Source organism: Siniperca chuatsi, linkage group LG20, assembly GCF_020085105.1.
Source record: "Siniperca chuatsi isolate FFG_IHB_CAS linkage group LG20, ASM2008510v1, whole genome shotgun sequence".
Classification (NCBI taxonomy): Eukaryota; Metazoa; Chordata; class Actinopteri; order Centrarchiformes; family Sinipercidae; genus Siniperca; species Siniperca chuatsi.
The window spans coordinates 25,704,224-25,776,312 of NC_058061.1; the positions used below are offsets into that span (position 1 = coordinate 25,704,224).

General features: G+C 40.9%; 1 protein-coding gene and 1 long non-coding RNA gene across 3 annotated transcripts; one reads left to right on the plus strand and one right to left on the minus strand.

Moving 5' to 3' along the window:
- Positions 1 to 9,530: 9,530 nt before the first annotated feature.
- LOC122867501 (cytochrome P450 26A1) lies at positions 9,531 to 15,364 on the plus strand. The gene is made up of 7 exons (XM_044178367.1): positions 9,531 to 10,913; positions 11,370 to 11,594; positions 12,113 to 12,394; positions 12,946 to 13,095; positions 13,235 to 13,369; positions 14,246 to 14,392; positions 14,510 to 15,364. Exons 1-7 carry the CDS (start codon positions 10,644 to 10,646, stop codon positions 14,846 to 14,848), a joined length of 1,548 nt encoding a protein of 515 aa, XP_044034302.1. The 5' UTR covers positions 9,531 to 10,643; the 3' UTR covers positions 14,849 to 15,364.
- Positions 15,365 to 50,355: 34,991 nt separating this feature from the next.
- On the minus strand, positions 50,356 to 57,573 carry LOC122867502. Of its 2 annotated transcripts, XR_006375937.1 has the most exons (4): positions 57,448 to 57,573; positions 57,095 to 57,152; positions 51,412 to 51,538; positions 50,356 to 51,163 (listed from the first exon to the last, which is right to left on the minus strand). It is a non-coding gene; the product is annotated as an uncharacterized LOC122867502 (long non-coding RNA). The 2 variants fall into 2 exon arrangements; XR_006375938.1 differs by lacking the exon at positions 57,095 to 57,152 and having other exon boundaries at positions 57,448 to 57,563.
- Positions 57,574 to 72,089: the final 14,516 nt, after the last annotated feature.

Here is a 72,089-nt window from a genome sequence, read left to right on the forward strand (position 1 = left end):
GTACGCAGTGAACTTGAAGCTAGGTTCGGACGTGGTCCGTAGCAGACCCGCTGCTAAGCTCTCTGGTGTATGATAAGTTTATGGTATCTGTGTCAGTCGTAAGGAAATGAAATAAGACAATTTGTCCAAAGGAGAGCCCAGTGTCTGGGAAGCGTCTCACCTTGATGTAGTGGTGGGTGCTGATGGACCACCTTTATGAGGTACATGCATTTGAGTGCTTTCATTGTGTATTTTGTATTCTGTAGATCTAATGTTGCATATCTGTATGTGCGTCGTAGAGCTCCTTGAGCATTGCTGTACGAGGGTAGTTGGGGGAATCCGACCAGGGATCTGCAGTATAGCTGATGGGTTTTAAATATATTTTCTTTTTGGTTTGTTTCTGTTGTGAGGAGTAGTTGTATAGGATTAATTAGGTTTTTGTTTTGTCTTGTTTGCAGCTAGTGAGCCACTGCCTTGGTGGTCTTTTTACTCAACAAAATAACAGTTTTGTATAATAAAGATTGGTATTATTAATTTAACGCTGTTTCCTAGTTGTATATCCCTTAATGGCATTCAAACCTGCTGTCTGTGGCTAGTGGGTGCCACAGTAGTAAGGTGCCCTGTCCACCATTGGCCGAGCAGGTGTTTTAAACTTTCTTCCTTATAGTGAAGTGCAACTATGGGCTATCTACAGAATTTGTAATGCAAATTGCACACATTGAAGAAGTCAGTGAAGGTCTGCTCAGCTGACAAAGCATACACAACCAAATGTAACTGATGGTTGAAGTAATGTGTGGTATGTTATGGCCTAATTTCTCCTGGAGAAGCTTTTGCAGAAGCTTGTTTCTCTGACATCAAGGAGGCGCCATCATACCTTTTGTTAGTTTCTGAATGTTAGTATGACAGCATTCCCTTGGTCTGCGATGGTGATTAAAAGGTGTTCAGTGACATCACAGGGTTCATTCACAAAGCAAACAACAATCAAGATGTTTTCTGTTTCCATTGGGGTACGTGTTCTGTCAACTTTTGTGCTGTGGATTGACTCTCCAATTTCTGACTACTTCCTCTGTCACCAAGGTACTCATCATTTCAATATTGTGGCTGGTATACCTTGCATTATGAGGTTTAGTCTGTGCTATTTTCCTCTTGATCCTTGCTTTAAAGTGTTTAAATAAGGACAAGAATAATCCACTTCCAGCCTTATCCATACTGTCAAGTGAATTATGATCTCCTCTGAGTGGTAGCTTCACCACAAGAAATTCCACAACATCAGTACTGTAACTGGTGACAGGTAGTGCCGATTACGCATTAGCTGATCTACACTGATGAGTGGCGTGTGTGTGTCTTTCTTCATCCCTCCACATTGCTTCACACATCACATGTTCTTTTGACTCAGCATGCTTATTTAGTCCCTTGCCACTTTCAATACTTCTTCTCTAATCAACACTTTTTTTCTGAAAAAAGGAACAAAACTATACTCTGTGCTTGAAACTATGAGGCCACCCCACCAATTGTACACTGGACATACAAAGATAAGATTTGCAACAAAAGGATTTATCCTAAGTTCTGACATTTTGCTGGGTTTAAATACATTGGATGCCATAAGATACTGCTTCACAGGGACACCACTTATCTGAAGGCAAGTGCTAAAGTTAGGAAGTCAGCTAGAAGACCTCCATGTTTACTGCTTGGAGAAGAAGCCTTTGCTCTTCTCAAACTGGGGCGGCTATGGCAGAGCGGGTCTTTCCTCTAATCGGAAGATCAGCGGTTCAATCCCAGCTGCATGTCGAAGTGTCCTTGGGCAAGATATTGAACCCCACATTGCTCCTGGCTGTCCCTTCGATGTGTGAGTGTGTGTGTGAATATTTAGTTCCTTTCTGACAGGCAGTTGCCACCTTGCATGGTAGCCTCTGTCATCAGTGTGTGAATGGGGTGAGTGTGACATGAGTGGTCAGAAGACTAGAAAGGCGCTATACAAGTAAAGTTTACTTTCCATAGCATGTTTCCAGTTGGTAAGTCCTGTCACAGTAAAAGCTTCTGTGTAGTCTACCTCACACTCACTCAGCTACGGCCTTACATAGTTATGGGCAAAGGACCCTATTGGCTGGTTCTGGCCAATTATATTGTGCCCATTTCTAAACTTTAAATAAAAATTGGATTACTATGCTGCTAACTACTATTACTAATAACAACAAATTATGTTAATTATTATTTATTATCAGGCAGCAACTGGAGGGGAGGGGAGGGGACTGGATGCAACGGGGGGGCACAGAGGTATTCCAGAGTGAGCCTGGCCCCTGAATGCCAGCCCATAGCGCTGGGTCTGCTCTCTGATTCGCAGGTGACCAGTGTCATCATGTTGTTGTGCTCATTATCAAGGCTGACACTGCAACGAACTAACAAGACAAAAAAGTTTAGATTGTCATTGGAGATGATAGGCATAAATATCACATAATGTTACATACAATACAGCATATTGACATGGTTTCTTGTCATTATAACATCACTAGTTTTTATTGATTAGCACTCATGCATTTTGAATCATTTTTGTTACCTTTTCATTGGAGTGTATTGTAATGTTGGTAAAGCATCACTGGACTGAATGTATACAGCAAAGGAGAGACGGGGAATATTAACATTACAATTTTACTGAATTGGATTGGTTAACCTATCTATAACTACAGGTGGGAAATCTATAAAATGACATGAGATTTACAGGGGAAGGTCAACAAAGTTGCTGATCTATACAACAATAAATATATAAATGCAGAAATCTCCCCATTTCATCTGCTTTGGTGGAGGTACCTCCAACTGTGGAATGCAGCTATTTAATGTAGGAGAAAGGCTAAAGAACCACCCAAAGTCTCCCACTGGGATGAATGATTATTTGATATCTCAATAAAATACAAACACTATTGTAAAATTACACCTGATTTTCAGGCTTTGAAAATGGATTGGATTATGGATCCAGGCTGCAGTATATGATGAATGGAACAAGGTCTGGAGAGGAGCTCATTCTATCTCTAAGAATGTTTCATTGAAACTAACTCTGAAAACCTTACACTGGTATCTCTGGACTCTCAGCAAATTATGGAGGGATGGCCTAACCATTATCACTTAGCACTCTTATGTGGCTAGTTATTTGAATTCATTTTTCACTCTCTCCTATCGAAACCTACAGAGTTTCTACAGATAATTTGAAAAAAACTTGAAATATCGGCAAAAAGAGGTGGAAAAGTTTGTGCATCGAATAAAGCAAAATACAACAAAGCGCAATGGAAACAGACTTAGCTAATAAATAATAAAATAAACATCCACTGAAGCTTCAACTCCACTAAAGAGAATAAAAATAGTAGCAGACGAAAACATCAGATCTGTGTGGAGCGATGAGGAGGCTGTAACCTTCCTGAAATTAATACATGAAACAAACACAAATGCCATATTTCCATCAGGTTTTCTACATTGTTTTTCACCTTTTGAGGCTTAGACTGGCGCTCATTTAATTACGTCATCTCATTGCGCCCTCTTCTGCTGCAATAGTTTAATGGTACCTACTGGAGAATTAGCGCCACCAGCTGTTTATCTCAGTGAGCTCAACTTCTAAAATTTGCACAACCGTAGTGGATGGAAACACACATTCATTATTTTCTTTTGACGATATTCTGTTAATTCAGTTGAAATTTGTGCTACATTTGGATGGAAGCCTAGCTAGTGAGAGACAGAGACACAGAAAGACGGTGACGTAGACAAACAGAGAGTGACTTCATGCTGAACCAGGAGCCTGACCTCCTCCAGCTTGAAATGCACCTCAGATCTGCACCTCAAACTACAAATCCCAGAAGTCAAGAAGAGCAGTTACCATGGTGCAGGCCTTATTCAACTGGCGGCCGCGGGCCACATCCGACCCAGCAGAAACCTCCAAGTGGCCCAGCATACATAAATCTGATATATGACAAATTAAGTAAACTACATATATAGTGTATGGAAGCAGCTAACGAGTGAGCCGTCTCGCTTCCTTCTCATCTCTGCTGAGAGCTGCACATGCTCAGTACCGATTGGGCAGGATGTTTACAGATGTAGCGACACCGCCAATCATATCTTTCACAAATCACCATTTTCTCATGTGAGCTCCGACCAGCTGAGCAGCTTTTCAAAACATCTGGCTGTCGACAGTCACAAGCAGGAAGTGCTCTACTGAAAATATGTCTCTGTCAACCCTGAAATGTAAATCTGACAATGAAAACCGTCAGTTTAACCCTGCCTGGACTGGTGAGTACTTGTTTATTTTACTGCCATCTTCACATGCCGGCTATTTTTCATTACATTCATTTGCATTTGTTTAAAATTTGTCATTACCAAAACTTTTCTCTCTCTTTTCTCTCACTCTCACTCTGTCTCTATCCCTCTCTCCCTCTCTTTTCTCTCTCTCTGTCTCTATCCCTCTCTCTCTCTTTTCTCTCTCTCTCTTTTCTCTCTCTCTGTCTCTGTCCCGCTCTCTTCTCTCCCTCTCTCTATCCCTCTCTCTCTCTTTTCTCTCTCTCTTTGTCCCTCTTCCTCTCTCCTCTCTCTTTTCTGTCTGTCTTTTCTCTCTCTCTGTGTCTCTCTCCTTCTCTCTCTCTGTCTCTCTCTCTCTTTTATCTCTCTGTCTCTCTCTCTCGCCCTCTCTCTTCTCTCTCTCTTTTCTCTCTCTCTCTCTCCCTCTCTCTTCTCTATCTCTCTTTTCTCTGTCTCTGTCTCTCTCCCTCTTTTCTCTTGCTCTGTCTCTCTCCCGTTCTCTCGCTATTTTTCATTACATTCATTTGCATTTGTTTAAAATTTGTCATTACGAAAACTTCTCTCTCTTTTTTCTCTCTCTCTCTGTCTCTGTCCCTCTCTCTTCTCTCCCTCTCTCTCTCTGTCTCTCTCTCTTTTCTCTCTCTCTCTGTCTCTATCCCTCTCTCTTTTCTCTCTCTCTCTCTCCCTCTCTCTTCGCTCTTTTCTATCTCACTTTCTCTTTTCTCTCTCTCTGTCTCTCTCTCCCTCTCTCTTCTCTCTCTCTTTTCTCTGTCCCTCCCCCCCCGTTTGACGGCCAGTGAACTTGGTTGCGTGAGAGAGTTCACCGAGATGTCAGGGTCACAAGCAGGTCAGCCAGCGCGAGCTGGGGGAGACACAAACACGCGCTGTGGCACTTGTGCTGACTGCACGCTCTCTGCCAGTGTGTGTGTGTGTGTTTTATTGCCCTCGCAGTTAAGTATGAGTAGTGATAACAGTCTGAGTGAATTCATCATCAGTGTATCAGCTGTAAAAGTTCTCAGTACTCTACTACATTTACTACTGTAGTAACTCACATTGTATTACATTCTAATGTTTAAACTACAAAACACATGATCCGCTCAAAATATGATGCATTGCTGTAAACTACAGGCCTACCCAATAGTATTTGAATTATTCAGACGTCCACCAGGACAACACCAACATTGTATGCTGCTACGTGTAAACATATCAGTAGTGTGACACCATTAACCAAACTTCAGAATGAGTACTTTTACTTTTGAAATGTAATAGTTATTCATGTATCCATATGTAAATTGTAAAAAAACTTTACTTGTAAAGAAGTTTTTCCATTCTAGTATTTCTACTTTTACTTGAGCAAATGATTAGTATTTTTTCATTTTCATTTCACTTCATTTTATTTTTATTTTATCATTTTAACATTTATTTGTCAGGGACCAAATATCATTAATTTCACACAAGGAATCTTAACCTCATGTGTATTGAGCCCCAAAGCAAACAAAAGATTATCAGACAAGTCAAAAATGTCGCCGAATACATCAATTTATACTTTTTCTTTAACCCCCAAATAATAAGTTCCAAAACTAGGTTAAAACTTTATAATACAGTATTGGTATCCAGTATTTACAAAAATACGTACAGTATAACCTATGTCTCCTTTCCCCTAAAATGCCCATTGTTACTCTCTTGTTCCCCATAGTGTTGTTTTCTACATTGAAGTACCAGTAGGAACCAATAAGTATTTGATTGGTACCTGATTCTACAATGAAATTAAACTGTAAATCACAGGCTGTATTGTAAGGTGTTGCCAAAAAGGGAAAATGAAAAGTTTTTTATTTTTTCATTTACCTCAATTAAGTTGATAAAAGAAATTGGTTTGGTGGCAAAATATAGAATAGATTAAAAAGAAAAATTAAGGAGTTGAAAACTAAGGAGTAAAAAAGCTATAAGATATAGCTATAAAAGTGTAGCCTCGATATTCCACTGGTTGTTGGTCAGTGTTACCATGAAGCCACCAAAGAAAGTGAAGAAAGTTTGTATGTTTATCAGGCACCCGTACCTGATAAAATAGATATCAGCCCATGACTGCAACGGGTTCTTTCCTGAACTGAATGAGGACCCTAATAAGCAAGTTGGTGAGATCTGGACCCAAAATGTTCAGCATGAAGGGATTTAGCTCTTTGGTATCCCTGACCAGGGGGTAGATGCTGACAACTCTTCACCAGATCTCTTGGCTGACCCCTGGTGTACTGTTCCAAAAAGTTCAAGCAGTCACTCAAGGTGTTGGTTTTTCCTTCTACACAATTTTCAAAAGCTCTAATAAAGGATTGAAACTGAAGAGGGTCACCATCAAACACAGAAATATTTCTTATTGGCAGAGCACATGCTACATTTTGCTGAACTAACAATGCAGTGATGTCATTCTGTCCTGATGATGTTCATGATGTTCACAGTATCATTCTGGGTGTTGTCGTTGCATTCTAGATTCAGATAGGATTCAAGTCCTGTGTGTTGAGCATCATGAACCAATTGTGTCATTTGTGCTTGGTGGCGTATTGCTGGTCTACGTCAGCTTGTGTTACTGCTGTTTGTTTAGGCCTGACAGTCACTGTCCCATGGCTCAGGGTGAGATTCACTCCAAATATTATTTTTATCTCCTTTTTTCTGGGGCAAAATGATCAGCATAAGGATTCAGTCATTCATACACACCCAAGGGAGTGCATGAATCAGGTGGGATCAAACTGCCGACCTTCCGATTGGTGGACGACCCGCTCTACCACTAAGCCACAGTCGCCCACAGTGGGGGTTCAATATCATTGTCATTTGAGTGCACATATGGGTGACCAGGATCAGATAACCAACCCTTTACATCGTCAGTGAAATCACAAAACATGGTCATTTTTGCATGAAAATATTGATTTTGCCTTTCAACTTCACCCCCAAGTTCAGATTTAAGAAAGATTCATGCTTTTTGCACTTTCTTGGCACGTTTTTGCATAAAATTCCAAGCCTTTTGCAGTAAAATTGACGCTCTGTTTTAGAGAGGACACGGACGGAGCGTCCTAAGAAATGAATCTTATGCAGAGAAAATAAGTCCATTGTCCAGGCAAGCGTAACATTTCGTGCGCTTTATTTGACCATTTAGCAAGCAAACAAACAAACAAAGAGCAATGATGTTTACAGTCTCTCGCCCTGGTAAAAAACCATGAACCCTTACCGTGCTACCTGTCCTACACCTGCCCACCACTATATGTAGATTCACGCCAGTGTGTCCTAGCTGCCCAGTACCTTCAAAACAAAAGCATTAACAAGTGCTCACATTAACTAGAATAATGATACTACTGTAAATTAATTCAGCCGTATTATTCAAACAAAACAGCAACAAAATAAATAGCTCAAATACTCTGTATTATTTATTGGTGTATTCAGTTGTACACTTGACTTGTCTGATAACCTTTTATTGTCTTTCCCTCATTTTTTATATCTGATAGTTCACATAGTGTTTTCAGAGTGGCACATATCCAATATCACTTTGAACAGACCCCAGTCCTGACATGGCCCGCATGATGCAAATGAACAAAAAAAAAATATGCCACACCTGGGCAATCGGTCATGGAAGTTTGTCCTGATGGTGATGCGAGAGGAAATGTCATTGTCATTCAAATCAAAGGGGTTCATCCTCTGGGGAGTGTGAACCTGCTCATTTCATTGTAATATTCCAATTAGACTGTGATACTTCCAATCTGTAGGTGAAGCTTTTGACCTGACAATGGGGCAGGATACCTATATTTGGACCAGTGTCGTATGGACTTATAACCAGAGTAAAAACACAACAGGGACACTTTCAGCTGCAATTAAAGTGTTCCTTTACAGTCACATCTATGCATACAGTATCAACTGTATACTGTACGTGACAGCAGTGAAGGTGTAGATTTCTGGTTAGTCTTGAGGTGGAGTCCAGCAGGTGATCAGCAGGTTTACAGTGAGTTTGTGGAGCAGCATGGTGTGGTGTAGACCTAGGAATCATTCTCTACACTTGAACTTCCCTTCACCCACCTACCCCCCTCCTCCTCCCTACCTTGTCACACCCGAACAGCAGAATCCTGTTTCACACATTCACATTGTGATGAGAAAAACTCACCAGCTACAGCATGACCAGCTGGAAACCCATTCACCCTGAAGATGCATCACCTGTCATCTGTCTGAACACAGAGAGTAAACAAGGATGTGTGCATTAGAAATGTGGCTGATGTTGTGTCCAGATTTCAGTGGCCTATATACTGTAAAGCAAATACATTAATGTCATGAAAATGGTCATCTTTTATCATTAGACCTTTACTGTTATTGTCATGTTCAGAGTTGTCATAGCTCTACTTTGCCCATAAACCTCCCTTCAATCAGATGAAATTAACTGTATTAATGCCAAATGCTTCTGGACAGAATGCCACATTTTCTGAGATGTATTCCTGCCAGGAAAAATCTAGTGTTTTGATAAATGATCAGTTGAAGTGTGTGAATACAAGGACACTTTACATAGTGATCACTTTTAAGTATAAAGCAGAATGAGTTTTCCAACTTACACTGTTATCACATTAAGTACCCGACTGGAATGGAAGCCAGAGGTTAAAGAGGAATGACTTGTAAAGCCAGGGTTTTAGAAATACTGAGATCATGAGACAAATCCCCAACGCCCTCCACGCCCCTTCACTAGTGCAGACACCCAAAAGAAAGTCTTGATTTAGTTAGCTGTTCAATAATATTATCTGCAAGTTGTACGTTAGTTGTTCTATTAAGGAAAACTTTTAAAATTGGAATTCCTAAAAAAACTGCTCACCTAAACTCTGTCTCAAACCGTACTGTTTTCCCTATGATTAGTACTAGATTACATAAACTTTCTACGAAATTATCAGACCCTCAAAATAAAGTGTTACTGTTTTATTTGCCAAATACAGGTCTACATACTGAGTTCTGGAGCTCCAGGTTCATTGTTTGTCAACTGGTTTGTGCTAGATTAATTTAAACATTGCTTGGTAATGTGTAGGCTACCACTAAAACACACGATGGATGCAGGACCAGGTAATATTCTAAGAGAGAAGACATGTCCCCAGTGTCCTCGGTGGTGGCTACAGCTCTGCTTGTAACCAGCAGAAAGTCAAAGGAAAAGTCATGGAATTTTACATCCAAGCCATGATGGATGTAGACTTTTGTGACTATAATAGTTGCCCCGAACCTCAGGGCTCCCTCTTTTAAAATCGCACACAGTCAGGCAGAACAGACAGATCCATCCATGGTAGTGTGTCGGTGTAAAAGCAGCAGCCAAGCTGTCTCACTCTGACTGACACACACAAACGCACGAACACACGAACACACACATCCTGACGTTATGGCAGGTCGTAAAAACAAGAGTCCAAATACAGAGTGAGGATGTGGTGGCGCGCTCATCAGATGGGCGCCTGCTCGGTGTTTACTTTTCATGTGGCGTAGCCCGGGGATAACCTTGCGTGATGCGTGTGTGTGTACGTGCGCGCGCGCGCCCGTCCCTCCGCTTGTCTCTGCTGACCCAAGTTTGAACCCGCTGACAGAGATATCATTTTTATAACACACACACACACGGGGGGGGTAAAGTCTTCTTTTAGATTAGGACGCGGTTCAATCTGTAAAGTGACTGACAGAACCTGAGTCAAGCAGAGGGCAGCGCTTCTTTCCAGCGAGGTGTTAATCATCATTTCATCTCTCATAGTCGCTTCCCTGCCGCGTTGTTCCACTGGTAGGTCAGAGGGAAGGATCAGGCGGGTCGTTTGAATAATTACAGCTACATGGTGAAAGTAAGGTGCATCCAAATCCAATTATAAAAAGTGCGATTGCAGGCACAGCCTGTAAAAAGAACTCAAATCAAATAAAAAGTAGGGCTCACTTTGAATGGACCAGCGAGACCCACGGGGAGAGGGATTAAGACATTCTTCAACCCGGAGCCTCTTTTCCATTTTCTGAAGCAGTTGAAATGTGCTGCTTAAAAGCTTTTTGCTCTTGAATGCAGGCCGCCCTGCAGGCATGATTAGCTACTGATCCTACAAGCGGGGCTTAAACCAAGGCAATGAGTGTGTAAACTAGCTGCCTTGCCAACAAAGGCGTCTTGGGACGCGCTTCCATTGTCTCGGAAGGGCTCATCACCTTTTTTCAGTGAAATCCGCCGCGGATTGTCTGCGTGCAACAGGAGGTAGGGATTAAAGATGCGGCCCCTGGAACAAATGGTGAGGCAAGTCAGCCAGTACAGGCCGGGGCGGGGCCGAACGACACCCACAATTAAAGATGAACTTTGAGTGAACTAATTTATCTGAGGGAGGAGAAGGTAGCAGGCTGCCCGCAGTCCCGGCAGCCTATAAAAGCGCTGGATGAGCAGCCCGGAGTCTCCACAGCTGACAGAGCTTCACCTGAACGGCGTCACTTCTCCAACAGCACTGAGCCGCTACAACATGGCTCTGAGCACACTGCTGGCCACCTTTCTGTGCACCATCGTGCTTCCCATCTTGTTGTTTCTGGTTGCGCTGAAGCTGTGGGAGGTCTACATGATCCGAGGCAGAGACCCGAGTTGCCCCAGCCCGCTGCCCCCCGGATCCATGGGCTTACCTTTCATTGGAGAGACGCTGCAGCTCATCCTCCAGGTAACACATCAAACGACACAGCTGCTGACTTCTGTTATCACGCGGAAACACTCTATGATGCCTAATGTCCACACGTGGATGAGGATGCTCCAGACATTATGAGGAAATGGGATTTTAACTTTTCTGGCTTTTATCTGTTCTCATCTTGTTGCACAGCTTTCTTTGTGCGCGTCCCTGAGGCGCTCATGGCACCTACAGGGTTAGATAAATATGAATATACAATTTTAATTAAGTCTACCATTATGCTATGAGGCGGTTCAATTCAGTTTTTAAGACTTACAGATTATGTGACTTTATCATCGTAGTAGTACTGATTCATTTTAAACTAAAGCCTATATATTGATTTGTCAGTTTTTGCTGTGTGTGTACATTTTGATCCTGTCCTGTGTGTCGGCTGTATCAGTGTGTGTTTACTCATCATCTGGCATTGGTTTGGATGCGTGTCCATGTTTGCAGAGGAGAAAGTTTCTGCGGATGAAGCGGCAGAAGTACGGTTACATCTACCGCACACACCTCTTCGGGAACCCCACGGTGCGCGTGACCGGAGCGGATAACGTCAGGCAGATTCTGCTGGGGGAGCACAGGCTCGTGTCCGTGCAGTGGCCCGCTTCTGTGCGCACCATCCTGGGCTCGGACACACTGTCTAACGTGCACGGAACCCAACACAAGACCAAGAAAAAGGTAAGTTAGGATTTACTTTCAAACCCTCCGTACTTTACTTTCAGTGGGATGTGAAACTTAAGGATCATAGTGGATATAATCTACTTTTGAGTTATCATTTGCTCAGTAGCTACACTTCAAAAATATCAGTAACTTTTCTCCATTATTGACACATTGTCCTTTCCAAATAGATAGACCTGATTGCATATTTATCAGAAAAATTAGGAGCAAATATCCTGTACTATCCTCTACTTGAAATAAGTAGTAATTTGCACTTGAAAGGGGTTGAAACATTCTTAATGCACTGGCAGATTGTTTAACTTGCTTAAATATACTTTAAGAGCTGAATTACAGACAAATTACTTGATAAGACACTAAGACAACATAATAAGATCTACTCTGTCCCCATATCTGCTAATTGACCACATTGGCCAAAAAATAACTTGTCAGTCATTTCTCAGAAATTTAGTTTGGGTGGTAAATAATATTAGATGCATGGACTTTGATAAATCTAACTCCTCCCCCTCCCTACTCTCCAGGCCATCATGCGGGCCTTCTCCAGGGAGGCTCTGGAGCTCTACATCCCCATCATCCAGGAGGAGGTGCGGGCTGCAGTGAAGGAGTGGCTGGCCAAGGACTCCTGTGTGCTGGTTTACCCAGAGATGAAGCGGCTGATGTTCCGCATAGCCATGAGGATCCTGCTGGGCTTTGAGCCGGAGCAGATCAAGACCGACGAGCAGCAGCTGGTAGAAGCTTTTGAGGAAATGATCAAGAATCTGTTCTCTCTGCCCATTGATGTGCCATTCAGCGGCCTGTACAGGGTAAGAGAGAAACACATAATCATTTTTGTATGTATGTATTTATCATTTAGCCATGCTCCCTTTTTAAGCTTTAAACATGTGGCTCAAATTTCAAAATGAACCATGAGGAGACATCCTTAGATGAACGACTATTAGGTATCGTTATAAATAGTTCACTGAACTAAGGACCAAATCAGTGATTGTGCATGTTACATCTTACCATATTGAATCTAGATTTTCATACTGTAATGAAATGAATGGAAGCCAATGGCTACGTGTAATATAAATGGATTGTATTAAATGAGCTTAAATGTTCAAAAACTCTGGTATGGTCCTTTAATTCAGAACAAGCACATTACATGAGGCAAGCAGCAAAGTGAAATGGTTGATGAATTAATGTGTCTCTGTGTACATATACAGTAACTATGTATATACCCAGTGAGTGCTAATTCATCTTTTGTTGTGTTTCTCTGCTGACCTTTATTCATCCTTCCCTCCCTTATTTCCACCTCCTTTCAATCCACCTCTCCTCTGTCCATCGCTACTCCTCCTGCCATCTTCCTGTCCTCAAGGGTCTGAAGGCGAGGAACTTCATCCACTCCAAGATAGAGGAGAACATCAAGAAGAAGGTGCAGGAGTCCGACAAGGAGTCCAAACACAGAGACGCTCTGCAGCAGCTCATAGACAGCAGCAAGAAGAACGGGGAACCGTTCAGCATGCAGGTAGCAACATGATCATATCGACATTGTCAAATTCCATAAATGGAAAAACAAAACATCTCACTGTGTCTTCTATCCTTCTTATAAGCCATTGTTTTGGTTAGGGCCTGAACTAATTCTGTGTCTACATTTCTGTTTCCAGGCCATTAAGGAGTCTGCTACAGAGCTGTTGTTTGGGGGCCATGAAACCACTGCCAGCACAGCCACCTCTCTGGTCATGTTCCTGGGCCTGAACCTTGAAGTTGTGGATAGACTGAGGCAGGAACTGATGGACAAGGTAATAACACTGTACACCTTTGGTTATAAAAGTTGTTGTTCCAACACCTTTAGTGGCTGCTGAAATTTAGTTAATTCAACATAACAGTCTGGTGTAACTTTGAATTCCTCTTATTCATGTGACCATTTTATGAAAAATAATGCATTGCACAATCATATTTAATCATTAAGCGCGAGCAGGAAACGTCATTCTTGACCTTGCAAACAGTAGATGACCAAAAAAGGTCTTAACTTGTAGCCTGCTTACTCCCTTTTCCTGAGCTTTCAACCACATCTCATGCTCAGTTTGCTCAGTTCTCATGGAGGTAGATCAGTTGTCCTAATTTACTCATGTGATGACATCTGAGTTATCTCCATGACAACTGAGCGAACTCCATCTGCTGAGGAAGACCATGAGATGCAGTGGAAAACCCTGGAGGGGAAGCTAGTAAGTGGACTATGAGTATCATTAAAAATGTTAGGCATTTGGGGAAAAGTGCCTGTCAATATCTATTGTAATATAGTTACTATATTAAAATACACAGTAGGGTTAGTATAACCTATACTTACCATATAGTAATCCACATTGAAGCTTTCTCAGTAAAGTTAATTAGTGTAAGATGTGTTAAACCCTGATCAGGAGCCGGATCATGAAGCTAGGTCAGATGAACAGTGCTGAGCTGCTCAGATCAATGGAAGTATGGTTAGATTGTTTTTCAGTTTGTAGCACCACCCATTATTTAACCATTTAAATTATTACTGTAATACAAAATCACTATTCTGAAATCAGTCTGCATGAAATGAACCACCAGCACTTCCATTCCTCACAAACTATCATTACACTTGGGTTCATATCGTCTTCCGCTTCTCCTCACATGCCTATTTGTCTCTGTCTCAGGAGGAGCAGGGGATGGACCTCCAGAGTCTGAAAATCGAGTCCTTGGAGCAGTTGAAATACACCGGCTGTGTCATTAAAGAGACTCTGAGGATAAACCCTCCTGTTCCGGGAGGCTTCAGAGTGGCCCTCAAGACCTTTGAACTCAGTGTAAGTTAACAAAGAACTCTATGAACTAAATAATTATGCAAATGGGAGATTGCAGAGACCAACTGAAAACCTGTATCAAGCTGTCTACTTACTGATCATTTCCCCTCACCACTTCAGGGTTACCAAATTCCCAAAGGCTGGAACGTCATCTACAGCATCTGTGACACCCATGATGTGGCAGAGATCTTCCCCAACAAGGAAGACTTCCAGCCGAATCGCTTCATGACCAAACCCTCTGCTGACTCCTCCAGGTTCCAGTACATCCCGTTCGGAGGGGGCTCCAGGATGTGTGTGGGGAAGGAGTTTGCTAAGGTCCTGTTGAAGATCTTCCTGGTGGAAGTGGTCACAAAGTGTCACTGGACTCTTTTAAATGGGCCACCCACCATGAAAACGGGACCTACTGTCTACCCTGTGGACAATCTGCCAACCAAGTTTACCAGCTATGTACAAAATTAAACGGCGATGATGAGGGGTCATTTTTCCTAAAAGCTGTGTAGAGTGAAGTTTCCCCAAAAGTCTTGAATCATCTGTTTTGTCACCAACTCCACAGGGGAACTACAGTGTAATCAAGGTACTTGGGGAGTTTTTGGATGCACTCAGGTGCTCTTAGGAAACGGATCAAAGGCTGCATTTACACATTAACAGAAAATATGTTTGTAATTCTAATCTTTTGGACTTGTGTCAGTGTGGATTTTTTGGCATGACTTAAATTGTACATACTGTAGATGAATTAAGAACATATTTTACATTTTATATTATGATAATACTGTGTGTGTTTGCTAAGATATGAGCAAACTAAACGAGAGGCACTATACACAGACATGGAACACTTTAATCAGCTCAGAGGTGTATCTATAGGATTATGTACATATGTAGAGTCTGTTTATATAACTTTTATATTTTACCCCAACTTATTTAAGTGACTTATGTTGTATTGTATGGACTTTTTATTTAATAAAACTTTGCAGAGAATTTTGTGTATTTGTAATGTCATTTAAATTAAAGGGTTAAATTGTAATATATTAATCAGAATCAGAAATACTTTATTGATCCCCAAAGGGAAACTCTTTGCTGCTGTAACAAAGAGTTTCCCTTCGGGAATCAAAGTATTTCTGATTAATAGATTACAATTTAACCCTTTTAATTTAAATAATAATAATAATAATGTCAACATTGAGAAATACACTAATTTCCCTTTTTTTTTGTGCGAGTGAGTGGAAAAGATTGAGATGTCTGTGTTAAGTACAGAGCTGGAGTCAGGTTAGTCTAGCTTAGCATAAAGACTGGAAGCCTGGTTCTGTCTGACAGTTCGACAGTACACCTACAGGCACCTCTAAAGCTCACTGACACGTGTGGTGTGGAGGTAGAAAGAAGTGAGTTTATCAGACCTCTGCAGCCTGCTCCTCATCTCTGCTGCAGGCAGCCAGGGTCTGACAGGGAAGAAGAATGTGTGAAACAAAGACGATATCTCTAGCTCTGCTGCATCTATTTTATTTTTTTAGCAGTCCATCGTGAGCCCAATAATGTAATAGGGATGTCAATGCTAAATAGGTGAATTATTTATTTTTGTAACTAGAAACATGACATGCTGCACTGATTTCTTCACCAACACGTTTGTCCTTTTATTTTTAATAAATAGGATTACTGCAGTACTCGTGTTGATCTGAAATCACATCACTATAACACAATAAATATAGAATATAATGAAAACAAAAGGTTTAATTGAAGTCATTAATGATCTGTGTGACTGTTTGGAAATGACGAAAGTGCTCTATCGTTTATTTGAAACAACCAGGTAAAGTTTGCTGATGACAGTTAATGTATGTACTCTGTACACACAGACATTCCATTATTCTTACAATATCAATAAGTTGTGAGGAGAAGAGGAAAAAGAAATTTGGAATCCATATAAGGAGGCAAAGTAAAGCGGAGGACTGATGAGCAGACAGAGGCTGAAACAGAGTTCATACTGATCAGTTCAGTGTCAGGGCACTGGTATAGACCTCCAGTGAACAGTAGAAGTAGGCCAGTAGCATTAATACATGTTTACTGCGGGGTCAGATATAAAATCCTTTCCTGTGAAAATGTGAGTCTGGGCGGCTGTGGCTTAATTGTTGAGTGGGTCGTCCACTAATCAGAGGTCAGCGGTTTGATCCCAGCTTCCCCCAAACCACATGTTAAAGTGTCTTTGGGCAAGACACTGAACCCCAAATTGCTATGTAGTGTGTGAACTGCTTTGAGTTGTCAGAAGACTAGAAAGGCACTGTACAGTTTACCATTTAAATTGACCACTTCATTCAAAGAATGGGTAGCTTGTAGAGATATCAGATGATCTGGGTGTTGAAAAGGTTCAGTATGTTTGAGACAAGTTAAGTTGTACAAAATGTTCATTTTGTCCATTAATAAAAATGCAAAGAAATATGGGATGTCAACATAAACTGCAAAAACTGTTGTCATTCAAAATATGACAAGACACCACACAAAAGTCCATTTCCCATGAAAAACAAATTCAGAATAACTGAGCATTGCAAAGGAAAACCGAATTGCAAACCAAAAACAAGAAACAAATCAAGAAGAAGAAACACAAAACCAAAGAAAGGCAGAAAGCTGTGATTTTAGATACAATTTCCATTTCTTTGAGAGAGCGCGAGAGAGAGAGATTCAAACCCTGCTTACTTTAAAACCTTTACACTTTACACAAGTCGGTATGATTGTCAGATTAACTGTTTCAGAAAGTTAAAAATAAACAAAAATTGTCGGATGCAGCTTAGACAATAGGAGAAGCACTTTGTTTGAAGCATACCGAAGCCATTAGACATTTTGAACAGATGTACAGAAGTGAATATGCAGCATTAATAATGAAATCTCGATTTCATAGATTCAGGCTGCTTTCATAGTGTGTTTGTGTAACTTGGATGCAGAGCATCTTGGCAGCCTATATTTGTCTTCAAGGCCAACACTGTATCAATCCATCAATCTGTCGTGTCAAGCAGGGAACCCAGAGGAAACAAGGGGTTGGACCCAAATGCAGACAGAGGAAGCAGAACGATGACTTGAGTGGTTTATTTAGGAGCTTACTGGCAGATACAGGAAGGTAGACCGGTAGACAGGCAGACAGGCAGACAGGTAGACAAGCAGCAAACAGATAACATAAATCCATAAGAGAGCAGGTAGAAAATCCCAGGTATGCAGTAAATATCCAAGGAAACACTGGCGAAGAGCTGGAACACTTGACACACAACTGACGAAGACGAACTGACACTGAACAAAGGAAAAACCCTGGACTAAATACACTTAGGTAGGGGAGACAATAAGACACAGGTGCAAGCACTCAAGGCGGGGCCAACAATCCAAACTGGAGGGAAAGCAAACAAAGACAGGAAGTAAAACCAAAGACACACAAGGAGAGGAGAACACTGCAAAATAAAACAGGAAACAGGACAAAACCCCAAACTATGACACAATCCATCCATTATCTGTACTCGCTTATCCTTTGCAGGGTTAAAGGGGGCTGGAGTCTATCTCAGCTTACATTGGGTGAGAGGTGGGATACACCATGGACAGGTCTGTGTCCTAAAAATTATATTTATATTAAAGGACTCGATTTACATCCAGTGCCAATTCTCAGCACCAATGCAGGAAGTAGTGTGATGTTTGTGTAGTGTAGTGATATATATATATATATATATATATATATATATATATGAGGGCTGTGGTAGATTGGTGTCTTTAAAGGAATAGGTCCACGTCATTCCATTCATATTCATTTTTACATTCTGTTCATGTACATGTACAAAAACAAGATACGTGTTAATGAGTGAGCTTTAGAGGTATTGTTAGGTGTTGTTTTTTACTTTGGAGGGAGCCAGGCTAGCTGTTTCCCCCTGCTTCCAGTCTTTATGCTAAGCTAGGCTAACCATGTCCTGGTTAATATCCCATCTCATTTTAGTGATTAGAGATGACTTTTTGCATATAAAACCATGAGAACCATATTTTCCGTACCTTTACCATGCTGTAGATTGCCACATTATTGGAACAATCAACTGAAAAACATTCAATATGTATACAAGCACTTAAGTAACAGGGTCACAGTCTTTCTCCAGCAAGCTGATTTCTTAAATGTCATGCAAATAAGAAAGCTGGTTATCGTAATACAGGATTCACGCTGTGAGGAAAAGCTCTGCTCTGCTCTGTCTGTCTTTCTTTCTGCTTGTCCTCACTCTACTGTCAGTCTGCTCTAACTGTGATACACATAGCCAGAAAAAAGAAATAACAACTAATACAGTTAAAATCAGTATCAGTGGTAGGGCAGAAATCTGGTTTCTGTTCTGTATGTGCAGATTCACAGTGACCATGTTACTACAATGCATGTAAACAGGTTCACTGATTACCTGCCTAACCTGGTTTCTCCATGTAACCTGGTTACTTAAGTGCATGTAAACGCATGGATTGACAGTGAATGTTTTAAAGTGTTGTCGGTCTAATCAGCAACATGAAACATTTTGATTGCATGTAATTGTAACATATTTTAAAAGGTTTTACTTATCTTAGTAAATGAACGCCAGTGTTTCTGCAGGCTAATGGCAGCTTTACTGGCTTGTGTGCTTGGCCCTCTTTCACAAGTTGTTTCTCTTTCTGGTGCCCTTTAGGATTTACACCCAGCCTCCCTCCACTCCACGTTGACATCGAAGCATTGTACTGTTGTCTCTGGCGCTTGTTTATTACTGTGCTACTTGCAATTATTGGATCCACAAATGCTGAACTGTTGTACTTATTGTAAGTCACTGTTGATAAGAGTTTTAGCTTAATGGCCAAATTATAATAGTAAATTGTAGCTGACACCTTTAAGTCCGGCCATCCTATCTCCGCTGATGCAGCCCTTGAACGATGTAAATGAACTTTTCTGAACTTGGCCTCCTCTCTTCGTTCTAAAGAGCGTCTGCTTCCCTCCATTGTTAAACATCACCCAATGGAGACAAAACTTTACACGGCCAAGGCCATTTTCTCTAAATTTGTGACCATTGTAGGGAATTTACAACACAGTGTTGAAAGAGGTTTCAAACTAGCTTGCTTTCAATTAGATCCTCAGGAATGAACATGGTCCAGAGTAAATCATTGTAATAGCTGGTGAAGTTATTGAAGGCAGCACTTTTATAGACCAAACCACTTTGTTGCCATGAACAGTACTTGAGCGAGGTGAGGGGTGGAGACTGGAGGAAGCAGGGACAACCACAGAAATGAAAGGAGAGAGAAGAGGAGAACAAAATCTGGTATGCTTTCCAAGGTTTTGTCTCTGTTTGGTTTCAATATTTTAAATATAACGGTGTTACACCTGTAACGGTGCACTGTGTATTGTAAACTACAGTATATAAGGGTTTTTGAGGGTGCAAATTAGATCTCCCCCAAGGCCTATCTATGGATTGAGTTTTCTGTTGGACTAATGGATGAAACCATCTCTTCCTCTATCTCTATGCTTTTATTACAGATTCTACTAGAGATGTCTAACCTATAGGAAAATATGCCTGTGTACCATTTCACCCAAAGTAAAATGTATCTCTCTGCATTCACTACAGTGGTTCTAGCTTAGTACAAAGACTGAAATACTTTTTTTAAAGGAACACAAAACTCAAAGGTCTGGAAATGTTCCTGAGTTAGTGTGTGTCTGTGTTTGTCTTTTAACTGTAATGCTTTCCAGCAGCCAACTCTTGTGTTTTGTAAATCCATTTTCTGTGAATGCACTGCAAAGGAAATGTTTTTAAAGTAAATCCTGATGGATGAAAACATTACAGACTTTTTCTAATCTCTTTGATGCATTCTTGCTGTTTTATACAGGACACCTATCATCTATGATGTTAATATTATGGTTAGTATGCTATTCTATCAAAGTCCTCTGTCTCCAAAAAAGAAGACACTGGTTGTTAATGCACTTTTCTGTGCTCACAAAACTGGACATGCTATACAGAGGAGCTGAGCAAACAAATAAATGTTTATTTGTCACTGAAAAACTGCCTCTAAACCCACAATGTCATGTGATGTAGTGTTGTTTTTTCTACATTCATATGTTGGGCTGCACCATGTGTGGAGAACAAAGAACCGAGGGGAAACCAAAAGCCTGAACTCAGAAACGGCGCCAAATCTCCACCAGCCGTTAATTCACACCTGGGTACGAGATTTCAGTTGAATCCAAACCCTGGATTCCTACTGGACGAGCCGCCACAGGAGCACAGGAAATCCTGGCACTCCGGCCATGATGTCATCACTTCTATAAAAGCAGTGCGCACAGTTCGCTCACTGTCTTTCCATTGTAACTTTGGTTGCTTCAGGGGGACACATCACGTGAACTTTAACTTCCCAGGTGAAGTCTTAACTCGCTGGGCGAGCAACAGACTGTTCTGTGTTTGCAGAACACACTTTTGGATCCTGATTGTTATCTTCCACATAACAATCCCGTATCTGCAGAAAGAAGATTCAGGTTTTATCGTTTCTTCACGGAGAACTGTTGTGCAGCTGCTGTGTTTTGCCACGGCATTTGAGATCTCTTGTACCCTACTCGGTGTGCTTTTCTTTCTCTCTCCTCTTCACTAACCCATGTGCATGTACATATACACACTTACACACACATCTCAAACAACCCAGATAGCATGGTAGCATAGCTCTGCTCCATGCTATCTTGAGGACAAATAGAGCATGTCCTCCATTTTGTCACGTCCGCCAATAACAGCTGGTTGTAATGGTCAGTGCTTGGATTCACCCTCCACTGTCCACTATTGTTAATGTAAGATAGTACTATCAGCGTCAGTAATATCATATTAATACATTTATTACTATTTATAAATATCTTTGATATTTTGCTAATAACCAAACCTGCCCTACCTGAATCCCAACACATACCTAAAACATGAGTTACCCTTTTCATTCACCTTCACTTGAGCCCAGTTCAGACCAAAGATTCACAACAAGATGAAACGTTGCAGGGAAAGGTTGCAGCGGTGTCAACTGGCCCATCTCAGCTTGACTTAAGCTGCCCGATGGCATTGCTTGCAACTCAGCTTGTCAGGTTGCCAGTGGCTGGTTTTAAAACGTAATGCACGTCACTTGTTTCAACAGCCAATCAGATCGTAGTGAAGTCAGCTGGTCAAGTCAGTAAACTGTCAGCTGGTCGAAATGAGTTTTGAACTGAGGAAAGAGACGATCACCTCATCAATTTGTCTGAGGAACAGCCATGTCTGTATGACACAAGCCTTAAAATCTACTCAAACAAGATCAACAAACAAACTGCCCTTTGTCACATTGCACAACGATATATACAATATATGACCCTGTCGTTTTTTTGTTTTCGCCGTTTCATCAATACTAGCAATGCAACTGTAGCAAGTAACTCACTATCAGTATCCTCATTCATATTTTAAGATGCTACAAATTATATCTAGCTACAAAAAAGCCTCAAACGCTGGTTAAAACAAAACACAGTTGTTGCTGTGGAGACAATACCCTGTCTCGTCTAGTTGCATTGGTGTAAACTGGCAGGTTTCAGAATGTTGCAGACCAGTGCATTGCAAGTAGTTGCATGTTTCAACTCGTCGCAGATCTTTGGTCTGAACTGGGCTTTACACAATCTTCCAAATTGCCAAGTTAAACCATCTTCCTTTACATTACTGATACCATGACCACCATATTTTCACTCATAGAAAAGTTGATCAAAGCACTGGATGAATGACTCAAATAGAGACAAACAAAAGGTTTATTATAAATTAATAACCTCTATGTAACAACATTTTTGCTGTTAGTTTTACTAATACTTATCTAAAACACTAGAATGTTGCTGAATTGGTTGATTGTTAAGGGGGATCTATAGTTGTGCATCAAGCGGCAAGCTCCGGGGCTGAAAAATTAAGCCAACCCAGAAGTGCCAAAAACTGCAGTTCATCGAATGGCCACTTGAGGCGGGCTCCAAAAGAGAGTCAATCCCCACAGAGCCCCATGTTAAAATGCCAAACTTTACAGCAGAAATAAACATGTTTGCAGGCTGGTACAAAAAACAGTTTTGGTCTCTGTAGTTAATTTCCCCCTTCATGACAACTGTGAGGGGGGTGAATTTGTTAATAATTCACCTGTTTAAATTATATCAAGGCTTAAACTTCTGCATAATTAAGTTTGTGGCCGCTTTGAGTGACAGGTGGGGGGTTCCAATGCCGTCATCTGCTAACAGTCTGCTGTCTGCTAGCCGCCCGTCACCTCACTCGCTCAGCGAGTCACCGAAGTTGACCTCTGGGCCATGTTTGTGCCTTTTGGAGACCGACAATATCTGAAGAATAATATGGCTTGCTGTGTGGTTAATTGTACCAACAGACCGTCCAAGAAGTCCGGGCTTCAGTTTTTTCGGTGAGTGAAATTTTTATTTATATGTTAGCAATAATTAGCAATTATCGGTGTCTGCGCTCACCCAACATGGCTTGTTAGCTAATTAGCCAGCTAGTGAATTAGCCTTGGGTTTGCCTTTGAGCAAGACGCCCAACTGTGCTAACGATGCTAACTTAATGTGAACATATGTTAACCACAGTTAATATAACTGGCATGCACCAAGTCAAAACACAATAGAGAAGTGTTAGAATTTAGGGTGATATTACTTTTGAACAAATCTGTGTGAGGTTGGAAAATAAAAGGTCCACCTTGTTAGTTAGCTAACGTTATTCAATGTTAACATTGAACTTACCATATGGGCAATGTAACGGTAACGTAACGTTAATGCTAGATTGGCTAGGTACTGTAACTGTGGTCAGGGAGGGCACACTGGGTTCTTTTCCATAGGTTCTGTCATTATAATTATTGTTCTTTTCATTTTTTTCAAGTGTACTTAAGTCATACAAAACAACTTTGCAATATTTAATATTGATGTTTTCATGAATGCAAGATATGATTTGAATTAGTTCAACTGTTGCTTGTGTAGTGGTGCATTTTTGTTATAAAAAATGGATCAGACTAAATATACTTTAGAGTAAAAGCATATTCTTAAAAGCTGTCATTCATCAGTTTCCTATGTTAATTGGAAATATAGTGGTGATCTAAACGTTTAACAAAATAATAGTTAATAGTTATGAATGAAAATATTAAGATGGTATTTATAGGTTAACATTTTGCATAGATCTTAGCAGAAAGTAAAAAATGAAAAGATAACGTTTAGAAAGCAACAAATATGGAACATTCACTGAGAAACTATGCTTGTGAAAACAATTATCTGCACACTGAATAGTTTTGAATCCTCCAAGGAGGTGGCATTCATTTGCAATCTCTGAGAAGGTCTTGTGGGTATTGTACAGATATTGTGAGGCCAATACTGTATAGTGAGGCAAAAGAAACAAACATGGCTGATCGAACAAACCTTTTTGCGGAAGACCTTCTCAGAGTTTGCAACGTCGCAAATAAATTATACCTCCTAGGGGGATTCATAACTACTCAGTGTGCAGGTAAGTCAGATTAAAATGTAAAATCTAACATTTTCAGTCAGTAGTAAAGACAAAAGGAGTGCAAATATAAATAGAATGTATTCAAGTCATTTTAACCATGTTTTGCATTTTTTAAATAAAAGGACAAAACACAAAAAGGTGGGCAATATTTAAAACTGTAAATGTAAAAGTAAACACATTTATTAAAATAAAATCAACAGACTGGGCCTGTGCAAGAGGTAACGGCTATGACCAAAGAGCTGCAGAGTCCATGGGGTGGTTGGGGGAAAAGGGGATAAAGGGTGGGATTGTAGGAATGAGGAAGAGCAGAGGTGATAACAGTGTTATGGATACAGTTGTTATTTTTTAACAACCATAATGAACATAAAAAATAAACTCAACATTAGCCATGACGGTCAGGGCTATGTTTAGGTGCAACAAAATGGGTCCTAAAGGCCAAATTCAAAAGCAGTGACACTGCCAACTGTAAGCAGTTCACTGCATTTGGAGGTGGTCTTTAATGCAATTAGCTACTGTGCTTAAAAACATATAATTTCCTCTAGTCACTGTTAACTGTCATGTCTAATGTGAGTGTGCTCAATCATAACACCATTTAAGCTACGAACAAATGTAGCTATAACACGCGCTGCCAAGATGGCGACGGCTGGCACCGCCCACTTTGAGCTTCAAAGTGGCTCTTCAGAAACCTATGGGTGGTCTATATTGTGCATTTAGGGGTTACGGCATAGCTTCAGAGATTACGCACATAGCTTCTGTAGTTATCCTGTAGCTGAAGCGGGCCTTTTTAAAAAATTTAACTACACGTGTGCCCTACTAAGGCTACAGAGATACCACTGCTTATGTTTTCTAGTTTCTGATGACGATAGTGATCGTTGAGAGTGAAGATAACATGAAGGAAGTTGAATATGGAATTAATTATCTTTTCTAGCAAGGACATTGCCACTGCAAAGCATCTCTTTACTGCAATCACTGTTCTCTATCACAGTGAATGAAACAGTGTGAGGGCAGTAGTCTATTACACCCCCAACTTGAGAGATCCAACTTGGGCAGGCTCCCTCTTTAGGGTCTGTGAACTGCCCATTTTGGGTCACCCTCCAAACAATATGGGCTCTCTAGTTGAAATATAGAAGCTATTCCAACCAGTGAGAAACCTTTCAGCCCCCACCTGTACTACCCAGCTCTGGACATGCTGGACTACCAGTTGGATGCCTCTGTTCCTGGAGGCTGTTATACAGAGGTCGGGAATCGTTGCTCACATAATTTGAGGTCAGTTGTCTCTCAAAAGCATCCTTTCACTCCCAAACCTCTAACACACTAGGCCTCTGTATCAAACTTGGGAGTAGATTCAGGAGGAAACACATTAAAATAAAGATGAAATGAACATCAGCCACTGTTTGACTAACAGTCTTACATTGGCATTACATTGCTGTGGTTTGAAACCAACAGTCTGGCATTTCAACAACATTGCCATCTCCCTTGCCATAACCAATGATGTGTACATATTTACCATCCATGTGGGAGTTGCCATTGCACTCCAACACTGTAGTTTGTGCTGTGGACAAATCTACAGCAAGCAAGTGGTCTGTAATCCACTACCATCTCCACTGTAGTGGATTACAGAAAGAAGACTGGGAAGCCACCCAGGGGTCATTGCAAAACCAGATATACCTGTGGATTGCTTTGTACAATGCTGAGCATTTGGTGCTGTTTATATCTAGCTGTTTGACTGAGAGCCCTGAACCACAGATGAAAAACATACCATAAACTGGTCAGCAGGACCCCCATTATCCACTGGATGCTGAAAATCTGCTGCCATTCCAGTCACTGTGCCAATGTCCACTGGTTGCATGACAGCTGGGTTTCACTCATGACTCTTTTCACTGCTTCACTGTCTTTACACAAAGGGTCTATTTTTACTGGAGCATTTCACGTCTCTGAAGCGTGAAATTCATTCTTGAATGTATATTAGGGGTGTAACAGCATGTGCATTTGTCCCGAACCGTTCAGTACAGGAAGTTTGACGGCATCATTACTCTCCCTGCCTGGTAAACACCCATGCATTTCATTTTCCACACCTCCAGTTTGTAATGCAGGCTTTCCGTTAAACATTTCATAATCTCCAATCTTAAGTGAAGATCACTCTGATGACATCATCATGACATCATCAGTGTTATTTTTTTCAGTTGATGAAGCATCTCATGAACCACAGAAGAAGTTTTAATACTTTTATGGGATGTGTTGTACTCGCCATAATAAGCAAACGGAGCTTCATGTGTAAAATTGGTGGAGTACCCCTTTAAATGAAATGCTTCTCAACATCCAAAACTTGTATTTTTTTAAGTCTTTATATGTCACATTTTCCATGAATGCACCACCAAGGAAACATTTTCAAACTGTTTGCTGGCAACTATTACCACATGATGATAATGTGAGTTAGACAACAACATAAAGGCAACTGGTATGATCTGAAAAGTTATTAATCAGCAGTAATGTATGTAATATATAATTTGAAGTAATGAGCTAAAATCTTGATGTGGTCCTTTAAACCTTGGCAGACTATAAGACTGACAGCTGGTTGGTGTCAGGAAGCTGCTGCTGTAGATCACAATGACCCGCTTCTGTCATTCAAAAACATGTTCTCATTCACCCTCTTATCACAGAAATACAGTGTGACCATCGATGTCATGAGTTGGTATTCAGCCAATCAAACAGCCAGCCAAAGTTTGTACACTTTTGAAGAAACCCACAGGTCAGGTGTCACCACAGATATGAGAAATGATAGAAAGGGCTTGTTTTCCTGGTACTGTAAGATGAGCAGCAGTGCACTAGATGCAATGATCTCACCCTACCACAACATCAGCAAAAACTTGAACTATCTAGTTATTGTACACATAACACAGAAAAATAAGCATCTGATAAATAGGCATTTCTAACTGTTGATGAAGGCCGTGTGACACAATCAAAAGCTCCAGAACATGCGAATAATTGGATCTTGAGTTAAGTTTAATTTTATAAAGATCTGGATTTCTGCTTACACTTCGCACCCCTCACTATTCTATCTCTCGGCACCTCCTAGATCTTTAAATTGGTGTTCTGTTTGCCTAATTTCTTGTTTGCATAAACAAACTAGCCAAACTACAAGCTTTACTGTATGTTTCTTGAACAGCACAGGCCTTCATTCAGTTCCAGCAGAGAAGCAGCTACAGTGTACAAAAAACACCACAAATGCTACTACACATAAAAATTAACTAAATCTAACTAAAATACAGTTTGTGCAGTTATTTCTTATGCAAATGTATTCCTGGGGCCAGAGCGGGCGATGTTGAACCCTATTAAAACTGCTGGCTAATTATAAGCGTAAATACAGTAAGATTGTTGTTCACAGTGGTAACGACTCCCGTTTACGCCAATCGGGCTTTGAAGATAATTGGCGGATTTTCTGGGGAAGACCTGGTCTGATTAGGAGAGGCAGCATTCATCCCACTTTGGATGGAGCAGCTCTCATATCTAGAAATCTGGCCGAGTTTATTAATGGACCAAAACCATGACCACTTAAATTAATAAAATCAAAAGTTAACAGAAGAGGAGTTATACATAAAAATCTAAACAAAATTACCACAGTTGAAATGGCACAACAAAATAGGACTTAAATGTGGACTTAAATATCAGATCTTTGTCATCTAAAGCTGTGCTAGTGAACAAATTAATATCAGAGTATCATATTGACTTATTTTGTCTTACTGAAACCTGGCTGGGTCTTGAAGAATATGTTAGCCTAAATGAATCCGCTCCACCCACTCATATTAATACTCACATTCCTCGAGGCACCTGCCGAGGTGATGGAGTTGCAGCCATCTTCGACTCAAGCCTATTAATCAACCCTAAACCTAATTTAAATTATAATTAATTCAAAAGCCTTGTTCTTAGTCTGTCACACCAAACCTGGAAAACACAACAGCCAATTGTATTTATTTATAGTGTACTACGCTCTTGGTCCTTATTCTGAATTTTTATCTGAATTCTCAGAGTTTTTATATGAATTCTTTTAGTTTTTAGTTTTAAGTTTAGTCTTTAAAACAGACAAAGTAATTATTGTAGGTGATTTCAATATTCATGTGAACATTGAAAATGATAGCTTTAGTACTTTTTTCACAATTGAGAATGACTTCCGGATGGGAGCCGAAACGTCTTGATTCTGAAAACAGTGTCCAGATGACTACGACTGAAACCTTTTCTGAGTGTATTATCACCTTGGTCACGCCTATCACATGCTAATCAGGCACTTAACAGTGATGAAGTAGATGTAGCCAGAGAACAATAGGCCTGATTACTGATTACTGGGCCATCTTGTAACTATTAGGTCAGTTTCAGGTGAAACTAGCTATTAACAGATACTCAGGCAGATTCCCTCCTGAGGGCAGGGCTTATGTAACCCAGAGTAGCTTAAATTTCCAGTTCCCGTCCAATTTTTTCACAATTGAGAATGACTTCCGGATGGGAGCCGAAACGTCTTGATTCTGAAAACAGTGTCCAGATGACTACGACTGAAACCTTTTCTACGATAGCTTTAGTACTATGTTTATCTCATTATTAGATCCGATAGGCTTTTGTCACACAGTCTTTTAAAATAGCTGTAATTAAAGCTCTTCTTAAAAAGCCCACTCTTGATCCAGGGGTTTTAGCCAACTATAGACCTATATCTAACCTTCCCTTTCTCTCTAAGATCCTTGAGAAAGCAGTCGCCAATCAGTTGTGTGACTTTCTAAATAAAAATAGTTTATTAGAGGATTTTCATTCAGGATTTAGAGTGCATCATAGCACTGGTGAAAATTACAAATTACCTTTTAATTGCATCAGACAATGGACTTGTCTCTGTACTTGTCTTGTTAGATCATAGTGCTGCATTCGACACCATTGACCATCACATCCTATTACAGGGACTGGCACGTTTAATTAACATTAAAGGAACTGCATCAAGCTGGTTTAAATCCTATCTATCAGATCGATCTCAGTTTGCACACGTTAACGATGAACCATCCATGCACTCCAAAGTTAGTCACGGAGTTACACAAGGTTCTGTGCTTGGACAAATTCTATTCACCTTATATATATGCTTCCTTTAGGCAATATTATTAGAAAACACTCCATAAACTTTCAATGTTATGCAGATGATACCAATTATATCTATCAATCAAGCCAGATGAAACTAATCAGTTAGCTAAATTTCAAGTATGCCTTGAGGACATAAAAACCTGGATGACCTGCAATTTTCTGATGTTAAACTCTGACAAACTGAAGTTATTGTACTTGGCAAACACCTCCAAGACACATTATATAAAGATATAGTTACTCCAAATGGCATTGCCCTGGCCTCCAGCACCGTAGGGCGTTATCTTTGATCAGGATTTTTCCTTTAACTCCCATATGAAACAAACTTCAAGGACTGCATTCTTTCACCTACATAACATTTTAAAAAATCAGCCACATCCTGTCTTAAAATGATGCTGAAAAACTAGTCCATGCATGTATTACTTCTAGGCTGGATTATTGCAATTCCTTATTATCAGGTTGCCCGAATAAGTACCTTAATGATCTCCAGTTGATCCAGAATGTTGTGGCACGTGTACTGACAAGAACTAGGAAAAGAGATCATATTTCTCCAATATTAGCTTCTCTGCACTGGCTCCCTGTAAAATCCAGAATAGAATTAATCTCACCTACAAAGCTCTTAATGGTCAGGCACCATCGTATCTCATAATACCTTATTACCCGACTAGAACACTGCGCTCCCAGAATTCAGGCTTACTTGTGGTTCCTAGAGTCTCCAAAAGTAGAATGGGGCCTGAGCCTTCAGTTATCAAGCTCCTCTCCTGTGGAATCAGATCCCAGTTTGGGTTTGGGAGGCAGACACCATCTCCACATTTAAGAGTAGGCTTAAGACTTTCCTCTTTGATAAAGCTTATAGTTAGGGCTGGCTCAGGTGTCTCCTGAACCATCCCTTAGTTATGCTGCTATAGGCCTAGACTGCCGGGAGACTTCCCATTAATGCATGTGACTAACACTACATCTTCTCTTTCCTGTAGTTTTGTGCTTTCTCATCTCTCTCCTTTCTCATGCTGCTCGTTCTACCTCCAGAGCTGCAGAGTCTGGATCTGTGATTGTGGGCCACCTGCTGCCCCCGTGTTCCTGCTCAACAACTGCTACTACAATTGTTATTATTTGTCTGATACTATACTATTATTATCATTATTATTTCTATTCCAATCACTATCATTCCTATATTATTACTTTAATAGATTAATATTACCATTACCAATACATCACTATTATTTTAAAATTCTAGGTGGAATTTGCATTGCCCCCCATGTGGAATTAACCAGGGTGGTTTCTTAAAGCATCATTAGTGAAAGCCTTACAAAAACTTATTTTGTTATTTTCTGAAAACGGAAATTCATATGATGTGAAAATTTGGGTTTTCATAAGATACGTACACAACTGCTGTAAGGATATGTTGAATATTAGTGGTTATTAGTTATATTACTATCTGAGAACTATACTACCTTGTTGTCTAGGAAAAAACATGAGAGCATCATCTTGATCTATTCTAAGTATTTTAATGGTGCTGACATGGTTTGTACAGGATAGGCTTAGACATTTACACCACATTGTCCTGAGATCTCAGTGGAACAAGAGTAGTTCTCTTGGTTTCACATGGGGAAATCCTCTCTGTTTCACTGCTGTCAAAGTCCACAGGGATTACAGTGTGCAGATTTTTCTGGCTGCCTATTGCCCTCAAACATACTTCACCAAGTTCAAAAGTTCAGCACAGCTCTGAACTCTGTCATGGACTCTGGTGGCATGCAGGAGGCATGCCAGAGGCAGGCAGTCTATTCTTTAGTCTCAGTTAGTCTGTACTTCCAGTAACAGCTATTCCCAGGTTCAGGGAATACTTAGGATACCAGGGGAGTTACAACTTAAGGCCAAGGTGAGGGTGACACAAATGACTTAAAGAGGTCATCCAGGAGGCAGCGATAACACGCACACATGCACATGCACACAACAGTGGAGCAGTGGTAGCCAGATATTTCTACTAAATAAATACTCAGTGTGAAGTCATAATGGAGGCTTATAACTTGAAGTTATTTAACTCTGTTTGGCAGCAGACTCTTTACAACAGCAGCTACATTCTTCATTTGTCTTAGTGTCATGGCACTGTACTGTATATGTTATAACACTCTTCATATATTTTACTGTGAATGATATTCAGTGCTCAGTAACTAGCCAGTAATCCTGTTGGAGAATCTTGTAAGGTCCACCATCAAATCTCGTGTTTACAGTATTTAAAACAATGCTGCTTCTTTTGATTCAAACAGGTGAACGCAACATTTCCTGAGAAGCTTCTTCCAGCAACACCAGCAGTGATCATGAATGATGAACAGCCATGAAAAGCAAGAACATTTTTGATTCTGTTAACTTTGTGAGTCTTTGTGATTGTATTGCTAACAGCACTACAGCTAGTTCAGGAACTGGAGGTTATGAAAATAACTAATGTTCCCTGAGGGAGGGAAACGAGGTACAACACATAAGTATGGGGATTGCATCCTTCCAGGACCAACCTGAAGAAACTCCTTCAATACGCCTGTAAAGGCCAAAGGGAAGTCTCGCCTCTTCAATCTAAACTGCACTTCACCGAGTTAAAAAAGGAGGTTAGGGGCTGACCTATGTCGTACCTTGTTTCCCTCCCTTGGGAACATTGGTTATATTCATAACTTCCATTTCTCTTTCGGTCGATACAACACATAAGTATGGGGATCTTGCATCATGCTCTCATACACCCCTGCAGGTAGACTGAGAAGATCTGGCCCTGGCACAGAAGTAACTGTGACGTCCATCGACAGAGAGCACATGTATGTCTCCTATGCACTTTGCTGAGCACAGAGCCAATAAAAATGCAGTCTGATGCAAGAGCATATCGATACCAGTAGATTGTAATGGTTCGAAGGGCTAAAACCAGAGATAGGTCCCATTGAGGGACCATGGTTTTATGCACCGGCCTCTTTCATAATACGCACTAAAACGTATCACCAGAGGATGAGAACCTTGGGACCTCCCCTGAAATCCCATATGGCATGCAGAGATAGCTGACAGAAAAGGAAAAGGAAAGACCTTTTTCTAGTAATTCCTGAAAGAACAGAGCTCTGGAAAGGAAAGACCCTCTTTTTCTCACACCAAGGCTCAAACATACGCCACTTAAGTGTATATAGCCCCTGTGTGGATGCCGCTCTGGCACTCTGTATTGTGTCAATAACATTAGCAGGTAATCCTGTGGCCATCAGTTTCTCCCTTTTACGGGCCAGACCCACAGATCCCAAATTTCCGGGCACGGTTGCCAAATCTGCCCCTGAGCCTGAGATAGCAGGTCTCTGCGCACAAGGAGGCACCAGGGTCTCCTGTTCAGTGCCAGAGTCTCAGCGAACCACTTCTTCCTGGGCCAGTACTTCTACTTCCTGGGTCAGTGAGGGGCGATCACAATCATTGATAAACCCAGTGTGGTTTGGATTTATGCAACTGGAGGAAACACAGGCCACAGATGGTAAATGGTAAGTGGTAAATGGACTGTACTTATATAGCGCCTTTCTAGTCTTTTCCGACTTCAACTACCTATCACATTCATCCACATTCAGTTCAAAGGAAGTAAATCATTCAGACATCGAAGGCACAGGCCTTTCAAGTGCCCCTTCAGGGACACTTTGACATGTGGGCTGGGGGAAGTCAGGATCGAACCGCTGACCTTCCGATTGGTGGACAACCCGCTCTACCGCTAAGGTTTGGTTACTAAGCCACAGTCGCCCAGATGGGCCAACGCGAGAAGAACATACGACAGCGTGTGTTTTCTTTTGAGGCAAAGAGATCTGCGGCGGCCTTGCCAAACCGTTTCCAAAGCTGCTCCACTACATCTGGGTGGAGTCTCCACTCTCTCATCACGGGAAACCCCCTTGAGAGAAGGTCCGCTCCACTGTTCAGCAACCCAGGGATGTATGTTGCTTTGAGAGATGACTGATCGGCCCTTCCATCCCCAATCGAACCGCTGAAGTGTCGAAGTGTCGAAGTGTCCTTGTGAATGATTAGTATCTAACTGATGAGCAATTGCCATCAGTGTATGAATGTGTATGAATGGGTTGAATGTGATATGTAGTTGAAGCGCTTTGAGTAGTCAGAAAGACTAGAAAGGCGCTATATAAGTACAGTCCATTTGCTCAGACAACCTAATTTCTTCGGTTGTTCCAGAGCCTTGGGGTCCTGATAGCAAAAGCCCCCTTAGTTTTCATCCTGAACTCAGGAACAGACAGAAGACCCCTGCCTGAAGATCTCAAACTACGTGAAGGTTCATAAGGGAGTACAAGGTCTAAAATATATTCTGGAGCCAGGCCATGAAGAGCCTTAAAAGTAATCAATAAGATCTTAAAATCAATCCTAAAACAAACAGGAAGCCAATTTAAAGAATCTAAAGCAGGTGCGATGTGTTTGTACTTCTTGGTTCTGGTTAACAGCCTAGCAGCTGAGTTTTGCACAGTCTGCAGTTGTGTCAGTTTTATGATTAAGACAAGTGAACAGGCTGTTACAATAATGTGTGTGAGGAGATAAAAGCATGTTTCTGCAAACAGTTTCTGCATCACTAAGATTTAAAATAGATCGTATTTTTGAAATGTTTCTGAGGTGATAAAAACATGATTGGACAAGCTTAGTGATATGTTGTTCAAAACATAAATTGCTATCAACCAAGATTGGTCTGCGGATGACATCACCCAAGGGAAGCATGTATAAGGAAAACAGTATTGGTCCCAGAATTGAACCTTGATATGGGAAAAGGATGACATGAAGTTATTAATGCTGACACATAATTTCCTATTGGACAGATAAGATGAGAACCAGTCTAGTGCAGTGCCAGATATGCCCACCCAGTGCCTTGGTCTATCTTGAAGACAAGAATGACGAATGACATGATTAATTGTGTCAAAGGCAGCACTTAACTCCAGCAGCACAAGAATTGAACACATGCCTGTGTCTGCATTCATTAATAGGTCATTAGTGACTTTGAGAAGGGCTGTCTCAGTGCTGTGGTGTTGACGAAAGCCAGATTGGAACTTTTCAAAGGGATTATTGTTTTCCACAGCAGCAAGAAGCTGCTTAGATAGAAGTTTTTCGAGAATCTTCTAAATAAAAGGCAGTTTGGAGATTGGACGATAGTTATCCAGGAGGGTGGGATCAAGCCCAGGTTTTTTTAGGACTGGCTGGACACAAGCAGTTTTAAAGTAATCTGGGATGCAGCCAGTTAAAAATAATTAGCAAAAGGGGCGCAAGACAATCCATAACTTCCAATAAAAACCTAGTACGGATTTTGTCCAGAGGGCTGGAGGATACCCTCATAAGAGATATGACGTCTGCAAGTTCAGGCAGAGTAACAGCAGAAAATTGCTCAAAGAATCCCCGAGCGGGTGATCCACATCTAAAAAGGCAGGGTTGGGGGTGATATCAGATCTTATTAACTCCACCTTACCAGCAAAGTGCAAAATAAACTTTTTCAATTCAATTTTATTTATATAGCGCCAATTCATTACATTCCCAGGAGAATTGAACAGTGTACAGGCACTATGCCCATTAAGGACACGTGTGTACTTCGAGCGGGATAAGACAGTACTAGCAGCCTGTACTTCACAGTTAAAAACAATGCATAGGTGATCGGATACAAACATGTCCCTGATCTCCAGAGTTTTCAGGCCCAAAGTAAAGACTATTTCTAAGGTGTGGCCATGGGAATGAGTTTGGCCAGACACATGTTATTGTAAGTTAAAAGAGTTAGTGATATTTAAAAACTCAGCAGCAAGGGCATTAGAGGAGTTATCAACATGAATATTAAAATCACCACAAAGAACAATTCTATCATAATTTAAAACAAGACTGGATAAATACTCCAAGAAGAAGGATCCAGCTGGTTTAGGGGGGTGATAAATAATAGCAAATATGACCGGGAGGGGGCCACCAAGTTTAAACATGAGCACTTCATAGGAGGAAAAATCATTGCAAGCTATGAGGTTACACTTTAAATGCTTCCTATAGACAGTAACAAGGCCCCCACCTCAACCACAAACCCTATGTCGGCTAAAGCAGTCATAATCTGGAGGGCAAGATTCAGCCAGCTGACTGTGATCACCAGGACATAACCAGGATTTTGTTAAGAACATAAAATCAAAATCAGTATAAGAGATACATAATATTAATTTAAAATAAACATTTTGTTAGAGAGAGATCATACATTGAGAAGAGCTATCTTAAAAAGTCTATGCTGGTTCAGATTTGAAGTTGAGAGTAGAGGTAGGGTTCTGGCCCGGATAGTGTTTTAATTGCTATCATCATCATGTGGTGGGTGTATGCAGACCACCCTCAGCTGTCTCTAGTGCAATTAATAAACTAGCAGACTTGCTCAGTACAGTAACTCAGAGATGCTGGAACTAGGTGACTTTAATCTAAACTGGCTAGTAAATGACTCAAATAGTTTAAAAGAGATGTGTGACAATTTCAATCTGTCATAGCTAATTGATGAGCCGACCAGACCGAATTTAAAGGATCCTTCACAATCAACCTTGATTGATTTGATTCTGTCTAATAGGAGGGACATAATTACTGCTTCTGGAGTTTTTGCGCTTGGCCTTAGTGACCACTGTCCTCTAGCCTGAAATCAGTTTGATATGGTGTACTCAGGATCAGCTCTTAATAGTAAGCCTTTGGCTTATATGCCTTCCTCAAACCGTACCTCTCAGTTCACCCTACAGGCCTTCACCTCCTCTGTTGTTAAGGAGGCCCTTCGAGCTGTCAACTGCAGGAAAGCAACTGGAGAGGATAAACTACACCCTTACTTTTAAAACTCCCCAAATATTGTTGAACAAATTACATATCTCATTTCCCTCTCCATTTCTACTGGAGTTTTCCCTCAGGTCTGGAAATCTGCACATGTAGTCCCAGTGCATAGGGGTGTTGATAAAAGTGATCTTCATAACTATTGGCCAATTTCCAAACTGTCCTGTCTTGATAAAGTCCTGGAGTCATTAGTCAAATTGTTCCTCTCAAGAAATTCGGTTTGATGTCCACTCCAATCTGGTTTCAGAGCCAAACACAGTACTGTCACTGCTATTACTTGTTATACATTGTATTGTATCTGCTGTTGATGAAGGGAAATATTGTGCTGCCCTCTTTGTTGATTTATCAAAAGCATTTGACACTGTTGATCATGCTATGCTCCTACAAAGTCTACATGATATTGGTTTTGATTATAAGTCCTGTAAATGGTTTCAGGACTACCTGTCTCATAGACAGCAATGTGTGATTTTGGGAAATGACGTTCAATATTTCTACCACTGTCAAAGGGGGTTCCACAAGGTTCAGTGTTGGTGTTGGTCCTGTCTTGTTCACAATTTATATTAACAGTATTACATCCTTTATAACAAATTGTAATAATGCCCATCTTTATGCGGATCATACAGTTCTGTATTGTTTTGAAAAACTGCACACTCACACTGTACCTTTTAATTTGAAATTAGCCCGGAATGCAAGCAAGACTAAATACATGTTGTTTTCTAGAGCCAGAGATATTGTGGACAATAGTTCGCATATTACCACTATGAATGGACAAAGTATTGAGAGGGTTTCAGAGTACAAAGATCATTTAAATTTCACATTGACACAAGCTATGACAAAAAATTGGATATTTGTAGAGAAACAGAGCTAGTTTTCGAGTGTTCAGCAGGAAGCGGATAACTGAGGCCGCCTTCTTGTCTGTCTTGGACTATGGTGATGTTATCTATAGATTCAGTTTATCACTCCACCCTAAGATTTATCAACCGGTGACAGTTATTCTACTCATCATTGTCTGAAAAGGTTGGATGGGCATCTCTAACAGTAAGATGTGACAGGCATTGGTTTCGATTTATTTATAAAGCCCCTAATGGCAACTTGCCACAATATATCACCTCCTTATTACAGTTTTTTCCAGTTGCTAACAAGCATTGTTCAATACTGAAACCACATTTTCAAAACTCTTCACACAGTCTGCATTACCAGCATGAATGTTGGCCAAACAGTTAATCTCACCTACAAAACTCACTCAGACCAACATAACACTGGCAACATTTCTCATTCAGAAAACACACATTTCATTCACAACACACTGACCTAAAAAACACTAACAACAGGGAGCATTACATGATTGATGAACTTTTCTTTTTTAAAGTTTCAGTGATTTTCCACATAAATACTGTAACACAATTTCACTTTATTTAAAGCATTTGTAACACGAATGAATCAGAAATTAATCAAAATTTAATTTTTTTATATGAATATAGTACTTGAAAATTATAACCAAAAGATGAAAAAAGAGGTGAAAAAACTCCAGGGCTGCAATGATAATAAAAAAGAATAAATAAAATACTTTCTACACATTACTGCAACAACATGTGTAGTTGTTCGTTATAGTAAATTACAGTGATGGTTCTAGTCTGCTCTCTCTGTTCTCATCAACATCACATCTGATGTTGTCTCCGGCATCTTGGAAAGTTCCTCCTGGGATGTCTGATCCATCCCTGGCAGCCTTCAGGAGAAATGTCTCCACACCCCGCATTCATTGCCTCCAGTATTTTAGTATACTTTCAGTATTTTAAAATAATTACTGCATAAATGCTTGGAATTTGCCATCATTCTGTTTTGAATGTGTTTGTAATCATTTTGAATGCAGTGTGTTAGCATTAGAAAAATGTGCTGAAAATACATAGTGTTTTGCATGTTGTGGAGTACAAATGGGAAAAGAGTTCCTGAATTTTGAAAAGTGTGGTCACTGAATGCATTTTGTCTGAAAGCAATGAAAAATGGTTCACAGTTTGGTCTGCATTGACTTCTGTTTTGCTGACTGTGTGACTGTGACTGTGTGCTTCAAGAGTTTTGAAAATGTGGTTTTAAGTATTGAACAATGCTTGTTAGCAACTGGAAAAAACTGTAAACTGGTCCTATAGTCATTATTTGGCTCGATCTAGTGATTGGTTGACGCTCCATGTCGCACGTACAAACACTAAATTTGGGAAACTGCTTTTAGTTTTATAACATTTTACAACACACACTAAAACTTAATACATTTGTACCTATAGGTTAATTTAAAACTATGATTACAAAGACGGTGTAGTCCCTCATTTGTCCAGGAGTGTTCTATCGTAGAAAAGGTTTCAGTTGTAGTCATCTGGACACTGTTTTCAGAATCAAGACATTTCGGCTCCCATCCGGAAGTCATTCTCAATTGTGAAAAAAATTGGACGGGAACTGGAAATTTAAGCTACTCTGTGTTACATAAGCCCTGCCCTCAGGAAGGAATCTGCCTGAGTATCTGTTAATAGCTAGTTTCACCTGAAACTGACCTAATAGTTCCCAAGAAGGCCCAGTCAGGATGCGGTCTCCCTTTGTTCAGTCTCTGATCTCCTGTTGTGCTGGTCCTTTCCTAGATTCTTCTTGTTCAAAAGGATGTTAAATTTCTTAATTTGCCGCTCCTTGCTCTTCCTATGTTGTGCACCCTGTGCTACCTGTGTAAAATCCATCACTCTCTTGAGGATTTCTTCTGGGACAATGCTTGTTAACTTCTTCTGCAAAAATTCTATTCTGTTCTTCAAATTGTCTATTCTTAAGTTGTTTTCCCTGATCCTTTCACTAAGCATATGGGTCAGGTTTCTTCTCCAAATCTTCTCTGCTCTGTGTCCTTTTACTGGTGGTTTAATCTGTAGGCTCTTGGGAATAATTTTGCTCTGCCTGCATCTTAGATTAAAACAGAGATGGTTCCTGTGGTCTGCTAATTTCCTGGCTGTGTTTTCGAGTTCCTGAACCAGATCCACGGTTTTCTGCTCAAAATTCTTCAAAATAAGACGGTGTAGTCCCTCATTCGTCCAGGAGCGTTCTATCAGACCGCATCCTGACACAGGCGTAAAAAGATGTGCTCTCCAAAGGGCTCAACTTTTCAGTTACATCCAACCACATCCCTACAGTGGACTACATCACAGCCACAAAAACAGCCATTAGGAAGAACAAGATGACAGAAGCAGAGGCTGCAGACCTGAGGCTACGTGTAACAGCAACACTAAAGAGTGCCAAACCGCCTCCTTCCAACATTACATCCGAAGAGAGGAGGGCACTCTCAGCACTGCAGAAGGATCACAGCATAAACATTCTACCAGCAGACAAGGGTCGCTGCACTGTGATTCTGAACACAGCCGATTATGAAACCAAGGTCAACAACGACCACATATCAAAAACTTGAGATCCAACCAATGGCTACAAGAAGAAGGTTATAGACTGTCTACAGAAGCTTGAGAAGGAGGATGTGATAGACAGGCCTCTGTACTACAGACTATTACCCTGGGGAAGCCATTCCTTGCATCTATGGCCTTCCCAAAATTCACAAAGAGAATGTTCCACTCAGACCTATCGTGTGCAGCACAGATTCCATCACATACAACATAGCCAAACATTTGACTACAATCTTGGCTCCGTTGGTGGGGAACACAGTACATCATGTGGAAAACACACAGAAATTTGTGGACAAAGTGAAACATCTCCAGTTGGACCCAGATGACGTTATGGTTTCTTATGATGTTGTGTCCTTGTTCACTTGCATCCCAACCTCAGAAGCAGTGACAGCGGTGATGAGAAGACTGCAGGAGGACTCCACCTTGCAGCAAAGGACCAAGCTTACACCTGAACACATATGCAAACTATTAGACATCTATCTCAACAAAACCTACTTCCAATTCCGGGGACACTTCTACAGACAGATTCACAGCTGTGCTATGGGCTCTCCGGTCTCTCCCATTGTGGCCAACCTGTACATGGAACAGTTTGAGAAGAAGGCATTATCCTCGTTCCCAGGTACACCACCAAGTCATTGGTACCGCTACGTGGATGACACCTTTGTGAAAATCAAGAAACAAGACTTGGAAGCGTTCTCAGAGCATATTAATACTGTGGACCCCAACATCAAGTTCACGCGTGAGGACGCCAAAGAGAACCGCTTGGCCTTTCTTGATTGTTCTACTCTCAGAGGAAGGGACGGAAAGCTCCAGATAGAAGTGTACAGGAAACCAACACATACGGATCAATACTTGCTCTTTGACTCACACCATCCACTACAGCACAAGCTGGGTGTAATCCGGACATTACAACACAGAGCCCAAGAAGTGCCAACTGGCTCAGAGGGTAAGAAGAAAGAGGAAAGGCATGTCCAGAATGCACTCTCAGCCTGTGGTTATCCTACTTGGGCTATCAACAAAGTTAAAAGAGCCAAAAAACAGGACAAAAGTGTAACAGAACCAAGAAGGAATGGTGTCTCCATTCCTCATCTGGACTTGTCTGAAAAACTACAAAGGATCTTTAGACAGCACGATGTTCCTGTTTTCTTTAAACCAGGCAACACTTTAAGACAGAAACTCGTTCATCCTAAGGACAAGTTACCCACACAGAAACAGAGCAATGTAGTCTACTCCATTCAGTGCAGTGAGGAAAACTGCAAAGAACGGTACATAGGCGAGACCAAACAGCCACTTCACAAAAGACTTTATCAGCACAGATGACACGCTAACTCAGGATTACAGAGCGCCGTGCATGTGCATCTAAAAGCTACAAACCACACATTTGAAGACAGCGAGGTAAAGATTCTAAGTAGAGAGAAGAGTTGGTTTGAACGGGGCGTCAAGGAAGCCTTTTTTGTGAAAAAAAGAGAACCCCTCTTTGAACAGAAATGGTGGTCTGAGATTTAATCTGCCCAAAGTCTATCAGAGTGTATTATCACCTTGGTCACGCTAATTACATGCTAATCAGGTACTTAACAGTGATAAAGTAGATGCAGCCAGAAAACAATAGGCCTGATTACTGATTACTGGGCCTTCTTGGGAACTATTAGGTCAGTTTCAGGTGAAACTAGCTATTAACAGATACTCAGGCAGATTCCTTCCTGAGGGCAGGGCTTATGTAACACAGAGTAGCTTAAGTTTCCAGTTCCCGTCCAATTCCTCGAGATTTAAATAAAGGTTGAATAAATTGGACAACTTGGAAATTTAGATCTGATGATGGCGCTAAATAAGTCAGAAGATCACTTAAGTGATTACAATTTATCCTAGGGGTGCTTGAATTTGTGTACCAAACTTCATGGCAATCCACAAAGACCAGCAGTTTGTTACAGACAGATCAACCGGAGACACGGTGAGGATAAAGAGAGAGTTTATTTCAAATACAGGAGATATGAATGGATGAAAGAGATACCGTCCCTTATACTGGTGGCAGAAGGATTCTGGAGATGAGTGGATATACACAGGACCGAGAACAGGAGCGACACACTAGGGAGACTGGAGACACACAGGAGTTGGAGCTGGAGAGACACACTCGGGGAACTGGAGATGACAGGAGTCTGGATCGAGGTTTGGAGTCGTAGTATTGTGTCGAGGGTGAGTCCGTGAAGTAATGGAGGCAGGAGTAAGAGTACTGTCCTTCATTCCAACGTGCCCGGACACAGACTGTGGTGAGGAGTTGGATTTTATGGAGGAGTAGAGTGGCTGATTATGTTCAGGTGTGAGATGGGTGACAGGTGCATGGAATCAGTGCTCAGGTGAAGGAGTGCGGTGTGGTGGAGCCTGGCATGTCTGTGACACAGTTAGCTACATGTTCTGAAGGGCAAGCTGGTGACAGAGAGCGTTAAGATAGAAAACAAGTCTGTAAGCTTACAGTTCAACCAAGGTGCACCAGCTGAATGAATAAACACGGAAAAGTAAGGAGGAAGAAATTAGAATTAGGCCTAGAAATTTCAAATTTTAAAGTGACAGTTCACCCCAAAATCAAAAATTCATTATTTTTCTCTTGTCTGTAGTGCTACAGATTTGTTGTGAGCAGTTTCGTGTAGGAACTATTTTCTTTCTACCGATAGTTCCGACATGAAACTGCTCACAACAAATCTATAGATTATCTTGAGTAACCGGGTCATGATTTTGGGAAAGAGACATTGCTGGTTTTCAAATGTATTTTTTTTAGCTTTGAGCACCACAAGCCAAGTTCCATATAGTCCCATTGTATTAAAAAAATGCAGACATCTCTACGGCCGATATCTCCAAAACTCGGCAACTGCTACTACAGTTGTTGTTATTGGCCTTGTTACTATTATTATCATTATTAGTCCTATGACTGATAGTGCTGCAGGCTCAATGCGAACGACACTCGATTCTATTGCTCCTCTAAAAAACACGATAATAAAACAAAGAAGGTTAGCTCCGTGATATAACCCCCAAACCCGCAAATTAAAGCAAACATCACGAAAACTTGAAAGGAAATGGCATTCCAACAACCTGGAAGAATCTCGTTTAGTCTGGCAAGATTGTCTTAAAACATAAATGAAGGCCCTCCGTAATGCCAGAGCAGCCTACTACTTAATAGAGGAAAATAAAAACAACCCCAGGTTTCTTTTCAGCACTGCAGCCAGGCTGACAGAGAGTCATAGTTCTATTGAACCATGTATTCCTATAGCTCTCAGTAGTAAAGACTTCATGAGTTTCTTCAATAATAAAATTTTAACTATTAGAGAAAAAAATTCATCAAGTCCTGCCTTCAACTGGTACCAACTTATCTTCAAACACAGGAACCTTAGTAACAACTGTAAAACCTGATATATATTTTGACTGCTTTGCTCCTATTGACTTTCTTCAACTAACTTTGACGATTCATTCATCTAAGCCATCAACCTGTCTCTTAGACCCCATTCCAACTAGGCTGCTTAAAGACGTTTTACCCTTAGCACTTCTTTACTGGATATGATCAATCTGTCTTTATTAACAGACTATGTATCACAATCCTTTAAAGTAGCTGTAATTAAACCGCTTCTTAAAACGCCTACTCTTGATCCAAGGGGTTTTAACCAACTATAGACCTATATCTAATCTTCCCTTTCTCTCTAAGATCCTTGAGAAAGCAGTCGGCAATCAGTTGTGTGACTTTCTAAATAACAATAGTTTATTTGAGGATTTTCAGTCATGATTTAGAGTGCATCATAGCACAGAGACAGCACTGGTGAAAATGACAAATGACCTTTTAATTGCATCAGACAATGGACTTGTCTCTGTACTTGTCTTGTTAGATCATAGTGCTGCGTTCGACACCATTGACCATCACATCCTATTAAAGAGACTGGAACATGTAATTGACATTAAAGGAGCCGCACTAAACTGGTTTAAATCCTATCTATCAGATCGATCTCAGTTTGTACATGTTAATGGTGAGTCCTCCGTACAAGCCACAGTTAATCACGGAGTTCCACAAGGTTCTGTGCTTGGACTGATTCTCTTCACCTTATATATGCTTCCTGTAGGCAATATTATTAGGAAACACCATAAACTTTCATTGTTATGCAGATGATACCCAATTATATCTATCAATCAAGCCAGATGAAACTAACCAGTTAGCTAAACTTCAAGCATGCCTTAATGACATAAAGACCTGGATGACCTGCAATTTTCTAATGTTAAACTCAGACAAAACTGAAGTTATTGTACTTGGCCCCAAACACCTCAGAGACACATTATCTAAAGATATTCCTTTAACTCCCATATGAAACAAGCTTCAAGAACTGCCTTTTTTCACCTACGTAACATTGCAAAAATCAGGCACATCCTGTCTCAAAATGATGCCGAAAAACTAGTGCATGCATTTGTTACTTCTAGGTTGGACTATTGCAATTCCTTATTATCAGACTGCCCGAAGAATAAGTTCCTTAAGACTCTCCAGTTGATCCGGAATGCTGCGGCACGTATACTGACAAGAACTAGGAAAAGAGATCATATATCTCCAATGTTAGCTTCTCTGCACTGGCTCCCTGTAAAATCCAGAATAGAATTTAAAATCCTTCTCCTCACCTACAAAGCTCTTAATGGTCAGGCAACATCATATCTTAAAGATCTCATAATACCTTATTACCCGACTAGAACACTGTGCTCCCAGGATGCAGGCTTACTTGTGGTTCCTAGAGTCTCCAAAAGTAAAATGGGAGCCAGAACCTTCAGTTATCAAGCTCCTCTCCTGTGGAATCACATCCCAATGGTGTTCGGGAAGCAGACATCATCTCCACATTTAAGAGTAGGCTTAAGACTTTCTTCTTTGATAAAGCTTATAGTTAGGTCTGGCTTGGATGAGCCCTGAACCATCCCTTAGTTATACTGCTATAGGCCTAGACTGCCGGGAGACTTCCCATGATGTACCTCTTTCCTCTCTCGTTCTCTCCCTCTCCATCTGTATGCATTTTTATCCCATTAGTGCATGTTACTAAATCGACAACTTCTCTCTCCCGTAGTTCTGTGCCTTCTCATTTCTCTCCTCTCTCCTTCTGTTGCTTTCAGCAGGTATTTCTGCCTCCAGAGCTGCAGAGACTGGATCTGTAGTTGTGGACCACCTGCTACCCCCGTGTGCCTGTTCGACAACTGCTACTATAGTTGCTGTTATTGGCTCTGTAACTAATACTGACATTATTTTTCTAATAGCTGTCATTCCTATTATTATTAATTTATTAATATTAACACTACAAAACTGGTATTTGCATTGCTCTCTCTCTCTCTCTCTCAAAACCTCTCTGTCTCTCTCTCTCTCTCTCTCTCTCTGGATGGCCACCCACCATTGAGTCTGGTTCTGCTCGAGGTTTCTGCCTCTTAAAGGAAATTTTTCCTTGCCACTGTCACAAGTGCTTGCTCATGGTGGGATTAATGCGTCACAGGTTTTTGTCAAATTTTTTGATGCTTAAATAAATAAGACATTATGAAATAAACAATCATATGAATAAATATGGACAAAATATATAATATAACCATGATATTGTGAAATAATCAATATTCAAAACTCAGCTCATTCTTATGAAATACTACTTCATCCTGCTTATTTTCACAACATCGGAATTTATTGCAGGTGATTTTTATTTCCTTCCAGCTGTTTTTATTTCAAAATGTAATTTTTCCAAAGTCAGTTTATATTTCATCTCATTTTTTCCAATTACTGCTTCATTTCAAAATGCCACTTTTCATCACTAAGTTTGTCTGCCAGTCAAGAAAAGCAGAGCAGAGCCAGTTATGTGATTGGCTTTTGTTTTAGTCTGAATGAGCGAACAGCCAATCACATAACTGGCTTGCAGTGACTGTGTCCTTTTGTTCAGATTGTGTATCTGAAGCTGGTGGTGTAGCCGTAAATGTGCAGATATGGTGTCTACATCTTGTGAAACCACTTCTTTTGGCTGGGAGTATGTGGTCTGTCTCCGCAGTAGCCCTAGCCTTGTCCCACATTATATGAATCACTCTGACAATGGACTATATTGGTCCAACAGCAGTGTTGGACAGCCACAGTGGTCACCCTCTAGCAGGTTTATTATAATACTCTGGATATATAGCCAGCATGTAGCATGGGTGGATGTATCAGTGGGTTTACATTCACCTGGTTATCATTCCATAGTGACCTGATTTCTTAAATAGCCTGTATAAGTTTTCTTTAATTAGGGTAAGGTTTAAAGAGAAACACACCAAACACTGCTAGATATGTGTTTTAAAGCAACACAAGCTGTGTTGGTGGGTGTGTGTTGTTTCAGGTACTGGTGAAACATGAAACTATGTGATTGCTGGATGTTGCAGCAAATGTTGAGCCTGGATCAACATTTTTGCCGGATGACCCTGTGTTTTTTGGTCTGATCACTCTGCACTGGTACAACCGCTGTGCCACCAGACTGGCTCCAGTCAAATGAATGAAAGGGCTGGGGTATTTTTACGCAGAGCAAAGTCGGTCTAAGCGCGGCCTAACAGCATTAGCAGCTACCCCACAGATCAAATCAAAAGTGGGCAACGAAGTGAAACCTGACCAACAGCGGTCACTAGGGACACATTCTGATATAAGGTGTGAACTGTCTCAGCTGGATTTACACACAATCTGGATACACCTGGATACAGGATAATGTGTCTGAGAAGGGTTCTAATTGTTAGGTTGCCATGACCTGCATACACACACACACACACACACACACGGTCACATATATATGTAAAGCCACCCACCCACACCCACAAATGCACATTTGTGCGAACACATTTATCATCCAGTTTCACTTTCTGTTGGCTCTGTGTATTCCCATGATCAATCATAGTCCTAGTGTTTGCTCTGCTATCGGCCATCTTTCATTGTCACCTTCAAAGAACTATCTTGTCTTCTTTGTAGAATGGTGTAAGTGTGTGTGTATGCGTGTGTTTGACAGAGAGAGAGAGAGAGAGACAGAGGAGGAGTTTTGTTTTAACTTTTTCAAATGATCACTGGTGCTTGTATTTTGCTTTATTCTTACATATAGTTTTAGACATTCAATACAATACATACTATTTTTACATATAGAAGAGTTTATGTATATTGTGAGGGCGCTATGTCAAAATATCACAAACTAACAGGTAAAAGGTGTGAAAATATTAGTGCCTTTTCACCAATGTCAATGGAGGAGGGTCCCTTACATAGCTGAAAGTGGTTAGATTGTAGCCATAAAGTTCTCTAAATGGAGCGTAACCAAGAAATGTTTTTTCTGTCTGTTTTTCATGGAGTCAAGGAGACGGAGGGTGGTATGAGGAGGAAGGAGATGGAGGGTCAGGCATCACATTTTGCTTAGTTTAAAAGCAGAAACATTCTTTTTTGTCTAGATTTTATTTCTAGCTTCCATGGTTACTGCTGAATCATTGTAGTGTCTGTGTCATGTGTTGTGTATAGCTTGTGGGGAGTTGTTGGTTGATACAAGTAATCATCTACCATTTGCATATTTAAAACAATCATTTAGCTCAGCAGCAAAAAGATTCCAATGTCAAAAATAATTTTAGGTATGTTTCCTGTACTTTGAAAATATCCATATCATTAGTAGTGAAACATAAAGCTGGACCCTTAATTAAACCAGGAAATCCACTCCATATATACATTAAATGTAAAGTAACGTAAAAAAATATCACAGTTAAGTTAATTATAAAATTCTCAAGGAGAAAGTGATCCAGTTGAAACAGTCTACATCACAAAGGAGTGGCAGGGTAGCAGAAGAACAAGACTGTTGTTATAGTGCATTATTTCCATGTGTGACAAGTTGAACAAAGCAAGAATCAACAAAATACCCCATGCCGGCTGTGAACAAAAATCAGCATTTCTGCCATAGGCCTTTTGCTGACACAAGTAAAAGGCAGACGCCGTAACAGTCCTCCCCCTCCCTCCCTCCATCTCACACTGTCATCTGGCCTGCACATGAACCCTGCTCACCTCCTAACCCCAAAGTAGCAGCATGCCTGGCTGTGTGTGTGTGCGTGTTTCTCTTGCCTATCACATACAAACAGATCAGACACAGGTTTTGAGCATGGATAAGTTAAGACAAAAGATTCAAATGACGGGAGGCTGGAGAGCAGAGACAGACAGAATGAAGGAGGGAAGAGATTTTTAATTCTGAGGAATAATCAAATTTAAATTAAATTAAGAGAGAGGAAAATAGGTGAATGTTCTGGAGTGAAGTTAGGAAGAGCTGAAAAAATTATGTAGACCTCTTTTCAACCAAATAGTTATGGAGCCACAGAAAGTAAACTCAAGAACTAAAAGTCCCATGTGTGCAGTCATATTACAGAGGAACTAAATTTAGAAGCTGGTTCCTCCAATGAACATGCAGGTAACTGAAATGGTTCCTGGGCCATGAGAAAATGCTACAATGGAAACAGTGTCAATGAGTTTTGCTGCTCACTCACATCACAATATATCTCAGGTAAACTTTAGCTGGGGCTAGTAAAATTGTTGACTGGAGTAACCACTTTGAGAACTAACTCACAAGCATCTGGTAGTTAGCTGCTAAAATAGTCAAATTTAGATCAAACTGTTCCAGGATTATGGAACCAGAAGAACTAAACTCAGGAACTAAAAAATGTTTAGGCAGTCCTGTTTCCACTACATTTGAAGAACCATGAAGATTAGGCAAATTAGTCCGATGTCAGATTGAAAAACAATGGCAGATTGTTTGATGCAATTTTCACACATGAGGAAACAACAACATCATGTTGTTGTATGTATTCATTGTCTCTGAGTTGAACTGAGTTGAGTTGAATGTAATTATTAAATGAAAAGGAGACATGCAGAGCAAAAAAGGAGACTGTAAACTCCAGAACACCTCTCTCCACAGTAACGATTTGCTGAGAGTTTGATGGCTATTTATTTCTATGAAACTAGATCAATAAGCATTATAAATACAATTACAAAATTAGACTACTATAATCCACCATCTTTTGGAGTCCTATTTATTCTTGTCTAACTTAGAAAACTCCTAAAGTAGTTACTGTAGGATGGGGCAAAGTGGTGGTGGTGCAGGGGTAGAACTGACCGCACACCACTGCAGAGATCAGAGTTCTGTTCTTGGCAGTGATGTTTCCTGCTCTGCCAGGTGTCTCATCCAATACAACATCTGGGAAGATGGTGAGGGATCATGCCTTTTTTGCTGCACTAACAGCTCCAAATGGTTGGTCAGGGCACCAATGTGGCAGGTGATGAGATCAGAGGGGTACAATGAAACACTACACACCTTCCCTGCAAAGCTCCTCTGTCAGAAAAAAAGAAATGTTTGGTGACTCCATTAACCTTTCCAACTGCAGGAACATACAAACCTGTCCTAGAAACCTAGAACATCCTGAAACAAATCTAGAAATTAAGTTTATATATTACTAAATTGTTTTCACAATTAATCTGTCAAACATAATTGCTTCCTCGATAAAACTGAATTGAATTGAAATTATGTTCACAGACTCATTGGAGTGAATGAAGCACAACATTTAGCTACTGTACAGGAGTCGCAGGGAGTCGGTCAGGGTGGATGGTGGGCATACAAAGCACAGGACTTTGACACAGGAATCCGGGTTTGCCTTCTGAGTCCTGTCTGTGGTTAGGTTTAAAGGATAACTATACCCCAAAATTCTACTAGAACCCTTCCTCCCAGCATATTTAAAAAAATGCAACAAATGTAGGAGGTGTGGCCTTGTGGCTATGTAGTGTTTGACCGCGTCACAGTTTGCCTCTCTATCCCTCCCTCCAGCCACATTCCCACTTCCTCAAACACATTCATTGTCACTCTCCCCTAATCCACCAGATGCCCTTGGACTTTCCCTCCTTTCCCATCAATTTTCCCTCCTTTCCCATCACCTGACTGCCACACCCAACTTACTCACCATAAATGGACCATTCCCACTTACTCCTTGCCAGACTGTTATTTTATGTTGGCATGTGCTTCATGTCTTGTCCTCTAGCCTGAGACCATGGACCCAGTAAATGGATGTTTTGAAGATGAACTGTATGATTTGTTTTATACTCTCCTGTGCCTCCAAGGTTGTTGGAGGAGTGCCCCTAGTAGGGAGTATAGAGAGGCAGCTCTTTTCCAACACCAACACCTTTTCCTGCTGAACTGCAGCAGTCCCCCGTTCCTGAGCTGCAGCTGTCTCCTGTTCCTGTGCTGTAGCAGTCCTCAGTTCCTGTGCAGCAGCAGTATCCTGTGGCTGTGCTTCAGCACCCTCTTGTTTCCTTGGCTCCACCGGCTCACCTGTCTGTCTCAGTTGTTGCCGGTCTCCAGTCCTGCAGCCCTGTCGCCGTTCTCTTGACAGACAGAGAGGGAATGGTCAGACCAACCGTAAAAACTAAATCTAAAGTGTGGTTATGGGTTGGGCCAGAAACAAGCTGCACAAAGTTAAAAGAGTCCATATTGTCAAGAAATTCAGTGGCTTTGACATTTGATGAGAGGTCAACATGAAGATTAAAATCACCAGAGACTAAAAGTTTGTCATGATTCATAACAACTGAAGATATAATCTCAGAGAACTCAGTGAGGAAAATGGCATCTAGCCTTGGGGGGGCAATACACAACTACACAGAGAGCCGGACTTGAACCCCCAGTTTTAACCCCCTGGGGTTGCAAAACACGTCAGCACGTTTACTCGATGTTGCTATCAATATCTCAGCGATAATATAGCACAGAAATATGGTTCAGATATTGTTGGAATCTGTATGATCGTATGTGACTCACACAGCGAGCTAGGAGGAAGAGAGCTCTCATCTGTCTCTCACTGTAAGTAATTGGTGGGTTTGTGTGTCCATCTGCATTGGCTGAAACAAACCAATGGACACTCAGGAAATCACTAAGGACCCACCCATCATCTTACACTGCAGTTTTCATTGAGTTGATATTAGAGGAAAGAGAAAGTCTGTGAAAAAAAACACAGAAAAAGAAGAAGATGAGGAGAGAAAATGGCGAAGTACACAGTTAGCAAAGTTTTAGTAGCGATTTTGAAGAGCAGCGACAAGGATGAAGGAGGAGTTTCAGAGCCTGAAGGGTTTGATTCTGATGAAGAGGAATACCAAAATAATAGGGATCCATTTGAAGAAGGGTAAATGTATTTATTTTACAAAAACCTTGTTTGCAATATCACAATAATAGTGCACTTCGTGCTAAGCTAAATGTGAACATCTTGGCTAAAAAAAACATTTGTAAAATTAGTAACGAACTTTGACAAAATTGACTGTCCATTCGTAAAGGTTTACTCTGTATAAAAGTTATTTCTTTCTGTAAAAGTGAGCTCTCTTACAAATAGTATAAATCAGAGGTTTTCAAAGTCTGAGACAGTGGGCCTCCCCTCAGGAATAGAAAAAAGCATCCCCTCATCCCCACTTATTTTACTTGCTTAGTTTTGAGCAATTCTTGGATCATGATTATGTTACACTCAACAACTTCATAACTTCAGACTACACCAAATACATAAAAAATGTCCCAAGGCATGTATTAGTTTCTGACTCACATCAATCACATGACTCGCACACATTTAGACTATTCTATGTGATCTCCTTTTGATAACAAATGTAATAACTAATGTAATATTTTTTCACTTCCATTCACACTTTGAAAACATGCTTTGGCCATTGAATTGTATTTATTTAAGTTTGTGATTTTATACTGAATGTGAAAATACTGGAAATCTCTGTAGAGTTTTGAAATGGAAGAGAGTATCCCCACCCCAGCATCTCATTCAGGTGTGATTTACTGCTGTTTGGGGTGGACAGGACAGGTAGCACATATGATAAATTGGAACAGATACAGAGAAGATTAGCTGACAGGACAGAAGAGAAGTAGTCAGCCTCACACCTCCTCCACATTCCTCTTAGGTGTGAATTGATGTGTGTGGGGGATCTGTAGGAAGAAAAGAGAAAGGGGTTTCAATGAACTAGTAGTGAATGTCCTAAATTGTTGGGGGGTTTTCAGAGAGGATTCACCGCTGCCAGGGCCCAGTGAACCACAGGCAGCATCCACTCTGCCTGCCACCAGGTCACCACCAGCCCCTCCACCACAGCCATCATCACCAGCCAAGAGGTCCCGTGCCCCCCGAGCACAAGCACCTCCCCCACGGCCACCAGCAACCCATGTACCAGCGCCCCTACCTGCACAGCAGCCAGCTCCGCTGTCTAGGAAGACAGACAAAGACCTGGACACCGCTCCCCCTGTCTCTAGGTTTCAACCAGCTCAGACACCAGGGCCACAGCTCAGCTCCACCTCCACATTTCTTTCCTGTACAAACAGTACAAACATTGTGTCACAACACAAACAAGCAGACAAATGGACAGACCTGAACACGAGGGATTTTTACACTGGGTTGCTTCTGTACATGGCCATGGTGAAACTCGACAGCATCACAGATTACTGGAAGCAGAATCACCTTTTTTCGTTGCTACTTCCATCACAGATCATGCCACGGGACCGCTACAGAGCAATATATTGGACCCTTCATCTTATTGACCCTGATGATGTCGTCCATAACAGAAAAAAGGGCACAGCCGACCATGACAAACTGTTCTGACTTGTCTTGGCTGACTCGAGGAATGGCTATACAGTGGAATTTTCCATTTACACCAGGAAAAGCAACATCCCCTCTGGACATGGCCTGTCCTACGATGTTGTGATGTCCCTGATGCAACCAGGTTACCTTGGCATAGGCAAATTTACATGGACAATTTTTATTCAATTCAAAGGTCTTTATTGGCTTGAAAGTTTCAAAAACAATGTTGCCAAAGCATCAAAATATAATTTTCCCAAATATTTGGACAGCACATAATTCAATTTTATTTATATAACGCCAATTCACAACAGAAATTATTTCATTGCACTTTTCCTATAGAGCAGGTCTAGCCCATACTCTTTATAATATTATTTACAGAGACCAAGGGAGGGTCTCTGTAAATATTATAGGGAGGCACAATACAAACACCACCTAGAATTTTTTAAATAGTTGAAATGTAATTGTAGTGTTAATATTAATACATTAATAATAATAATAATAATAATGAGGTGGCCCACAACCACAGATCCAGTCTCTGCAGCTCCGGAGGCAGAAATACCTGCTGAAAGCGACAGAAAGAGAGGAGAGAAACGAGAAAGCACAAAACTACGTGAGAGACAAGATGTCGAGTAAGTATCATGCATTAATCAGTGCATCATGGGAAGTCTCCCGGCAGTCTAGGCCTATAGCAGCATAACTAAGGGATGGTTTAGGACTCACCTGAGCCAGCCCTAACTATAAGCTTGATCAAAGAGGAAAGTCTTAAGCCTACTCTTAAATATGAAAATGGTGCCTGCCTCCCGAACCCAAACTGGGACCTGATTCCACAGGAGAGGAGCTTGATAACTGAAGGTTCTGGCTCCCATTCCACTTTTGGAGATTCTAGGAACCACAAGTAAGCCTGCATTCTGGGAGCGCAGTGTTCTAGTCTGGTAATAAGGTACTATGAGCTCTTTGAGATACAATGGTGCCTGACCATTAAGAGCTTTGTAGGATTTTAAAATTATTTTCTGGATTTTACAGGGAGCCAGTACAGAGAAGCTAATATTGGAGAATTATTATCTCTTTTCCTAGTTCTTGTCAGTATACGTGCCGCAGCATTCCGGATCAACTGGAGAGTCTTAAGGAACTTATTCTTCGGGCAGTCTGATAATAAGGAATTGCAATAGTCCAACCTAGAAGTAACAAATGCATGCACAAATTTTTCGGCATCGAGAAAATGCAAGTTCAAATCTAGAATAATCATTTGTAGCAATGGGAGTGCGCTTATGGCAGTTTCTGAAAATGACAGCTAAGCCACTTTTATAGCTTCCCTCTGCCCAGTAGCCGTGGGGAGCCATAAATTCATAGTCAGGGGGACATACTTCCAAGAGCTGGCTGTGTTAGATATAGGAATCTGTCAGATATAGGAAATCTAGGTGGGTGGAAGAGATGAAATCATTCAAAATGAAAGGACTTATTCGATAGAGACCTCACATTAGAAGAGCCATATTGGCAGGTGATGAGGAAACAGGGACACTATGTTTTATGTAAGAGAGGCTATTTATGTTTGCAGCTTTGAAACTGCCATGTGGGCAAGATAACCTGCCACAATAGTTTGAATGGGGAGACCAATAGCTGAGGTGGTTAATGGCAGGTGGAGCCAGTAGGGGGAGTTCTTATGGAAAACAGCACACTGAGGTGCCACTGTAGAGGAAACGGGGGTAGCAGGGTGTGTGTGGACAGTAAACAGTCATTCGCGTGGAGATGATTGTACGTCGTGCAGCAAGTTGGCTGCTAGCATTTGGCTACCCAGAGTGTTGGGGTGGACTCCATCAGTCCTGAAAAGAGAAACAATCCCAAAACATTAAATTGTCAATAAAACCAATGTTGTGAGCACTGTAGGCAGACTGGAGCCACGTGTGGAGGCAGAGGATTCTGCTAAAGCACCCTGCTCCACGGGCCAGTGTGGGAATAGGACAGGAGATAAAAACAGACTTTCTACATACTTAAAAAGTTAAAAAGGTCAAAATCATTTTTGGTCAGCTCATACTGCTGACGGGCTGTGTTGTTTGTCCCCACCTGAGCAATCACTCGACTAGTAGTGGACTGGAGTGAGCACAGCAGCCCCGGGAGCTGAAGAAACGGATGTTCCTGATTATGAAATCCCCCATAGTGTGGTTTGTGAGTAGAGGCAGGCAGAGGTGACCAGACCTCTGCCTGCCTGGCTATCCATGTAAGCTTTTCCTTTATAATAAATTTCTGAACTGCATCTGCCTCCAAGTCTACATTTGGGTCCCATTCCCTTGTGTTCCCTGGTTCCCTGCGTGACACCCATACAACATCAATGGGTTGAAATGTTAAAACAAATCTTAAAAATGACTGACGACACTAAAAGCAAGCCGTGGCCGCCATTCTCTTCTCACTCCCGGAACTTAATTTAGACCCTGGACCTCCAAAGGTTCCTAGTCCCTGGGAAAAGTTTCTGCGGTGGAAACGCTGCTTTAGATGTATATAAATGTAATTTCTGGGAGACAGAGTTGGAACAGCTGTATCCTGGGGCTTCTCATAACCTGAACGTTTAAAAACCTTGTGAGGCATAGAAACCTAGAAAATGCAATACATTGATTGCCATCAGTCATAACTATATTGGTCTGGCTAGTGGGGGAAACACTTCCTGCCCCTGATGTACATAAAAACAAGCTACTACATCACACACTCAAATACATACCTCCTACAGGGTCATCAGGAAGTAGAGAACAATAGAAGTAACCTAACAACCTGACTAATGACTCACCACTTAGAGCTCACATACACACCAAAAAAAAAAAAAAGTAACCAGTTAAAAGAAAAGCAGGCATCAAAGGAGATATATATATAAATAAAAAACATTCTCTATGGCTGTTTCTGTCTCATCCCACCACATCTATCCACACATCCATGTCTTGTGTACCTTCACTGGGCAGTAAGTGTGTGCTCTAGTAAGATGGTGTGATGAATCAGCCTATAAATCAGAGTTGTCAGGGTTTGAGTGAACTATTGGCCTTTAATGGCCAATAAATACAGGTTAGCAGGACAGAGGTTGACTGCAGGTCACAGGGTGGAGGTGTGTGAGAGTGTGTCGTATTCGCTGTTGTTGGGGTGGGTTTAGAGAGTTCATAAATAGGAAGAGAGAAAATTAGGATTGTTCGTTTGAATCACCATTTTAGTCAAAATAAATATAAAGCTGTTGAAAACATCCTAGAATCACTGTCCCCAAATAATGTAAATCATAGAGGCATCCCAATAAGGTGCCTTTAATATGGACATTATATTTTGCCACTGTGTTATTCAACATTTCATCTTCTCAATATTTTAGCCATTGTTTTTAAAATATCACCATAAACCAAATTTTGATTGAAAGTATTCTCTCTTCCTTCTATCTCATGAATTCTCGGTCTTCGTCTCTGACTGGTTTTCCAGCTGGAACTAACAGCCTTCTCCTCCTCCCCTCATCTGTCCATGTCTGTCTCAGTGAGACAGCAGTCACCTTTTAGCCCTGTCTCGGCCTTCAGTCCCACCTCCCACCGAGACAATGGGGTCAAAAGCGATCCAACCCAGGAAGTGATTTTACGCCCTTCACACGTGAGGAGCTTTGAAAGAGCAGAGGGAGAGGACAGGACGCTGGAGGTGTAGTGAAAAAACACCAGTCCTCAGATCTTCAAACTACCAGCTATTTAATGAAGACATGTTAATTCTTCTTTCCCCTCTCAACCCCCCCTACTCCCATTCCTTCTTTCCCTACTACCACAACCCCCTTTCATTGCCTTCCTCCCACCATCTTTTATCACCACTTCTTTTCCTTCCTCTCCCCCCCTTTTTACTTTAAGCTTTAAGATGAGAATACAATTGATTAAAGGTTAGATAAAAAATTTTATTACAATATAGAATGTTAAAACAGGGTCAAATGAGAGATATAATCAATGTATTACAATTGATCATTCAATCTTTATTTTGGTCTTGCATGTCTACAGCATTGCAGTGTATACATACAGATACACATACAGTATACACACACGTATGTTTTATCTATTATATTAACAGAATAACAAACTAAACCAGGGCAGTTTCTGGACATTTTGGTTTCCTAGGTGAAATGTTGCAATTTTATTATTTCAAAGTCATCATCTGTCAATTAGTACCTTTACACACTCACACTTAATGAAGCAGTTTAGATATGTTTGTACAGCTGAATAGCTCTGCATTAAGAAAATATTGTTTGCTGTAATATTTTTATTATTTGTACTACTATCCAGTGTAGTATCTAGTGTCAGAGTGCATCTGTTGCAGGACAGTCTGGACAGGATTTAGACAGACAGACACTCACCTCAGCATGAACAAAATACTGAAATTTTCAACCTACAGCAACATTTTAGAGGTGTGGTTCACTCGTAAAATATCACGAAAATAGATTCCAAACGGCCGCTGTGTTCACATCGCGCACTGCTGCTTGTTGTGATAATTGTTATACAACTGAAAGTGACAGCTCTTTATATATTTCGCTCACAACTCTGTCTGTACAGACAGTTTTGATGAAGCACAGAAGGGCGTTCTTGACATCTGTCATCCCAGGAGCAACATCTGGAGTTATAATAACCTTTTACTGAAATGCATCTATGAATAGATGCAACTAGTCTAGTCTATTTGAAATGAAGGTGTGACTTAAATTTTTCTGCATCATTTCTGTTCAAGAAGGGTAGATATTTGGCAAAGATTCTTAAATGGAAGAATGCTGTTTTAGTGATCGTGCTGATGTGGGTTTTGAAATGTAAATCAACATCCAAAATGACTCCTAAAATATGTGTGACCGGGGCACTTAGAAATCCCCAGACTACAAGCACCCGACAACGCCACTCTGGGAATTTCACCCAGAAAATAATACCCAACAAATACACAATTTCTTTGGTAAAGAAAAGGAGCAGAGCCATGACTTTCAAGTTCCAAAACTGAACACATTTTTCTAAAATTCAAAAGGAGTCAGTATTTGATGCTTTGGTTGGAATACACTACAATGGAAGCCAGGCTAAAAAATAGATAATAAAATATGTGTGACAAGTTTAAAATATTACTACCCTGACAACATTACCAGTACAGGGTAGGGTGCCAAGGAAGCCTACAGGAGAAACTGAGTAAGGGGAAGGTTCCAGAGTACTTCACCACCACTAGTATTTTGAGAAACACAGTCGCTTACACAGTCACACTGAAAGACACAAAAAAAAAACAAAAAAAAAAAACACAGCACACCAACCAGGTGGCTATTGTTGCATTACCTTCGCAAAATACAGCAGGACTAGGTCATACAGGAAGCCAACACCATGTTCCTCGTTCCTATTACGAGATGCATACATAATTACCCATTATATGTAAGCAAGCTATGATTAAAAAAACATCAAAGAATAGCATACCTTGAAGCTACGGTGACTAAACAATCGGCCCTAGTGTGATTATCTGGCACACACCATACTCTGTTCTCTTCACATGGTGCTGTAAAAGTGTAACAGGGGAAAGCTAACGCTACCTTCAGCTAGCTCTGGTCTGACTGCAAACGGCACCTGCAAAGATGCCAGGAAAATATTTAACATGCACCGATAACATATACAAGGAAAACAGGTAAGGCACATACCTTAGTCTGATGTTCATCTCCCTCAAACGCAACAATGAGGTCAGGAAAGAGCGATGCAACCTCCCACATAGTAGCACACGGCTCATTTTAAAGGGTCTGCTACACAAGGAAGTAAACAAGTTGTCACCTGTTCTCAATCGGAGTGATTACAAGGTAGGCAAAACTAACGGGAGAGAGCTCCACCTATTACATACCTAACTATGCTGAGGTGCTGTTGTTCAGTTTAAATCAGGCAGCAGAATTCTAAATTCTATCCAATAAATTATGACATTGATAAGAAAATGTATTAGAGGAAAACTGGGTTTGTTAAAGAGAAGCAGTGTCCCTCACTCTTACAGAGGTAATTAGTCATTAGCTGCACTGATGCAGCCTGTGAGAGAAAAGAAAACACTCTTCTTCCTTCAAATCATTAAACTTTTCAACTCACCGCTGTTCTCAGCAGTGTCGGTGCAACCCTCTGTGGGCCAGCTGACAAATATCACTGAGCATTGTGGCTATACATTTGTGTAACAAAGACCTAGTGTGTGTGAATGACAAAAGGCCATCATTTTAACAGAGAGATGAAGCCAGCAATATTATAGATTCCCTTCTCTTTTTCTCTACCTCTGTTCTCCATCCATCCATCCATCTGTCTGTTTCTCTGTCCATGCTTTAACCTCTACTTTACCTCTGTCCCTCTGTTACCTTTGTCCAGGGCTGTGTATGTTTGGCATGCAGCATACCTCAACTTCAGTGTGTGTGTGCATATGTGTGTGTGTGTGTGTGTGTGTGTGTGTGTGTGTGTTCACACAGATTAACAAGGCTTAAAATTAACTAGGTGTGTTCTGTGTCTCTCTGGGTGTGTTTATGTGTCTGTGTATGGATGTGTATGCATGCATGCATGTGTATTTTCAATGTGTGTGTCTTTGTCTTACTATGCACATGTATATGTACTGTATGTGTGTTAAGACAGCATTGCACCACCTCTAGACTTAAACCCCTGTGTGATCTCTGGATGATCATCCCAGTGTTTAACACTCAGCTTCAGTCCACATTCCAATCTGCTCTGTGTGTGTGTGTGTGTGTGCGCGTGTGTGTGTGTGTGCGATGGCTCCCCATTATACATGGTTGCATTTACATGTCATGCGTTATTAAGTGATACTCCAGACACTCCAGAGCTACCCTGAATGCAGTAGAAGAAGACTAAATTTCTTGACGCAACACACTGACATACACTTGAGCAAGTGAAAATTTACCTGCCATTATCGTTAAAGCTGCCTAATTAGTTGCATCATGTTTAATTCATAGTAAAACTGAAATTTAGAATAGTGTGGGTTTAGGGGGAGAGTGTCCAAGAGTATTCAGTTTTCGGTTACATTGCAAGAGATTCCATGAGTCTGCTGCACTAATACTAAAAGCAGATCAGTCCTGGCACGAGGTACATGAAGAACCAGCCAATCACTGGGGCGAGTTAAAAGTGGACCAGGGTCCCAATGCAACACAGATGTGATGTATGATGGTAATTTTCTGACACAAGCCTTATAGATATACAGACACCAATCATTATTGCATCTCTCAGTCAGAGAAGACCAACCGACCTTATCATAGAGGATACAGTGGTGAGTATTGTAGCTATCACCAGTAATAAACCTCAGGGCTGAGTGGTGAACAGAATCTAAGGGACTAAGTGTGGAGGCAGTAGCGTGTCTGTAATTACATCCCCATAGTCCAGAACGGATAAGAAAGTTGATTCAACAATCCTCTTCCTCCAAATCAAAGGAAATCATGATTTTAAAAGCCAATCTTTTGTCGTAGTTTGCCAACAAGGTTCCTGATGTGGTATTTAAATGTAAATTAGTCATCGAGCCAGATGCCACGAGACTCGTATTCTGTAACCCTTTCAATATTTGAAGAGACCATTTCATTGACATAAATGGTGAACAGGACAGGGCCCAGAATAGATCCCCGCAGCACGGCCGTTGTAACCGGCAGTAATCCAGACTTAGTTCCCCCCATCCTCACACACCGCTGTCTAAACTGGTAATCAAATCGTTTAATACTAGTGTGATATAAAAATAAGGCTACAGCCAACTTAGCTTAGCATAAAAACTGAGAAACAGCTAGCTTGGTTCTGTCCAATTGTTATGGCTGTGTGTGTCGGTGTTTCCTAGTGTTTCTAGTTGTTTTTCCCATACCCTGTGTCTCCTTTTTCCCCTGTCTGTCTCTGTGTGTGTGTGTGTGTGTGTGTGTGTGTGTGTGTGTGTGTGTGTGTGTGTTTTGCGTGGGCGTGGCTGCCCTTCCTCTCTCTCTCTCCTGGCTCTCAGCTCTGCTGTGTCTACTCACCTGGCTTCTATCAACCAATCACCCCGCTCAGTCTACTCACCTGCCTCTCATCAGCTAATTTCTTGCAGTATATCTAGTCCGGCTCTTCATCCACTCATCGCCAGACCTCCATGGTAGTAATCTCTTGGCCAAGTCTTGCTATCGTAGCGTTTTGTCTGACTCTGCTTCCTGTTTGCTTGCCACCTGCTAACTTGTGTTTTGTTTCCAGGATCACCACTTGCTTGCCTGCCTCCCGTTCGCTTCTGCCAGTCTGCCAGCCACACTTCCTCATTTCCTCTGCCATGCTGCCGCCATTTTCTCCACACTCTCCCTGCCAGCTCTGGATTCCCAAACCTGGTCTTCATCCCATTTTCTACTACTCCCTCTCTGAGTTTTGCATTTGAATCCAACCTCAAAGTACAACTAAATTCAGCTAACATTCACCATTTTACTGTGGGCCAAGAGCCAGAGCCTCAACTGCAAAATAAGCTTTAAAAGCTCTCACTGAGAAAATAATGGCAGGGTCTAAGCGTGGTCAGTCAGTACAGCGTGTTGGTCAGTCTCTCCATCTAGCAAAACATGTTCTGAACAAATTAAAAATTGTACCAAAGAAATGTCAAAGTAAATGAACACATTGCCATGAAATTCACCAAGCACATTCATGCTCCCAGAGGATGAACCCTTTCCATTTGAATACCCTATAAGCTGTCCTCTGGTATAATATGTTCTAAAAGTATGTTGTTTGTTGTGTCCAACACTTTCATATCAATAATTCATTTTGTAACACTTCAGTGAATGGTTCCAAATACCCAGTCTAAATACCCCACTGTTTCAAGTATTCATGTAGTTCATATAAGATCATTGTATTTCTTGTTATTATGGACGTATAACAGACTGATGAATGATGTGTTGTGACTGCAGAGTCAAAGTCTCTGGATCAGCAGTGCAGTGCAGGAGCTACCATTTGCTGTGCACCTTAACACTCACTTCACATGTACATAACAATCACACACACACAAACAGAATGACTGTGGCCATGAAAAAGGCAGATGTCCCAGTGAGGGAACCCCAGAACGTGTGTGTGTGTGACTTTTTCATGACCACAGTCATACAGAGTTCAGCAGCAGTTCATCCAGGCTAACACAGGGTGTCTTTGTCAGACACACACATGCACACATGGTTTGCATACAGAAATATTTAAATTTAAGTACTGTTAAAAGATGAATGTGAATTAATTTAATCAATTAATTGGAAGGTTTGACAATGTCAAATATTCCTGTGAAACATTGTTTTGAATTGTGACAGTTTTTTTAAAGATATTAAGGATATTTGCATTTGATGGAATGATGCACCCATAAACAAAATGGCATCGCTGGCTTGAATGTAGAGTATCATATACTTGCAATGATGTGTTGGAACAAACAGATAAAGAATATTGATAATGACAGAATCATACAGTGTGGAATTTTAAAACTGCTTAATGAAACATTAAGCAGGCAAAACTTGGGATGTTTCTGTTTCATAATAATAAACCTTAGACAGACCATGAATATCCACACCAAATTTGATTTAATCATCAACCTAATGGCCCTTTCATGGCCACTGATGTCCTTGAAATCACCACTGATGGTCATCATATTTGCCATGAGAGGAGATGGCACTCTCTAGTTCAGATAAATGCAGCCGTTAAGATCACATCAGGCTACGCAAGTTGACCTAATCATGATCTTCTTCAATCTTGCTGTGACTTTTACTTTTTACCTGAACTTCTGTTGCAGCCCTGGCTCCATGAAAGTACATCCAGTATATGCATATAAATGAGGTTTTAATGGGAAATATAATTTGCTGCCTGGATTACGTTTACTGGTAACGTTTTTTTCCTGTCAAGGAAGTGCTATGTTTATGAACCGCACTTAAATCGTAGGGAGGAGGTTGTGGTGGATGGTGGGCGCACAGGACTTTGACACCAGAGGCTGGGGTTAGGGACGTGGTAGTAAGGGGAATAATGAGTAATAGTACTCAGGGCCCAATGCGTTCTGATTCCCAGGGCGTCAAATGCCAACGTTTTGTCACACTCCTCGGCGTCGTATAAACACATGGTACCCCATGGTACAAGGTACCCTTTGGCATTAGTACGAGACGCCTTCAGAAACGGTGTATGGTCACTTACAAGTGTGGTTAGGTTTAGGGAAAAAAACACTTGGTTAGGTAGTAGGAAGTCAATCATGTCATTGTAAAAAAAAACTGTAAAATCAGGCTACCAAAAGAGAAAAGAAAGACAGGAGTGAGAAAAAAAGCAGAAAACAATCAGAGGGAAAGCAGCTGTTGATAAAATTCTTCCAAAAGAAAGGTACATTAATGCAATTTGCTAGCAGTGTTTTAGAATGGTTGCTGATAAATGAAGTAGCATTGCCTTCAGTTTGAGAAACAGCCACAGAAAGTGGATTAGTCGCAGGTCCAGCATCACCATCATCTCATGTTAGTGTTAATGACGGAATGTCAAGAAAAGAATGCTGAGATTTCAGATTGAGCAGACTTTCTTAAATGTGTTATAAACACTTAATTACTGACTACCCTAATACCTAATACAGATGTTTTCTCATCAGTTTACTTTTTTGTACACCCATGACAAGGGAAGGGAGGCCATTAAGACTGCAGGGACCCAGAATCTTTTGCTACGCCACTGGGTTTAGGCATCAAAACCACGTAAATTAAGGTTAGTGAAAGATAAATAAGTAAACTCAACCTGTCTCATACTTCAAGACTTTTTCATTCTCAAACAAAGAAGATCCGTCCCAAACCTTTACCTATGCTTTGAACATAACCATAAACCAGACTAAGAGTCTACAGCTATGCTAGCAGTTTTGTGAGGCAATACCTAGGCACAGCGGTGCTTTGACCTAAAGGAAAAGTCAGAGGATCACCAAAGTCATTAGAATTCATCCTATGGGCACCATGGATATCTGCAACAAATCCGATGGCAATCCACCCAGTTGTTGAGATATGTCAGTCTGGACCAAAGTGGTGGACATAGATAAAAATGGTTTAATCATGATTTAGCTGCTATGGTTGCAAGAGCAATTTATTGTAGGAAAACAAATGAAATATGTTGACAGTGAACATTTAGCTGATGACTTTGCAGATATGTTAATGAACGTTGCCATTAATATTGCAAATTAGTAGTATACACACATAACTTCCAGGAGATAGGGCTGTCTGTTGCTGATGTTTTGCCTGTCTGATTTGTTTGTCTGTACTGGCTACCTGTTACTACAAGCTGTAAGCCTGTCTTACCAATGAGTACTGTACCTTTCAACTAAAACTGATTTGTTAGAACAGCATTCATGTTTAAATTCATTTCTAAAGAAATTGTAGAGATCAGTGGATTTGTTTACTTGAAACAGGCCATTCAGCAGCAATGTGAAAAAGACAACATCCTTTAAGACAGCTGCAAAGTCAGTATAAAATAGTGAATGAAGTTCTTAAATTTGTGTATAAAGATATGGAAAAATCTTCTTGACTTGTTAAAGCATTTAAAGAAGAGCACAAAGACTTGTGAGTGTTGGTTGAATAAAAGCTACATTGTGTTTTAGGGTGTAATGCTTCTTTAATGTGTGTGTGTGTGTGTGTGTGTGTGTGTGTGTGGCAGCGTGTCTACAGGAGCCCATTGACATTATGTAACATTTGAACTTGAGTCACCTCCTCCACGGTCAAACAGAGTTCACCTTACCTGCCTAGGCCACAGTGACAGAACATCACTGTCAAAGTTCAAATCCTGCATACTGTCTCACCTCTACACAGCTGGCCAATCATTGCCTGAAGTCAGATTGTGGGTTTCGGAAAGTTACAAAAAGTGTAGGATGCAGCCCCCCAAATTGTGATGTCAGAAAGGCATGGGGGAGGGGGTGTCACATGATCTTACAAGCACTTTGGTTGATGTGTACAGTTTTCTTTACAAAGCCTCAAACCTCAACATATAGTAAACCTATAAAGAGTTTGTGAGCACATAGATTTTAAATTTTAGCTTAAATTAAATTGATGCGCCAACATACAAAATTGAGTTTAGAGAGAAAAATCCAAAAAGTTCAAAATTAAGAAAACATTAGTCAAGTCAATTTTATTTATACAGCCCAATATCACAAATCACAAATTTGCCTCAAGGGGCTTTACAATCTGTACAGCATACAACATCCTCTGTCCATCAATTTGGATGAGGAAAAAAATCCTAAAAATCCTAAAAACCCTTTAACAGGGGAAAAATGTTAGAAACCTCAGGAAGAGCAACATAGGAGGGATCCCTTCACCAGGACAGACAGACATGCAATAGATGTTGTGTGTACAGAATAGAGCAACATAGTAAAATGACAATATGAACAATCATGATGACAAAGTTATGAATAGATTGTAACATACAGTATATGAATAATATGGATCCGGGAGGATGTCGAGCAACTTGAGGTGTTGCCAAACAGACCTGAGTCACATGACCTCCTCTCCACCATGGAACCTGGAAGAGGACAGACTACACAAACTCACAAAAGCAAAGCTCAAGCACACCATTCACACAGGTAGGAGAAAGGAACAGACACACAGAGGGAGAGAGAGACAAGAGGAGAGGCTGAATCTCCTGGAGGATGAAGATCCAGATCCAGAACATCTAGAATGAGGCACTGACAGCCAGAGGAGAGAGAGGTCCCAGGACAGCTGATGGTCCAGCACAGAGAAGCTAGAGTGAAAAGAGAGGAGAAATTAGGGAGAGAGGGAGAGAGAGAGAGAGAGAAAGAGAGGCACACAGCTGTGCTTGTGGGACACAAGCAAACAGAGGGTTAGAGAGATGCAGTGGTTTTCAGAAAGTTTACAGTTTTATTGTCGGCAGGACAGCATGGCATGGGCTATAAGTACTTAATAGATTCGGACCCGTCGGAAGGATAATGTTAACAGGTACAAGGCCTGAAGTAACCAAAGAATAAGCAACTAGCTGAAGGTTAAGGCGAAAAGATGAGTTTTAAGTTTGGATTTAAAGGCCCCAACGGATTCATACCATTTGATGTCAGCATGTCAGGGAGGTTATTCCAGAGGAAGGGGGCACGATAGGAAAAGGCCCTGCAGCCAGCTGACTTCTTTTTAACTCTGGGGACAGACAGGAGACCTGTATTCTGAGAGCGGAGAGGACAGGCTGGGATATAAGGTTTAATAAGGTCAGACAGGTATGAAGGGGCAAGCCCACTTTTGTAAGTAATCAGAAGCACCTTAAGTTCTTTCTAAACTTTCTAAAATTAAGTCAATACACATACCTGAATATACAAACTTGTGAAGGAGCTTTGGTAGAACCTGAAAGGTACCCTGTGGAGTTTTTTTATCACTAGTAGCGCTATAGAGCAATGTTTTACAAGAGGATCCCTGTTTTGTCTGGATCATGCATACATACAAAGATACACGTGTGGGTGAGGAAATACACATTCCTGTTTTCACGCTATTCCACAAAAATTGGTGGCAATTGCGTCAAGAAACGCAACAATATGCCAACAAAGGCAGTGAAGAAGACGACTGCAAGCCAGCAAACAATGGATGTAAACAATACAGGATTTAAAATACTAAAAGAACTCAGCTTTGCAAATGTCTTTTGAGGAAGGAAATGCATTCAACAGGTTTGTTAGACCTCAAGGATAGATACAATTTGTTTTGGTGAGAAAAACAATGTATCTCTCAATGTAATCTTTGTTTACAAGAAAACTTCACATAGGAGCTTTAAATGTACAGACTCACAAAACTAAGCTTACAAGTATGAAACTCAGTTTTCAAGCTCACCTTGATGAATTATTTAATGTTGCATTATGATATCCAGTGTTTCCCATGAAAACTTACCGTCCAAGCAGGAGCTCTAGTAAATCTGCAGACTGCTGGATCAACAAGGCTATAATGATCTGAAAAGTATACTCATCTTATATTTTACTTTTGAAGTAACTGTACTCAGATCGAATTCTCATCCAACTGAGATCAGATCTACACCAACACTCTTCCTCATTCTCTGTCAAACACATTCATAACAAACTCGTATCAAACCTTACAATACATGCACATGTTCTCAATTACAAATCCTCGGACACATACACACACACACACACACACACACACACATAGCCACCCACATACACTCAACCACACCTGTCCTGCCTGGCCTTGCTGCCAGCTGGAGTCAGATTCCTACAGAATGTTCCTGTAAACGTTGTGGAGCGTGAAACCGGCAGTCTGGTCCATGGCTGCCAGCCCAGCACTGCATGTGTTGGTGGGACTGTGGAAGATGTGTGTGGTGCGTGTGTGTGTGTGTGTGTGTGTGCGTGTGTGTGTGTGTGTGTGTGTGTATCAGAATCAGAAATAATTTATTGATCCCCGAGGGGAAACTCTTTAATATATTATATAGGGTGTATAGATATTTGACAGCTGGCAGTGTTTACTGTGTGAACTGACTTAAGACCAGTTCCCAGACTTCTAGGGAACAATCATAAACTAACTCTATGTTTACAAATTTAGATCACTGGAGTTTTATCTCATCCTTCTTCCTCCTCACATGTCACTGGAATTACTAATCAGTTCAATCATACTGTAGGTGCAAATAAGCTACTAAACCAACAAGATGAAATTGACACCTACCTCTTACCTCATACATCTTGTCAGATTCACCAAACCATTTTAGTACACTGAGCAAGCATTGTTGCTCTCATTCATCACGTTTTTTTCCTCTGAGATTTTTGCAATTAATTTAACCATCCAGCCTATTTGTGATCATATCTGCAAAACAAAAATACATGCTGAATAAATGAGTCCATCACTACAGCACATTAGGTATGAAATGTTGGAATGTGGTGGAAAAGTGTACATTCCAGTGTGACAGGATAGATCATAGCTTTGTTAGTATTTTGTGGTTCAGCCATAAACAGGCATGTTACACACAATGCTCTCACCTGTACTGCTCTCCTCTCTCTCTTACACACACGTACACATGCTGAGATGCAAGCCTCTCGTTCATGTGTAGAAGTAAAGGGGGTTGTTCAGAGGACAGAAACACACAGGCAGTCTCTTGTCTGCCCTTCACTTAAACCCTCACACACACACACACACACACACACACACACACACACACACACACACACACACACACACACACACACTCCTCTCCTCTCTTTCCCCTCTGCCCTCAACTTAAACCTTCACCCCAATCTTACCCCAGCCCTCTCTACGTAGCCTTAACCCCCACCCAACATCCAACGCCCACTGCCCCATTAACCTGTTACCTCTCCTGCCCCCTCCTCTGCCATATCAACGCCCCCCACCCCACACACACACACACACACACACACACAAACAGAGCAAGCCATTCCACATTACTTCAATTCCTTGATTGATTACAATATAACAAGGTCTTGAAAGCAAAAGTTACATGGTCTCACAAGATACAAATATACACAAACAGCACATGAATTAAAAACATGAAACAAAAATATGAAAATGAAATAGGTTTAGGTAAGGTTTGTCTGCATTCTCTGTTGGAAATGCCTCAAATGGTTGTGATTCTGTAACTTCAGCAATGAAATGTTCTCTGCGCAGACTCAGATACATCTTAAACACAATAATCCAGGTTATCTGTGAAACATTTTGCAACCACAATCAATCTAAAAGACTCAGTGTCCCTTATTGACTCACCCATAAAGACTGGGAGGAAAAAGAAAAAAAATCACAGGTTTCAGCTGGGCTAAAAATGTCTGACTGTGGTGCAAACATAATGTGACAAAAAGGCCATTTTCAGACTGAGATTAGCACTGTGTGACGGCCCGTCTGCTTTGTTTACTGCTGTTGCTTGCTCTCTTGTCTTTAGGGCTACAGACTTTAATTGAGAGTTTAATCAGCAGCATGGGACTGTGACAAATGGGATCTCGTCTAATGTCTTTTCTGTTTTTGGTGGTGGAGTTGGTAAGGTATGAATGAAATGTGTTATCATGGCATCGGTAGGCGGAGTTTGTAATTTGTGAATGAAGTATGTAATCAGTAGAACTTGTCTCTGGTGCGTCGGTGCCACGTGTCCAGAGTTTGTATTAGAGTAGTAAGTTTGAGAAAGCGCTACAGAGAGACAAGCACAATGGGAGCCAGAACCTTCAGTTATCAAGCTCCTCTCCTGTGGAATCAGGTCCCAGTTTGGGTTCGGGAGGCAGACACCATCTCCATATTTAAGAGTAGGCTTAAGACTTTCCTCTTTGATAAAGCTTATAGTTAGGGCTGGCTTGGGTGAGTTCTGAACCATCAAAGTAATGGCGCATCCTGTCGTGTTTGGTCCTGGTACTGCTGGTTTAAATCCTGGCTTCAATTTTGAGCAGCAAAAGGAACTGCTGTTGTTACAGTTAGAGCACAGTAGGATTCAGCAGCATGTTGAAAGGCAGAAGTGGGATGTTGAGAAAATGAAGCATGAAACAGAACTGAAAAAGTTTGAGGTAGAACAGTACAAACTGAGTCTGATTCGTGATGATAGGATCACAGCTGACTCAGTGTTGAATGTTGCTTCTGTATCCTCAGAGTTGTCATCGCGATTCGATGTGTTGGCAATTTGCATTTGGTTCTGAAATTTTGTGAGTGTGAGAGTGTTTCAGGTTCTGCATTGTCTTGTGGCCAGGTAGATGTAAAAGCAGGTAGCCAGGCTAAGCTTTCAGATTACCTTTCATTTGTGTTGGATGGCTTTCTGTCATTGATAGGGAGTTCTGTAAGGGTAAGGGATAATGGTTCCTTGTATTCATTTGGTTAAAAAAATAAATCACTGGTATGATCATAAATCTGAGCATCACAAAATGGCTCCACAACTTCGAAAGAAAACAATTCAATTCAGTTTCAATTAAATTTTATTTACATAGCACCTATTCATAATAGAAGTTATCTCATTGCACTTTTCCTGTAGAGCAGGTCTAGACCGTATTAAAATCGGTACCGGTTGAGGGCAGGACTTGATTAATTCTTTCTCTAATAGTTAAAATTTTATCATTAAAGAAACTCATGAAGTCATTACCACTGAGGGCTATAGGAATACATGGCTCAAAGGAGCTGTGACTCTCTGTCAGCCTGGCTACAGTGCTGAAAAGAAGGTGGGTTGTCCTTATTTTCCTCTATTAATGATGAGTAGTAGGCTGTTCTGGCATTACGGAGGGATTTCCTATATGTTTTAAGATCTTGCCAGGCTAAACGAGATTCTTCCAGATTGTTGGAACAACATTTCCTTTCAAGTTTTCACAATGTTTGCTTTAATTTGTGGGTTTGGGTGTTACACCATTTTATTATCTTCTTTTTTAGAGGGGCGATAGAATCAAGTGTCATTCACAGGGAGCTTGCAGCGCTATCAACAAGATGGTCAATTTGGGAGTGGCTAAAATTAGCATAGGAGTCCTCTGTTATATTGAGACATAGCATTGAATTAAATGAACATGGGATTACTTCCGTAAAATTAGCTACAGCATTATCAGATAGACATCTAGAGTAGTACTTTTTGCCTAATGGCGTTTAGTCCAGTAATAGGAGCTCAAAAGTTATTAAATAATGGTCCTATAATGAAGGATTCTGTGGAAAGACTATTAAATGTTAAATTTCAATGCCATATACCAGAACAAGTGAGTGGGTTTATGTATACTCTGACAGAAGCCAATCGAATCTAATAATGAGATAAACGCTGTACTAAGGCTATCATTTTCAACGTCCACATGAATATTGAAATCGCCTACAATAATTGCTTTTTCTGTTTTAAGGACTAAACTTGATAAAAACTCTGAGAATTCAGATAAAAATTCAGAATAAGGACCAGGAGTGCGGTACACTATAACAAATAGCTCTAGTATTTTCCAGGTTGGGTATGAAAGACTAAGAACAAGGCTTTTGAATGAGTTATAATTTAGTTTAGGTTTAGGGTTGATTAATAGGCTTGAGTCGAAGATGGCTGCAACTCCACCTCCTCAGCCGGTGCCTCGAGGAATATGAGCATTAATATGACTGGGCGGAGTGGATTCATTCAGGCTAACATATTCTTCATGACCCAGCCAGGTTTCAGTAAGACAACATAAGTCAATATGATACTCTGACATTAAATCGTTCACCAGTACAGCTTTAGATGACAGAGATCTGATGTTTAAGAGTCCACATTTAATTCTCCTATTTTGTTGTGCTATTTCAGCGTTTTTGTTTAGATTTTTATGCATAACTCCTCTTCTGTTAACTATAGTTTTATTAATTTAAGTGAGGGGGGCAGACATCGTCACTAAGGAGTTTAGGGTAGCTAACTGCTCTGGAAGTGCAGAGAAACGTATAGGACTGCAACTCTGCCTCCTGGTCTCAACTCTGAGTTGTCATGGTTTTGGTCCACTAATAAACTCGGCCAGATTTCTAGATATGAGAGCTTCTCCATGCTGTCTCTCCAGACCTGCATGTGTGTTTGGGGTGGTGTGATGGTTCCTCTGCTTTGTTCACTGCTGTTGCTTGCTCTCTTGTCTTTAGGGCTGCAGACTTTAATTGGGAGCTTAATCAGCGGCATATAAACCGAAGCTGCAGCCAGTCCTTGGGCAGATGTGCTCACCACACATCTTTTGCGTCTGTTTTTACAGCACATTTTCATTCACATGAACAGAGTAATTCTACTGTTTACCAGTCAATTGTTGAGACAGAGGATACATTGATTGTCACAGTGATAACTTTCCAGAGTTAAATCCTGTCTCTGAGTATTATAAAACTCTGTGCTGTGTTTTGGTGCTGATAAGCCTTCATACACTTGTATCTGTTACTTAAATCAGTGTTCCTGCATCATCTTCACCGGTACCTGAAACAAAACACCCCCACCAACACAGCCCTTGCGTTGTTTTAACAAGTGTGGTTTAGTGTGGTTTGAATGCCCAGTAATACAGCTGTCTCTGCTGCAGCCTTTTGCAGAGAAGAAACTGCCAAATTCACATTATCCCTTTTTACAACATCTAGTGCATGCTTATTTTCTGTTCCTCAGGTTTGAATTTCTCATGAAAGGAATGCCACTCAGTAGCTGATAAGGTTCAGATACCATGGTTCAGAACCATGGTGCATTTTAAGGTCATGTCTTGCCAGTTGAAATACAGTAAAACAGTTACTTTTTTGTGTTTCAGCCTCTCACTAATCCAGGTATGCAATTTAATTCATGTTGTGTGTTGAAATGTTTAAACGTGGAATAAACTGACAGGCAGCAGGAGTGAGAGGCTGAGGTCAGAAATCAGTCTTTGAGAGCTAGTTTGTATGTTGGAGTTTGAGAGACAAGCACCTGTGGTTCACTTTTACTGGGAGCAAACCTCAGTCAGCCAAATGGAGACACACACACACAGCCAGCTGTTGTTAGTGAGTCCTGAGCGAGTTCCCGTTGGTGAAGACACAGCAGGAGCCTGTGACCTCCACACTCAGTGATCTGATGGTGGAATCAGGGACAGGGAGGACTGTGCATCTGTCTGATGTTGAACTCTAGTCAGAGCTTCAGAGATCCTGGCAGCAGAGGGAAGTTTAAAGTGGCAATCTCGAAGATTGTAATTTACATAAATGTCTGTTAAGTCATTATCTGTTGCCAAATAAGTTAACACAATGGTGATTGAGCCTATGGCCCACTGATGAAAGTCCTTGTATTTACTACAAACTAGGTGTCTGTGGCGACATTCCCGGGAAAAATGCTGTATTAAGTTACAGCTAATGCAAACCGAACATTTCCTACTGCTGCAGCTTCACATTAAAAGCATTTAACTGGCAAAACACGACTTGACTATTACTATTATTATGAAGTAGTCACAGGAAATTCAATGTGTTTGTCAGTGAGCTTGACACTGACTGCTATCGTTCATCAAAAATGCTTCCACAAAACAAGACAATGGCCATTTTCTGCATTTTTGGACAGCAGATCAGTTTGAAATATTAATGCAACCACAAGGGGGCACAAGCCAGTGTCTTCTTGTGCCAGTCCCAAGTCTGGATAAATGCAGAGGGTTGTGTCAGGAAGGGTATCCGACGTAAAACACATGCCAAATTAAAAATGCGAATCGTGAAAATGATTGAAGAATGAAGGGTACCGGTGGAAATTGGACTACTGTTGGTCGAAGACAAAGAAGGAGAGGAGGAAGGTGTGTTCGTAGGCAGAGAGAGAAGAGGAAAGCTAAGAATGTAGGACTGACAGTAGGGACTTTGAATGTTGGGACTATGACAGGGAAGGCTAGAGAGTTGATTGACATGATGCAGAGAAGGAAGGTGGACATACTGTGTGTCCAGGAGACCAGGTGGAAAGGTAGCAAGGCTAGAAGCTTAGGAGCAGGGTT

Coding starts and splice junctions, on each gene's coding strand:
- LOC122867501 (XM_044178367.1), top strand. CDS start 10,644: ATGAGCAGCCCGGAGTCTCCACAGCTGACAGAGCTTCACCTGAACGGC. Junction 11,595..12,112: donor AACACAAGACCAAGAAAAAG/GTAAGTTAGGAT, acceptor CCTACTCTCCAG/GCCATCATGCGGGCCTTCTC. Junction 12,395..12,945: donor CATTCAGCGGCCTGTACAGG/GTAAGAGAGAAA, acceptor CCTGTCCTCAAG/GGTCTGAAGGCGAGGAACTT.